At 42.5% G+C, this 70,390-nt stretch overlaps 3 protein-coding genes across 4 annotated transcripts in view; 2 read left to right on the forward strand and 1 right to left on the reverse strand.

Annotated features, from left to right (window-relative positions):
- The first annotated feature begins 8,369 nt into the window (after positions 1 to 8,369).
- GPHRB (golgi pH regulator B) lies at positions 8,370 to 29,329 on the forward strand. Of its 2 annotated transcripts, none has more exons than XM_086763628.1 (14): positions 8,370 to 8,499; positions 11,764 to 11,823; positions 13,311 to 13,414; positions 14,949 to 15,055; positions 15,923 to 16,024; positions 19,159 to 19,279; positions 19,532 to 19,612; positions 22,627 to 22,736; positions 24,018 to 24,106; positions 24,501 to 24,593; positions 24,967 to 25,062; positions 25,630 to 25,719; positions 26,316 to 26,381; positions 26,529 to 29,329. In XM_086763628.1, the coding sequence occupies exons 1-14, from the start codon at positions 8,458 to 8,460 to the stop codon at positions 26,733 to 26,735; spliced, it is 1,368 nt and encodes a 455-aa protein (XP_086619754.1). In that variant the 5' UTR covers positions 8,370 to 8,457; the 3' UTR covers positions 26,736 to 29,329. The 2 variants fall into 2 exon arrangements, with proteins under 2 accessions (XP_086619754.1, XP_086619763.1); XM_086763637.1 differs by lacking the exon at positions 8,370 to 8,499 and adding an exon at positions 8,783 to 8,924.
- PDZK1 (PDZ domain containing 1) lies at positions 27,693 to 35,314 on the reverse strand. The gene is made up of 8 exons (XM_086763614.1): positions 35,105 to 35,314; positions 34,559 to 34,811; positions 33,372 to 33,508; positions 31,892 to 32,087; positions 31,446 to 31,642; positions 30,751 to 30,945; positions 29,515 to 29,814; positions 27,693 to 28,520 (listed from the first exon to the last, which is right to left on the reverse strand). Exons 1-8 carry the CDS (start codon positions 35,312 to 35,314, stop codon positions 28,446 to 28,448), a joined length of 1,563 nt encoding a protein of 520 aa, XP_086619740.1. The 3' UTR covers positions 27,693 to 28,445.
- Positions 35,315 to 60,914: 25,600 nt separating this feature from the next.
- The window catches only part of LOC104482217 (cell surface glycoprotein CD200 receptor 1-B-like), a 12,057-nt gene continuing 2,581 nt past the window's right edge, over positions 60,915 to 70,390 (forward strand). Inside the window, exons 1-5 of the mRNA XM_086739533.1 lie at positions 60,915 to 61,250; positions 64,154 to 64,241; positions 65,573 to 65,881; positions 67,319 to 67,567; positions 69,468 to 69,563. Of these exons, the coding sequence (XP_086595659.1) occupies positions 64,175 to 64,241; positions 65,573 to 65,881; positions 67,319 to 67,567; positions 69,468 to 69,563 (721 nt within the window). The 5' untranslated portion in view covers positions 60,915 to 61,250; positions 64,154 to 64,174. The remainder of the gene's footprint in view (positions 61,251 to 64,153; positions 64,242 to 65,572; positions 65,882 to 67,318; positions 67,568 to 69,467; positions 69,564 to 70,390) is intronic.

Consider the following 70,390-nt stretch of genomic DNA (forward strand, 5'->3'; position numbering starts at 1 on the left):
AGGTAAGAATCTTTTCCCTTTGTCAAAAATATTTCTGCTCTTCAGGTGACATTGACAGTGGGCAAGTTTAACCGTAGCTCTCTACTAGGATTTAGCAGATGCCCACAGATGGATTATTTGTTCCCAAGAGGGTCATCCAGCCCCGAGCGTATTTCAGAGCCCTTGAAAGAATAAATTCAAGTGGTATTTTTCACTTGTAGTCTTGTGACTTAAAGATCTGAAACTCAATTTAGCAAACCAACCGTTGGAAGGCTTCTGTGAAAGGAGGAAACAGCTACAGCCCCCAGAGCATGAAACCAAACATAAGCCGTCACAGCATGATCCTGACATGTGCTCAGTCCCTGGAGATCCCAGACTTACAGGCACTCAACAAATCTCAGGTAGAGTCCTGAAGGCACCTGTGATTCTAAACCAGAGGTCTGGGTAACTATGTGACTATTTAAACCCCTAAATACGAAACTGGTTGTTCAAGTTTGAGAAGCCTGATATGATAATAGCCTTTTGGCATCCTTTGTTTTCAATTTGACAGACGGGAGCCATCCAATGGTCTACTTCTCTATTAAATGCCAAAGTCTCGAGTAAAACAAGGCCTTTCAAAAGATGATTTAGACCTTTCGTGCCAACAGGTCTGTACAGAACTCTCAGAGCCTCGGCAAAATCTTTTTTTGTTACAAAAGGCAGAAAAGCATGTGCTTGCAAATGTTTAAATGTCTGTGGGTTTCTAATTTTAGGACTACAGCAGCACCTTTTGGCTGGGACAGTGCAGCAATGCATTCAAAGCTTCAGGTTACAACTATGTCGCCCCCAAAACTGAGCCCCATGCCAGAAAAGTGCAGGTATGCACTCTCATCTGCTCTGCTGTGCAAAGCTCAGACCCTGCCAGCTCAGCAAATTCTTTCTGCTGGGCTGCAGCCCATCACATTGTTCCCAGGCCAGGCTCTAATCCAGGTCAGGAAAAAAAAGGTCTTTGACATAATGCATAAAACCCATCCCGCCATTAGCTAGAAAAGACCCCCTGTGGTCTCCCATTGTAGCAGGGCTGACTCCAAGCCCATTGAAGTCAAATGGGTGGATGAGAGAGCTCTGTGTAGGCGTGGGCTCCCACCTCCAGTTCTGCTGCCCTGTGTCCCAGCCCAGGCAGCCACCAGGACAGTTAGCTCTGTCACTCGCTGATCTAACCTCTTTGGTGGGGTTCCCGTGCCGTGTTACGCAGCTGCCCTACAAGAGCGCAGAGGTGGCTGGACTTCACTGCTGAGTGAAGTAAGCTGTACATATGTAGAAAGTTTGTAGGGTGCGTTGGGATTCTCCAGCACCATAGCGGTGCCACGTGTTTTTCTGTTACACTATTAATCCTTTTGCTCCTCTTGGGCCCGTGTATTTTCCCAAGGTTTGCAGCCAGAGGTCAAAATCTTTGCTCCCCGGACAAAGGCTGTGTTCAGCCATCCTTCCTTGTGAAGGAAGACTGGAAGGTACCTCCTCAGTTTTGGGAAGGAACATGACAAAGCAATATGCGAAGCAACATGCAGAGAGAGAATCAGGAGGCTACCGTTTATCCGCTCTCTTAATACAGAGACAGGAGAATGCTTAACATAAATGAAAGGCAACTGAGGAAAGGGAATGTTTTTCAGCTGGAAGAGTGTCCACTGTGCCAAATTCAAAATACTAGAATTCAAGCAAGGGAAAAGATTTAGATGAACAGTAAAATCACCATGCTTATACTAGATGGGATCTATTACTTTTTATTTTCTGCGCAGAAAGATATAAGAGAGTTTTAACGGTTCTAAGCATACACAAGCCCTCTTGTTGAAGGGAGTTGGAAACACTTTGCTGTAAGTAAAATCAAAACCCTCTAATGGTTCAGTATGAAGTATCTTCTACCTTCTTCAGAGCATCTGACCCTCCCGGATACCAATGTACTGGCCGAGAGGAATCACTCCCACCCTTGTCTACTTCTCATTCCTCGACAAGTCCTTTTACATACCAGCTGTTTTTATACCCATCCCTGTTCCTGCCCTCTGACATGCATACCTCCATTACATCGCTGGACTGCTTAAAGACGAGTGCTTATTCACCAGGGGTATATGGTCCACAATATGGCTGTCAGGTGGTCCAGTCTTTAATCATCAGATGTTGACTATGTCATGCTTTTTCACTGGAGTGCCTCAGTAAAACACACTATACGCAGCGCACTCAATGGCCATTCTGTAGTTCTTTCACAGCTGCTGCAGGAAAGCTCGTTTCTTCCTCCGGGTCATGACAGCACAATGAAAGAAGCCAGCGTTTTCCTCCTGCATCCAGTCAACTGCTTGTTGATTTTTTTTTTTCAAGCCAGTTTTCAAGTACTCTGCCAGGCTGCTAGTGAATCTGTAGCTGCCAAGTACGAGCCACGGCATCAAGACAGCGCTTCTCATCAAACGGCAGGGGACTAACAGCCTGGTCTTCTGGCATTCAGCCTCATCTCTGCAATGAAATCACTGTGGGACTGTCAGCAAGTCATTCTTCCTTCTTGTAAAACTGGGAATAATTTTCTACCTCACAAAGATGATGTGAGGCTCGATATATTGTGTTAGTAATAGAATGGGTGGTCCTTGGATGGAAGGCCCTACAGATGAGCAAAGGATTATTGCTATTTCTGGATGTGATCGCATATCAATGTGTTTTATTCCCTCTCAATGAGAAAAATTTAATCATTTATTCAAGAAATTCCTAGTGAAGTTGCATAACAGCCTCAGAGCTGTGGATTCAGTGTATGATTCTACTAGAAAAATAATTAAGTGAGACATATGTAAAAGTGAAACATATGTAAAAATCAGGGAAAATTATCTTATTGGGAAGGGGGAAGTCACTGGACAATTAAGAGCCATGCCTGGATCATTTAAAGATGTGCGTACCCCCTTGGCTCCCTGTGGAAATAAATTACTAACGGATCCCATGGCTCTCTGCAAGGAGCATGAGATGGAAGTGTCAAAATCACCAAAAGAGGTGAAAGTAGAAGAGAAAGGTAGTGTCTTAGTTTACAATAGCATGTGGGAGTTGGTGTTCTCTAGTGTCTAGAGCAGTGGACCTAGGATAATAATCTTAGATTTATTTCCAGCTCTGCTTCTGACTTGCTGTGATAATCACTTTACCTCTCAGTGCCTGTTTTCTCCACCTGTAAAATGGGTGTAAGAATTTCCACCTACCTCACAGGGATGTTGTGAGGCTTCCTTAATTCTGTTTGTAAAGTAAGTAGGAATGATCTGATGAAAAGCACTGCTGAAATGCATGGTATCCTTCTTATTTCCTGGCAGAACTGCTAACTTGGTTAATATATGACTTCTCGACCAGAGGGCTGCGGTTTGAAAAAGTGAACACTGCATTGCACTGACAACATAAACACTCGTGTGGATTTGCCATGAGTAAAAAAAGACTCCACTGATCCCCCACCCCTTTCTCCCACCTTAGCCTTGGCCTGTCCATATGAAATAGCAGCTGGACCCCTCTTCCCCACCTCCAGCATCCATTCTGGGGCAGCACTTATGCTTAAATAAGACAGTTCCTGGAGGGGGGGGGGGTGCAGGTTGGTGGAGCTCTAACAATGTTAAGGGGTCCCACTGGCTTTGCAAGGCACGTGGGAGAGGGCTGTATGATGCCCCATGTTGCTGGGCTTCTATTTTAAACCACTCAGTGCAAACTCCAAGTGAATTTTCCAGAGTCTCCATGGAAGAGCTTACAATTGCTTATGGCACACAGTGAAAAAAGGCGTCCTTCATGAACACAAACCCACAAATTATCATGCTATACTGATTCTTTCTTCTAAGTGAGATAGAGACCAATGATCTCTTAGCATGGAAACACAATGAGGTACAGATTCCTCCTCCTGTAGGAGGGGAGAGATTTGGTGGGATGTCTGCTCTCTAGGTCTGTGTGGGCATGAAATCTACTTGCTGAGGGAGGAAAGTCCAGTCTCTCCTGCCACTCAGTAAATCACTGACTGTGCAGGTTTACATTTAAAGAGCGGCTGTGTCACACAATGCTGAAAAAAAAAGTGGCAGTTTGCTGTTTTGTATAGAAAATGGCTTTTCAGGCTGACAACTGAGAGTAATCCTAGCCTAGGCACAGTTTTGTTTAGTAAAGACAGGAACATCCATGAGAACTAGTCTAAAGCCTTCCTATAAGCCTCAGGCAGTTGTAATAAAATGGTTTACAGTGCCAGATTTCCTGAGGGGCAGGGTTAGATAAGCGTACCAAAATCAGGGCAGTTGTCTAAGTATTGGAATATTTTTTTTTTTTTTCCCCAACAAGATGTCACTACCATTTCTTAGGCTCGGTGTGTGCTACACCTTTTGATGTGGCTGAGGAAAGGCTTTCTGCCAACACCAAATGTGCCTATACGCTTGAGTAGTAACCATGGCAAATAAACATACGACGACTTGCCAAGACACAATCCTTTCCTTGCAACTAGCTTGGCACGCACCTATTTCAGCAGAACAGGCAAGACTCACGCCTCTGTCAACAATTCAAGTTTTTCTCTCAGCAGCTTGATGTACAAAGAGACACTGAAGGTTTGTTCAGCCTAGAGAGGAGGGGGCTAAGGGTGTGGGGAGCCCTAACTGCTATCTTCAGGTCCCTAATGGGGAGCTACAGGGAAGATGGAGACAGACTCTCAATAGAGGTGCACAGCAGAAGAGCAGAGGCAACGCTCACAAGGAGCAGCAAGCAAAATTTTGACTAAAAAATTCCGACAAGGAAAAAAATTGTTAAAATGGAGAGTGGTTCGGCACTAGAGTGGGTGCCTGGAGACATGGTGGGATGTCCATCCCGGGGGGATGAAGCCTGACTGGGAAAAGCGTTGAGCACCCTGGTCTGACGCTGCATTGAGCGGAAGGCTGGAGCAACTGGTCCCTTCCAGACTGAACTACACATCCCACGGGAGGCTGAAAGCTTGCTGCAGCCACTGTGTGGTGGAACAACGGGTATGGGGCACTTTCTGCCTCTCTGGGTGTTCTGTAGCGCTTGCTTGGACTGTCCCAGCAGGCAACACCAACTAACCGGGCATCGCAGCAGAGGACGATGTACAAACACAGTCAACTGATGTTTGGTAGCTAGAAAAGCTGCTTGAGGCCAGAACCATGTGTTGTGTAACTGGTTTGGAAAAAGCATTGCAAATAAAATTAAAAAAAAAGAGTGTGCTTGTCAACAGATAAAATCCATGGAAATATGAGTGGCTTAGGTTTTTCCAGCTGCCTTTAATTTCAGTGTCCAGTGTGCCTTTAAATCCATCTGAAAATGCAGAGGACTGCATTTCAATGTTCGGTCAACAAAAACCTGAGCATTTTAAAGCTTGCTGATCTGGGATGAAGCAGAACTGAATAGAAATGGCGATTACAGAGCTACTGACAGAACGTTTGAAAAAAAAACAAAACAAAACAAAGACTGTTGCCCTTTGCCTTGCTAGATCCAGCCTGGCACAGCAGAAGCAAAACAAGCCATTTATTGGTTTCCAAGGAGGAAAGGCTATATTGCTTGGAAAAGTCACGGAGTAGCTTACCAAAAAACTTTTAAGTCAACATAACGAAGAATCTATGGCAAAACATTAAACAGAAAAGTTGATTCCTATGGTGTTTCCCCAAAGCTCAAGGAAAAGTTGGATTGAAAGATGTTTGGGATGACAAAACCCAGTTACAAATGAGCATACAAAAAAATCCTGGATTACAGGCAGCTGCAGGGCAGAGGCCGTGCAGGAGGGCAGCAGGGAATCCCAGGCACCAGCGCAGCACGCCAGCTGACAGGCAGGCTGCAGGCAAAGGCCGAAGCAAAGAAACCTGTGAGCTGATCAGCCGCGTACCTCATTGTAAAGATGAGACGAGCCGACTTGAGACATGAATTAAACCCAGCCTGTTACCAAATCTGGTATTTCTGGATTTTAAGAAGGTCAGGAACTTTAAAATAATTTAACTGAACTTTTACATGCTGGTTCCTCTCTTTACGTGGTAGAACTGAGAACCAGAACTACCACAGACAAAGCTCTTTTTTCCCAATCCTTCTACCTAAGTATATGAAGCATTACTGGGACAAAAATGTTCAGCTAAGTTCCTCAATACATATATGTTAGTTCAAAAAAAAGTCATAGACAACCCCATAAAGGAATTAATTTATTGCCAGTGAACATCATCCTTCTGAACTCACCACGAATAAATTCAAAAGAACTTCAGAATCAGAACGATGTCAGATTACTTCCATGTTCAGAGCTCCTGTTTATGAAAACCTCTGGAGAGAAGAGAAAAGAAAACTGATGGCCAGCTGCCAGCTAAGCCTATTTGTCATCAATATGCCCCGTAGCACCTTCTGGAAACCTGTGCTATCTCTAAACACGCTCCTGCCAACAAAGTGTTTTAATTCAATATGCTCCACCTTTCTGCTTTACTTGAAATACTTGACTTTAGTTGCCTCTACAAACTGAACATAAAATAGCCACAGTCACACTTTAATATGTGTAAGAATAAAATACAAAACTGAGCAGAAACCTGCCAAGGGCTACTGACTAGCCCTTCTTCCTCGTGTGCTGTCTCTACTCTCCGGCCACCTCCATCTATATTCTGTTTAATGAAATCATCAGCCTCTCGCAACCGAGAAGTTGCCTTTGTACCTGTGGAGAGCCACGGACCCTTCTCCCCAGACATGCACACCAGTGGCTATCTAAGGAGGAACAACCTGGAATAAGTTTCCCATTTTCTTTTTACACTTTTTGTCTTCCCTGAAGGAGAAGTCCTAGGGCTTCTCCTGGGTGGGGGGTGCATCTGAATTTTTCCAGTAGGAATTATTTTCTTCCCTGTGTGTTCCTCCCAAGGCTCAGGGATCAGTAATTTACAGCTAAGCAGAGGCATGTTTCAAGCCTATTTATAGACACATGCAAAGAAGAAAGTTTAAAGACCTATGACCAAACTCCGTCTTGTTTTTTAACCTTGTGGTGAAGTGAGCAGAGATGCCAAGGTGTAAACAAGAGCAGAATTCGGCTTTGTGTAATTTATTTTTTAAAGGATTTCCTGTTAACTTCTGTCTTTAAAAAGCAACCAACAACTAACCTTGCCCCACAACCTACCAATACAGAACGAAACACCCACAAATCTCTCCAAACTCAGGAATCTCATCACTTTAGGAAAGATCAGTTTCTAAGCAGCAGATACAGAAAAGAAGAACAGGGAAGCCCTGATCTCAGCTCTGCATTAACTGGCAGCAATACCAGAAGCTCAAAGAAAGAGGCCTCAGATCAGATACAATAATCTGCTCTCTCAGTTCATTTTCTCGTGAAAGCTGAATGTTTTTTTTTCTCTTTGCAATGCTGTAGACAAGGAGACAAACATCAAACCAAGATGATTGACAGCAAGACAGAAAGCCAAACAATCAAAGAGACAGTGGGACTAACCCGGTGACTCAGCACCACCAAATGCAGATTTGTTTTCCTGGTGAAATGAGTTGTGATGAATAAAGACTCCTGATTTTCAATCAGCAGAGGCTCTGTGCTTTGCTAAACTCCCAAATAACCCCACGTGATTCTTCCTTTTCTTGTATGATTTATTATTCCAAATATAGAGTTTTAAGTGGCAAAGGTTAGGCATCTTTTTAAGACGTAAAAGAGATACAGACACCATTAAGTTCAAGTGGAGACACGACTGTGACATGAAGGATTGGATGTCACACCAACAGGCACCAGGAAATTCCCTGTTTGAACTTTTACTTCCCTTCTGATCCCACTCCTTGATATAATTGCCAGGCCCGAAAGGCACCCCCAGCCCGGCTCCTGGCGCAGAGGGAGGATGGGAAGGGCCCCACGTGTGAGGTCCATCTCCCCTCAGGTGGGATGATGGGTCTGCAGCAGTCCTGGCGTGCCATGCTCCACTGCCACCTGACCCTTGCACCGGAATCAAAGCGCTGGTAAAACGGCGGAATGGGGCTTGCACCCCCTTCTCCCCAGGCCGGCAGTGGGTCCCCTCTCCTCGGCCTCCCTCTGCAGTGAAAGGGGCGCCATTCACCCCAAGTTTCCACAGCAGTCAGGAAAAAGAGCCAGATTTCCTCCACGGCTCCCACTCAGAAGGCCGCCCGCAGCAGCAAATCCCGCCTACCGGGCCCACTCGCGTTTCCCCCGTGGGGTGAGACACCACCCCTGCGGGGACCAGGGACGGCGCTGCGCATGCGCCCAACCGCTCGCCAGGCTGGCCCCGCCGAAGGGCGGAGCTTTTCCTCTTGCCCCGCCCCTGCCGCCGGCCCCGCCCCTGCCGCCGGCCCCGCCCCTGCCGCCGGCCCCGCCCCTGCCGCCGGCCCCGCCCCTGCCGCCGGCCCCGCGCCGCCGCGGGAAGGCGGCGCGCCAGGCCGAGGAAGGTACCCGCGCGCCTGCGCACTGTAGCCGCCGGCGCCAGCGCGGGGCCGGAAGCGGGGTGGGTGGTGGCGGCGGCGGCGGCGGCGGTGCCGGTGGCCGCCATGAGCTTCCTCATCGACTCCAGCATCATGGTCACCTCCCAGGTACCCCGCTGCTGCGCGGCGCCGCCTCCCTGTCCCGGAGGGGGTGGTGATGGGGGAGGACGGGTGGGGCGAGTGGGTCTCGCCGCGGCCTGGCCCTCTCGCCGCCCCTCCGGAAGCGGCCGGTGGGAGCGCGCGGGGGCGGTGCCTGTCGGCGCGCATGCGCAGCGGCCCGGAGCGGGGCGGGCGCGAAGCGGCGGCGGGAGGCACGGCGGGAGGCCTTGCTGCCGCCTGGGCCCCTTGGCCTCCCCTGCTGAGCGCAGGGAACGCCTCCGAGCCCCACCGCTCGCTGCTCAGCGGCAAAGGTGTAAAAAACACCAGACCCTTGTCGCTGCAAGTTTAGGGGCGTCAGGCTGCTAGTTTGTCTCGTTATGGCTGCCCGCCCGCCCGTTCCTGTCGCCTGAGCCCCTGTTGCAGGAGAAGATAAGGTGTGTGCATCTTTGGACTGCTTCCTTACGTGTTGCCATGACCGTTGCCCTCGTGCGGTTGTTAAATCAGAGTGCAATGCATAAAGAGGGTCAGCAGATAAGGTTGTGGGGAACAGAGTTTTTCTTGTAATACTGCATCACTTCTATAAATTTAAATTGTTGGAACAGACAGGAAAGTTCATCTTGCTGTTCTCTATGTAGTACTTACTTTGTTATTCTTCAAGAAGGCTGATCATTTTTATCTTCTACCCCTGGTCTGCTACTGAGGAGTTTACTTGTTTACAGCTTTAAAATATTTTTCATGATCTGCTTTAAGGAATTTTAAAAGATACCACTAAAAAGCCTCCTTCTCCATTGATCCATCTGTGATTCAGCAGTTCCTTCAGCTTTTTCTTTCTGCTACCATCAAAGTCACCTTTCAACTAGTCTTTATTTTATACCAGCTGAATTCACCTGGGAGCCCTTTAAAATGTTTCATGTCATCCTATCTTTACCATTAAGAAGTGGATTGTGATCTTAACATATTTGAAACTGTCTTATTGTTTTGTGGGAGTAAATACCCCCTCCTTCTGCATTAACTTCCTTTGCTAGTAATTTATCTTGTCCTTGTGTTCTCTTTGACCTTCCTCTCCTCCTTGCTACCCCTCTCCCTTCTCAGTAAACGTTTAAATATCCTTTCTTCTGTCTGCCTCTCTGGCAACTGAGGTGGTCCAACTGTTTGCTTCTACCCAAAGGGGAAGGTTCTGCTCCCTCTTCACTTCCACTTTGCTGCACAGTCATACACTCTTGTTTGTGCTCTCTCTGGTATTTGGTTCAAATAAGTTTAACTGAATCGCAGAGGTATCTGATAAGGTTCAGAGCTGGTGTGAAATTTTTGTTCTGTAGTGAGGAGGAATGATGTTCTGTAATGAGCTGAGGAAAGAGAACCTTTCCCCTCTGAACAGCAGTTGGTATAGACTTTCATGCACAACTCTGTAGTTTTACTGACAGTTTTCAGGACAGCTTTTGGCCATTTCTTAGACATACAACGTCCTCCTACTTGATAACGCTTTGATTTTTGTTCCTGTCGTTTGCTTTGTGTTCTGAGATCTGACTTATCTAATTGCTTTTCTTTCATTTATGAAGGCAGCTTTCCATCTTCCCATCATCTTCAAAAGTATCAAGTTAGAGATTTAAATTGCTGTATGTAATTCTTAAATGCTGAAGAATTTTTCTGACTTAACATGTCACATTCATCTGTGTTTTCTTAGAGTGTGAACTCTTAAGATAATGCCTTTCTGTACTTTTGTGCTGTCCCTAACACAAGGGAAATCTAGTCTTCATATATAACTTCCTCTGTTGTTGTTGTACTTGATTATCTCTTCATCTCTTTTACGCTGTTTACTTGTTTCTTTTTGAAGCATTTGTGTCTACCTTTTTCCTCCTTTACACCGTTAAATGTGCAGTTACTGTATGTAAATACAACTTGCTTATCATACTTCTTTGACTTATGATCTGTAGGTAGGCTTGTGGAATATCTTACCTTTTTCTTTTTTTGCTGTCAGTTACTTTAAAGTCTGAAGTCCTCAAACAAGTTTTGCCAGCTGCTACCAATCACTAGACCTCTTTCCTAATTCAGTTCTTCTTTCAAGGCAAATATGTTTGATCTTCTTTGTCCAGCTTTCTAGGTATTCTTTGTTTATAAATCATGGTCCTCTGTTACCTTTGCCATTTCTGGAATCCAGTTGCTCCTGATGCACAGTGGAATCATCTGCAGTGATTCCTGCATTTTTGTCTTTGAGAGTTTCCTACCTCCACAGGGAGCTAGAATGCTTTGGCCTTTTCCATGTGCTCTGGAGAGAAAATACTGTCTTTGTCCCATGCTTTCTGACATATACTGATTTTTCTCTTTGCTTTGGTCAAAACTACCTTTATAAAAAATATTTAGTATCTTCTGAGTTCTCTTTTTACCTCAGTTTTTTTAAATCATTACACTTGTTTTCTGTCTTCTGAGGAATAGATGGGGCTGCCCATGGAAGACTTGACAACCCAGTCTCCTTTTTGTAGCTGAAGATGAGTAATTACATTTTTGACTGCATTACTTAATTTGATTTTATTTCACTTAACTTGTCTGCGAAATAGCTGTGATATTAAGTCCATCTCCTCAGGTGTGTGTTGAAACTATTTAAATAAAGTAAAGGACTCTAAAAGCCATTGAAATGCAGAGCATTATTGGCTTGTCCTGCTTTACCTACCTGTGTGGCTTTCTGCATCTCCAGCTTTGGTTTGAGGCATTCAACACTGCCTTTTCCCTATCTTAGAGATGCTTTTAAGACCTTTCTCCCACATTGTGTTGGTGTGTAACCAGATTTAGTGCTAAGACCTCTCCAGAAAAATCAAATGCACCTCTAGTCTTAAAGAAACAGCAGATATTTTTATAAAATTTGTTCATCCCTAGAAGATGTGTGTGTTGGGGACATTCAGGTGTTTACTTTGCCTCCATTACTATGTTTCCTGTAAAACTATAAGGTTGAATTCTGTAATTAGAAGAGTGTAACAAGAAACAACAACGCCAAGGATCTTGGCGGGCCTTGGCAAGGAATTTTGAGAACTTGGGAATACAGAAATGGGCTATCTTGACTGGATCTTTTGTGAGGTTGTAGCCTTGTGTGTCTGCTGCGCTTAAATGTTTAAAATATTTTCTCCATAGTAGTGTTGAAAGTTTTAATCTTTTGTGGATCTTGGGTACTTTGTCCCAGCTCTTCTCCTTCCATTTATTTCATCTGTGGTTAGTAGGGAAGTAGCTTTGTGTTTTGCAAGTTGCTGGATACCAACATTAAGTGCTTAATCTCTTCTGCAGGTGCTGTTCTTTGGATTTGGGTGGCTTTTCTTCATGCGTAAGCTCTTCAAGGATTATGAGGTGAGAAGGAGCCTTTCATTTCAATTCTGTATCTTAAAAATTACTTTCAGTTATAGAAATATTTTTGAGAGTGCATTTGGCCTTTTTAATCTCTTTAAGCCCCCTTATTTTTAATTGTCTCTACAGTTCCTTTCTTTTTAATTTCCTCTTGTGCTTCTGTTTGAAAGACTCCTAGATATCTGAGGAAATGGTTTCTTCTGGGGTTAGTGAAAGTTTCTGTACTGGCTCCTGTTAAATGAGAAAAAAGTGGAGGAGTTGCAGAGGTAGTAGGAAACTTTGCCTTTTGCTTGAGTAAGCCTGCCTTATGTAATTCTAAAATTTTTCTGACAAAATCAGGTTTACTTTGAACTGAGTGAGATGTGTTCATTATGGCTGAATTGTTTGTGAGGATCCAATGGGATAAAACTGTCACATTCTCTTATCATAGAATCAGAGTAGTTTGGGTTGGAAGTGACCTTTAAAGGTCATCTAGCCCAACCCCCCTGCCAGGAGCAGGGACATCTCCAACCAGATCAGGTTGCTCAGAGCCCCATCCAAGCTGGCCTTGAACATTTCCAGGGATGGGGCATCCACCACCTCTCTGGGCAGCCTGTTCCAGTGTGCCACCACCCTCAGTGTAAATATTTTTTTCCTTATGTCCAGTCTGGATCTACCTTTCTCTATTTGAAAACCATTGCCCCTTGACCTATCATAACAGGCCCTGCTAAGGAGTTTCTCCACCTCTTTTTTTATAAGCCCCCTTTAGGTACTGGAAGGCCGCTATAAGGTCTCCCTGGAGCCTCCTCTTCTCCAGGCTGAACAGCCCCAACTCTCTCAGCCTGTCCTTATAGGAGAGGTGCTCCAGCCCTCTGATCATCTTTGTGACACTCCTCTGGACTTGCTCCAACTGATCCACGTTCTTCTTATATTGGGGGCTCCAGAGTTGAGCACAGTACTCCAAATGGGGTCTCGTGAGAGCAGAGTAGAGGGGGAGAATCACCTCCCTTGACCTCCTGGCCGTGCTCCTCTTGATGCAGCCTAGGATGCGGCTGGGTTTCTGGGCTTATTCTTAGAGGGTTATGAGAGAATATAGTGTAGGTCAGAGATAGCTTGAGTGTGAGCCAAATTCAGACCCAAAAAGTTTTTCTGATATGAATCCTGTTTTTAAATTTAAGGTTAAGATCATAGACCTCTCTTAGCAAGGGTCTATCATTAGTCAAGTTGACACAGGGCATTGCACACTTGGTGTCCCTTCTGTGTAAGGCATCTTGGTTAAATGTGCCAGTAACTGTAGTCTACGTAATCCTAAGCAATTTATGAGTTTGCCCTCTGTTCTTAACAAGCTGTTAATTTCCTCCCATTTAGATAAAGGGCAAGGTGCCTCGAAGCAAGAAACCCAGTTTTGTGCCATTGTACCTTCTGATTGTGTTTTGTTACCTGGGGGACATCAGGATGCCATTCTAGGAATGGAAATGCCTGATGTCTCTGGCTTGTTTTCTCCATTGCAGGTGCGACAGTATGTGGTCCAGGTGATCTTTTCTGTGACTTTTGCCTTCTCTTGTACCATGTTTGAACTCATCATCTTTGAGATTTTGGGGGTGCTGAACAGCAGGTGAGTCTGGGAGCTCACTCAAGGACTAATCTGCCTTGTGTTCAGGAGCTTCAGTCCAACTTTTAAGTGAATGGATTAGTCTTATATTGGGGAAATTCTGTGAGAAAATCGTCAACATCTCAACAGAGATGTTTGAGCAGCAGGGTTTGTTTGTTTAACAGAACATGAGACTAGAAGTCATAAGCTCCTGATTTTCCATGCAGTTGCTATTAGTGTGGTCTGTGTCCTTAGGGCAAGGTTTTAGTCTTTGACTTTCCCCATTTGTGAATTTAAAAGAAATGGTTTCTTTTATGGTAGTGTTGTGAAGCTTCAGGTCATGCTGAAGAGCACTTTTCAGATGTTAAGAACTATAGAAACTATAAGCACTAGTTTTTCTTTGGCGGTCAGAGCAGCGAATAAGATGGGAAGTGAATTATGGAGTGGAAACTACTTCTATAATAATACAGTATTTGTGAGTCAAAGGCAGGCACATCCTCCCTTGACATAGGATGAGGACTTCTACATAAAGAGGATGTTAAAAGCTGTCTACTTCAGAAGTTGGTAGGAAAGAGAGATAGAACAGTAACACGTAGAGGCTAGCTGGGTTTCCTATTTATTCTCTCTTGTCATACCAGTATAAGAGAGCAGTCAAAGGAGTTGAAAGGCGGGAAGTATAAAACCGATAAAAGGTAATGTTAGTTCTGACTGTATGTCATTAATCTGTAGAACTTGCAGCCAGAGAGATCACTGAGGAGAATGCTTTTATAAACTTCAGTGAAGGACTGGACATCAATATAGGTTAAAATGTTTGCCTCTGAATTAGCTAAGAAAAAGTGACAAGGATCCTCACAATTTCTCCTTTCCTGAGGCATAAAGAGGATATGAGTTATTTGGAACACATGACTATATTTGGAACAGGACATGCATTTTTCTGTTCATGTTAAGTGAAGAGCCAGTTCAACCAAGATGAATGTCATCTGCGTTTGACTAATCTCTGTTGGTTGGAGGACTATTGATCATTTTGGTATACATGTGTATTTTAAAATTCTTGCTTTGCAATGTCTTGCACATGAGACAACTCATGTTTTGAAATGAAGCATGTTGAATTATGAACATTAAATATTTTTAATATTTTCAATTTGAGTTAACTCTTTTTTGGCTCAACCACTCATTACAAAATTAATTACTGCTTGCACTTAGTTTTGATTTACTATTCAACTAGGTGAGCAGTAAATAAAATGAATCATGCTGCAGCTAGCATTAGTGACTGCAGAAAATACAGTATTCCGTAAAACAACCTAGCGTATTTTTCTGAGTGGTTGTTAATTTTGAAATACACATTCTTAGGGTCTGTATTAACCAAACCAAACCCCTAAAAACAAACAACTCCCCCTCCTCAACCCAAACAACAAACAAAATCCGGAATATTCTATATGCTAGGCCACTATTATCCAATGCCTGATGTAGTTGAAGGGATTGCATTGACATTGCAATGTCTTTGAGAAATTTCTTGTATTGTGATAGTGTACTAATCAGTATTTTGGATTTATTTTAGCTCTCGATATTTTCACTGGAAGCTGAACCTGTGCGTCATTTTGCTCATCCTAGTCTTCATGGTACCCTTCTACATTGGTTACTTTGTTGTGAGCAATATCAGATTATGTGAGTACTTAGTTTATGGTCGTGTGTCTGCTAACTTGAGACTATGCGTACAAATGAGAAATAACTTTTCTGAGAGAGAGAGGTGTTGGTCACTATCCCCATAGCTCCCTCCTTCCTCTGTCTTTCTTCTGGCTAGGTAGCTTCTCTTTGGAACTTAATACTTTAGCATGAACTGTTTATTGAGTGATTAGGAGATGCTTTTCATGACCCCAACAAATGTGGCTTTTTTAAAATGGATTTCAACAAGGTTGAGCACTTTGTTACTGGAATTTGTTCCTTTACAATTTCAAGCTTGCAGCCAAACCCTGGAAGCCTTGGCAAGGCTATGTTGTTCTGCTAGGAGGGAAAAGAAATGAGGCAGAGAAGCTCAATAAATTACTTTTGCTTTTTTTTTTTCTTACCACTGTGCAGGTGAGGCCTCTTCCATGCACTAATGGACATTTATCGTTGAGCTGTTGATATTCATAGCTCTTTTGTATTAAGCTTAGGCATGTAGATTGTGAGTATTTAATGTGTAGTGTTGACATGAAGATGAAGTTTCCAAGTTTCGTGTTCATGGTCACGGAAGAAAGATGCAGCTAAGTGATCCCCTGTTCATAGTGCAGCCTTCTTCATACGTCTGTGGGGAAGAGCCAAAGTGATGTGTCACTGCATTAAGTCTTGCAAATGGTGGTGTCTCTAATAGCTGGTTCTGCTGGAAGTGAGGGGGTGTGTGTTGCTAGCTGTAGCTCTGTCAGTTGACACCTGTTTTGGCCTTCTGCTCTCTAAGGAGCCTTTGGACCAGTGTAGCAATTTTGCAAGCTTGAAAAAGCCCTGAAGGAGGAACTTCTTTAAAATATTGTTGTGGGTTTTTTTTCTCTCCATTAGTGCACAGACAGAAGCTGCTTTTTGCCTGTGTTCTGTGGTTGACATTCATGTATTTCTTCTGGAAGTTGGGGGATCCGTTTCCTATCCTCAGCCCAAAACATGGTGAGTTTTGTATTCTTGCTCGTTCCTTCCTTTCTGAAAATAGGCTTTGTTATCTCACTTTTTTCTTGGAGCTATTGTTATGTTATCTCCGCTCTACAGTTGGGACTGTAGAAAGTAGTTCTTGCAATTGAGGATCTGCTCTGCTTTGAAATCTGCAGTCTGAAGGTTGTCAGACTGACAAAAATGGGTGCGTATACTTTGAATTATTTGAAGTAGTTTTTTTCCAGTACCACAGGAAAACTAGGAAAGTAAAGGAGTCCTAACTGAACTGAGGGTATGTAAGAACACGGTGGACTTTTTGAGGACTTTCCTTCATCTCCACAGAAAGTTTACCACAGCTTTTATTCACTTGTTTCTTTTCTTGTGGAGACTAAAACTAATTTATGTAAGACAAGAATTGACAACCATTCCTTCATCTGACTTTTTTTAAGTCAGATTATTGTTTCTTGTGACTGAAATCAGATCAGTTTAACATAGGTGGCTGTCCAGTTGACAGAGCATGGTGGAGTGCCCCAACACTAGAGCCATACAGACTGTAGCCAGCAACACATCTGGCAGTGTGTGCTAGTTTCGGTAGGCTTTGTACACAGCCTGAGCGTAGAGGCAGTACAGTTGCTTGATACCAGAATGTAAGTTGGTAAGTTCTGCTGGATGCTAGAGCTATTTATATGTGGAATTAGCTTGTGTGTCTCTCTGCGTTGCAGTCACAGAACCAAGAGTATTTATAGTGTGAAGATACTGTGTGCACTTGGGTTAGTTTGGGTCCAACAGAGCTTGTTAACATGTGCATAGCTGTACTGAATCCTTTGGGCACCCAAGTATGTCTTAGAACACTGCAAGAGTAGGATTTATTTGTTACCTTGATTTCCTATATAACTTATGTGCCATTATCCACTGCACTGGAAAATTGTTTGTATGTTATTCTCAACAGGTGAAATTCAATCAGTTTCAGTCCAGTTGCTGGATATGTCTGTCTGCATAGATAACAGTCAGCTTAATCTTTCTGGTCTCTAGGAGGCTACTTTGTACTAATCTATAGGAGAAAAAGGGAAGGATACCAACTACTGTAGGGTCTGGTCACGTTTTCAGTTGTGATCCTAAAACTTTCCTAAGAGAAAGTGTATATCTGTGTTTTGTCATTGTGTCATTTGCCACTGAAATAGAACAGCTAGTATATAGTGCAGAGCCCTCTGCCCAGTGTTTCATTGCCAAGAAAAACTTGCATCCACTTTGAGTTGCAGAAGGAGCCTGAGTTGGCAGAATGTGATAACCCAATGGGAATTTAGCCTTGGGATTTAGGTAATCCTCTTCAGATCACTGAAAAGGTTCTGTGCAGCTGTGTGACAACTGCAGATTTCCAGAACTGGTAGTGGGGTGTTTTCTGTTTTTAACTTTTGCTTTACAGGATGATACCTCCACTTAACAGTTGTACAGTGCCTTATTGTACCAGGTGTAGACATAAGTTTAGAGCAAAGGATTCTAGGGTTTTTTTTCCCTGCTGTCCTGCTGGGATACTGCTGTCCTGTGTGTATGGACAAGGCTACTGTAGGGCTTTACCATGTAGCAGTGGCTCAGTTCAGACAGGTGGGATCCTGTTGTGGAGGGAAATGTGACAGGAGGCTGTGCTTAATGAGCCCTGCGCACTGCAGTACGTTACCTGTAGTGTCTTCCTCAGTGTGGCCCACCCTGCTCACCTGCCTGTACAGTGGTGTGCTGCAGCTGGGGAAATGTGGGACTAGTGGGCCCCTTTCAAGTACCTGCACTGGCATCCTGTGCCAGGAGGTGCCTTGCCTGGGGGTGGTGATGGCAGTGTGCTGCAGCTGGGAAATGCACAGTCAATCAAGGGCTCTGTGTCAGCAGCTTATTTAATAGACCTGAGTTTGGGAGCTCCTAGTAGTCTACATACTAGTAGTCTAATAAAACTCTTATCTTTATCGGTGTTAATAAAACGTTCATTTTATCTGACCTGATCACAAAAGTAAGGTTGCTGTGGGGGTTATGGAGAAGCAGTGCTTTAACCAGTGGAATGTTGTGTCATTTTGAAGGCACCTCTGTTTTAACTGCTGCTGTTTGGCAGTGTGTGGGGCAAAAGGCCAGTGTATTGTAGCACATTCTGTACCTCCTGTAAATCTCTGTGCAGCTGCACATGACTGGGTGTCTCAGTCTCCCTTTGTGAAGTCTTTTTGCCTTGTTTTCATCATTTATTCCTCTTCTCTGAAGCATGAAATGTGGGTTGGCGCTTGGCCATCTCAGCTTTGCAATCATGTAAGCTCCAAATGTGCTGTGTGTGTCAGCTGCTCTGTGACTAGCTCCCTAAAAAGTGAGTGGTGTTTAGTAGCACATGGTGCTCTATCCTGAGAAGACAGGTTGAGGTCTGTGTTTACTGGCTGAGAAGAATAAATGCAACTTAAGCGCTCGATGTTGGTTACAGCACAGGCTTGATGTTCATGCTGTGTTACGTGTATGTGTGTTTTAAAGTCCACTTGGTGCTTAAGTGGAATGCCTTGTTGGTGGTCACCTCAACAATGTGTGTGTATCTACAAGATGAATACTGAACAGCCAGGAGGAGCGTAGGCTTCCCATGCTGTCTTAACTCCACTGTCCTACAAGCATAGATTGTGTCTGATCTGGATGTCACTTGTAATGGGGCCACTTCCAATGTCAGTTTACGTAGTAGGGCTTTCTCTCTGTGGTTCTGACATTTTTGGGATTGTTTGCGAGGACTAACTGGTTTGATAACTAATGCTGGTTCTTGCAGAAGTGGCTTTGCAGAAGGTGCCTCTTTCATAGTGTCTGGTGGATGATCTGTGTTCCCACCTCAGCAAAGTGCAGTCACTAATGTTTTATTAATTTAGAACCAAAATATTGACTGTTAGTCCTCTCCAGATCTGTCTTAAGCTCCTTCATAGCTAGAGTTTCCCATCCCTGTTTCTAAGTGTGGTACCTTGCATTCTGAGTGAGACTTTCTAACTCTTGTTTCAACAGTCCCTGTCTGTACTTCATATTACCTCTGGTCATTGCAGCGGGAGGGTGGTTGGATTCATGAAGCAGCTCTGTGTGGTATGTTGTGGAGGCACCAAGTGTGGAGCAGAGTGAACAGAGCAAAGTTACTAATGCCATGTTTTTCCTCTCAGGAATCCTGTCTATAGAACAGCTCATCAGCCGCGTGGGTGTGATTGGGGTGACGCTCATGGCTTTGCTGTCAGGATTTGGGGCTGTCAACTGTCCGTACACTTACATGTCCTACTTTCTCAGGTAACTTCAGCCTTATGAAGTATTTTGTCCACCTTTTGGAGATTATTCTTCTGCTTTTCCTGTGGCGTTCATTCAAGTTTTTTCATAACTTTTTTTCTGAATCTAGTTATTGCAATGTCTGCACACTAGAATCATTTCCATTGCTGAAGCTTATTCTACTTATACAGGCTTCTCTCTTATTTTTCTCATGGACATGTGCATATTTCCTCAGAATTTGGATAGCAGGCCTAATTAGGTGTCTTCATTTTGCAGGAATGTGACAGATGCAGATATTCTGGCTTTGGAGCGACGACTCCTTCAGACTATGGACATGATTGTTAGCAAGAAAAAAAGGTGAGAAGGCAGCAGTAGCATGAAATTATTTCAAGGATTTTTCAGTCAGTGTGGTATAAGATAGGGTTCATACATACTGAGCACTCTCCTGCTGTGTGGATCTGGTGTTTCCTGGTCAAAGCTGAAGCAGAGGAGTGAGCTGGTGAGGACACAGCTATGTTCTTGCAAGTGGCAAGGTTTACGTTAGTTAAGTTTTGCAGAATTGCAGAACACTGCTAATGTGAATGTAGTGTAGAGCACAAGTGTGCCATCAGAAATCTGCTTTTGTTGGTTTAGCTTATTCCAATGTAACACGAGTGAAAAAGCTACTTTCGGAAACAGTGTAATTTTATTTACACTGAAAAGATTTTTGTCTGCTGTTACAAATTACATATTGGATGCCTTCCTAGTTTTGCAGAATAAATACAATTGCCATAGTCACTTCAGAAGTTTGACTGACAATTCTCACAGCAGTCCCCCAGACTTTACCTTCAGTGCACTAATGTTTTAATGGAACCTTTTAATATATGACAAGGGAGCTTTTAGGTAGTCTAACCTTGCTGAATTAGTCACCAGCGTGCATGTTTGCTGATCAGTATTAGCATATGAAAGTGTAGTTAAAGCATAACTTTTTTTCTTCCCTTTTGAAAATATTAAATGCTGAACAAATGTTAACTCAGTATTTGTGGTCGTCTGTAAGACAGTAAGTAGTGAGAGAATTTAATTACTCAGGTTTAATTGACTTAATTGATTAGGAGCATACTAAAATACTGGCTTTGGAGTTAAAACATATTTTGTAGTACTGCTTCTGACTCAGTGCTCTTTTGTTTTGTACAGTGTTTTTGGACCTCTGGTCCAGGGAGGGTAACGTTGGGGTAAAAGCAAGGATATCTGGGACTTGTAACTGACTAGCACTTTCTTGCCTTCCTATGGCCAAGAAATCTTCTGAATATAGCAACTTTCTAACAATTAGGAAAAGCTGCATGAAGTGTGTTAACTGTGTGAGAGTGATGCTGAAGTTCATGTGGTTGTGTTTAAAAAAACAAAACAAAACAAAAAAAACCACAAAAACCAACCAACCAAAAAAAAACAAACCAAAAAAACCACTTCCAAACTGTGTAGTCTCAGAAATGTGCAAGAAATAGCAGAAGCTGGAGTATTGTAGATTTTGTTCTCTTTTTGCTTTGACAGTGAGCAGTAGCTTGGACAGTTGGACTATTTGCTCATATAAATCACAGCTTAAAAAGTTAATTTGTATCAGTCCAAATGCAATCCTGATCATTTGACAGAACAAGCAGGAATAGCTTTACAGTATAGGGTGAACGCTCTAGTTCCCTAAAGTGTCAGTTACTTGCTGGTCACCTTTTCAATACTACTGATAATTCTGAACTTCTTAACGCATGTGAGGGTTATAAAGCAACAGAACATAAAGCTTTCTGTTTTTCCTTTGCTAATCTTGACATTTCTTCTCATACCAACCCTTATTCATGCTGGCTTCCTTGTCAGTAGAAGATAGCTGTTGGAAGTTGTTTTCCCTGATGCTTTTGGCACAGGCATTATTGTTCTCTCCTTCCTGAGTGTAATCGAGTACAGCCTTATGGAAACTCACCTCTGAGGTTGGCAGGTTTTTTATACTCATCCTTGCAGGTATGACATAACTAAGCCTCAGGTTTGAAATGCCTGAATTCTGTGACACCATTGCTTCATTTTGCTTCATGTTGGGGTCAAATCAGCCTATCTGACCTAGATAAGTCACATATCTACAAAAACAAAGTGTGTGGTTTTTGCCTCTGGGTCCCTTGTATGAGATCTTCAGAACTCCTGGGTACAGAGACCCCTGTCACCTCTTAAAAGAAAAGATTTGCCTTTGTATACTTATAGCCTTGTGCTTCACCTTGACATAGCTGCATTTTTGCTGCAATGCTACGGATTGTTTTGGATGGAACATGTGAATTGGATACTGGGAAGAAAGCAAAGATTAAAAATGCAATTCTTACATTTGGCAGCTATCAGGATGAATTGAATCGTTCTAAGATCTCTGTTAGTTGTGGTCTGTGGCCATATGTGCTTTTATGCTTGTTATGTGAGGTGCCCTAAGGGTGTTTCTTTTGCTGGATGTGAAGCAGGAGTGGTTTTTTGTTGGTGTTTTTTTTTTTTTTTTTAAATTACAGTGCTTATCAACAACTTTGAAGAGGGCTCAGTGCCAAATGTAGCAATACTGACTGCAGCTACAAGGAAAGGCCTAAACACTGTTGAATCATGGATCGCCTTGACAATCCTATGAATAGTTTTCAGCTTAGGAGTGGATAACTGGCTGACAAATTTCAAGGGGAGAAATGTGAGGAAATGAGGCCAGAAGCCAGCACTGCTCATGGGGAGTGCACATGGAAGTGTGAGGGACAATATGCAGCTGCTGCTGTAGTGTTGGAATTAGCTTTAGGAGTCATGTTCAGATCGCCTGAAGCATCCAATGGTTCAGTCCAATAATGGCTTTATGTGTTTCTGCTTCATAACAGCTTGTCACGCAGCCCAGTAGTGAGTGACAGCATATCAGAGAATGCCGCTGCATACCATCCAGTGCTCACGGTTTTGTGGAGGCGGCGGATGTGGAGTGATAAAGAAGAGATGTTCAAGGGGAGAGAGGAGCATGAGAAGTCTTCCAGTTCCTAAACTTGTGATAGCAGTCATGTGCTTGAGGAAAGGAAAGCAACTAATCATATCACTGAGCAATCCATTTGAATTATTATTTCTAATTGGGCTTCAATCCCTTTAAGGATTGAAGCAGGATTCTGAATGGAAGTCTCGGGAAGTGTCTCATTGAATCTCGCTTGATTAGATCTGGGCTGTACTCCAGAGCTAATCAAGATAATGTTATGAAGCAAGATTGGTGCTTAGGGGGAAAAAAAAAGGCATCTGTTTGCAGTGAATTTAGTTTACCAGTGTCTTCTAAGGAATTGCTTTTTGGGGGTTTTTCAGTTTTTGATTTTTTCTAGAAATACTTTATTCCTAAGGACTTGTGTTTTCTGTTCTTTCAGGATAGCAGTGGCTCATAGAACAATGTTCCAGAGAGGAGAAGTGCATAACAAACCCACTGGCTTCTGGGGAATGATAAAAAGTGTTACAACATCTGTTGCAGGCAGTGAAAGTATCCTTCATCTGCATGCTGGCACCTGCCTTGGGACGTGGCTCCAGCTTTATGTTTTGAAAGAGGGAGTGTTAGTTGGTCCAGTTACAAAGCATTTGTGTTTCAACATGTTCCAGCAGTTTGAGCAAAAGGCTTAATATCTCCTGGGAAGTTTGCTCTCTAGCACTGTACTGTCTGATCTTATGCACAGGGATTGGACACATAATTTTACTGTGACACAGTTGGGAGTCATGCTGCTGCCCTGCGCGATAAATGTGCTGTTGCATCACTGTGGTTGAGGTGTACAGCAGGTCGCAGGATGGATGTGCACAGCTACGGTGTCACAGTGCAGATGTCTATCCCACCGCATCAATGTTGTGGGAAGCAACTTCTATTCTGATGTATCCTCTGCTGATATAACTAACCTGCACGCTTATTTTTCTCATAACTTGAAATATGCACTTCCAGAATGGAGAACCTGTGATGTATTATCTGGGATTGGCTGAGGAGCAATTTACCTAGCATATAGTTGGCTTTCTGGCCATGTTAGAAAGCAGTGAGAAAAAGAAGGGCAGGAAGCAACTTGCTGACCAAATAAATTGTTCTCATGATACAGGCTGGCCACTGATGCTATAGCAGTGTGACAAAAAGGTGGATAAAAACAGGTGAACAGAAGTTGTTCTGCCCATGTGAAAGGGGTAGAAGGAATTTGTTGGGGATTACAGGTATCTGTATTTTTTAAACTTATGGTTGTCTACCAGCAATTTCTGCCAGACCATCTAAAGTTTGCAGTTTGCGTATTTAAAGCAGATGTAATTCCTCTCCTTTCCCACTAGCTGTTAAAATCAGGATTTATCTGTTTGATTAGACTCTTCATAATAATCACAAGTCTCTTGGAGCAGTTACTTGGCAGTTTTGTTTATAACGATGGTGCAAGAGCGACATATCACGGTGCACTTTAGTGACAAGGGACACTGATCAAAGTGGAGCAGCAGTCTTCAAGAGCTCTGGTTCTATTCTGCAACGTGTTTGCCACGTTGGAATAAAGAGCTTGTTGCATGACTGTCTAAATACTGTGTACTGCCTATCTTCTTAAAATGGAGTAGTGTGCAATATATGTGTCCTTGCAATTTCTTTGAGTGCAGTGTTAACAAGGAGCATTAAGACTGAATCAAAAACCTGGTCTGGATCGAAAAAGAGGTCAAACCATTAGATGTGGCCCTTGGGCTGAAGGTAGGGAATGCTTTGTTTTTGATTAAGAGTTTGTGACATATTCTAGCCTTGACTGTGCCGGTTTGCCAGATCTGTCCCTTATCCAGCAAGAAGTGGATGCCCTAGAAGAGCTGAGTCGGCAGCTTTTTCTGGAAACTGCTGACCTGCATGCAACAAAGGTACATAACAGAGTAACTGCCCAGATAGATGTTGGGGGTGCCAGAGTAAGTTTGAAAGAGAATGTGTGTTACAAGAAATTGAAAGCTCTTCAGCAGTTAAATGGTGAAATGTTGCGCTGTAGTAGAGTGAGGATCTGTTTCTTTACTTTTGGTTCTAGATGGCAGTTTCCTTCCTGTTCATATGCGTACTGGTACATGTCCCTAAAGCCATTCAGAGACTTTTGAATGAAAACTGTTGAAATCAGAAACATTTGAATTAAAAGGGTTGTAGAAGGATAAAGCTTTGTTTGCTACTGTTCATGCTCCATTCAAATTCTATGCTGTCGGTGATTGTGGAAATATATATATATATTTTTTTTGATTCTGTTCCCTCTCCTCTCTTTTGTATTTCCAGGAGAGAATAGAGTACTCCAAAACTTTCCAGGGAAAATACTTCAATTTTTTGGGTTATTTTTTCTCCATCTATTGTGTCTGGAAAATCTTCATGGTACGTAAATGTTTTATTGAATTTTATGGGGACATAAGCAAATGTCACACTCTGCATAGATTATGCTGTACATGCGGTTCATTGAGTAATGCTCATCATCAAGTAATACTCTAGTTTCTTTAAACTTCTACTTCTGGACATTCTGAAAGAAACTGACCCTTGGTTGGAATATAGCTCTGCATCTGTGTTTTTGTGTAGAGCCTTAGGCTAGCAATTCTTGCATGTGTGCATTTTGCACCTTCTTTGACAAACCAACTGCCCCCTGCCCCTTTTCTTGGTGATACAAAGTAAGTCATGCGTGTGTCTCGCTTGTAACAGTGAGGTATGCTTTTTTGTTTTCTTCTTTGAATGTAAATCCATCTCTCTCTTGCAGGCAACCATCAATATTGTATTTGACCGTGTGGGGAAGACTGATCCAGTCACAAGAGGAATTGAGATCACTGTAAACTACCTGGGAATTCAGTTTGATGTGAGACTTTATTAATTCTTACATCCTTTTTCACAGTAATTCATATGTTATCTAAATAAAATCATACTGCTAATAGGGAGAGAGTGATAGAGCCCTAAGAATGTGTCTTTGACTTCTGACTTAATTGAGAGGGAAGGGAAAAGGCACCATGAACTTTGCTTTCACACTGATTTTATGCTGGCACGGTAATGTGGTGTGAGGCAGTGATTTGCTTGTTTGTGTCGGGCAAATTGAAACATGTTAGTCAACTTGCTTAGATGAATACATTTATCTACAGAGTAATTACATTTGCCTGTACACGTAGATGTTCTGTCGTTTACACTTTTAAAATATATCCCTGTGAATACAGGATTTGTTGCGATTGTTGTAAACTGAATCTGTTTTTCTCTTGTGTTTGGAGTAAACAGGTGCTAATATATTTGTGAAAATGTCTGTTATATAAACTTGTCTACTATGGACATCTGTACGATTAGGAAATACAAAGGTCCTGAAGAATTGGCAGCTGTGCAATGTGGTGTAAGTGGGGTCAGTGTTAGAGATTTAACTGTATTCTTCTTGCTGATACAGGTGAAATTCTGGTCTCAGCACATTTCCTTTATTCTTGTTGGAATAATCATCGTTACCTCTATCAGAGGACTGTTAATAACACTTACAAAGGTAAGAGCCAGGACACTCTTGTGTGGTTTTGTGCCATGTAAATCCTTGCAGAGGGAGGAAGGGAAGAAAAATATATTCTGCAGTGTATTTCCCCACTCAGTCTCTATTGTTACGACTCTTAGGGAGAGATGGAGATGTTAAACGCAAGCAAGGGTTCAAAATGATGTTGTAGCCAGGACTGATTAGTAAGGTTGATGAGATGATGACTGAAGAACTTGGATTGTTTAATTTGAGCTAATTTGAATTGTTTAATTTGAGCTTTAGGTTCTTTAGGCAGAACTGGAAAGGCGTTAACTCAAAAGACATGTGACTCTCTGGGTTGACCAGGCTTTTGGTACCTAAGCTTAAACATTAATATATATCCTTAATGACTTTTACAACATGGTGCCACTGGCTTGGGGAGATTCGTGTTTAAGACTAAGACTGCACATTTCTGAAAGCAGCATACAGGCGCCCTTCCAGAAAGTATGCTTTTTATTTATGTATACATTTTTTTAGATGAAAAAGTATTGAATAGTACGTACCCTTTGCGCTGTGCTAATGCACATTGGTCTTGCCTAACTGCTTATTTCCAGTGCTTTTTTTTGTCTTTCTAGTTCTTCTATGCCATTTCCAGCAGCAAATCCTCCAATGTTATTGTTCTGCTTTTAGCACAGATCATGGTGAGTATGTGGAACCATGGGCACACCATATACATTTATGCATATGTACTTATTTGTGTGTGCATACATATACACGTAATAAAGTCTTTTTATTAGCCACGTAGTCACTTGTGAAATAATGGCTACTTTGTCGTTTTTAATTTACAGGGTATGTACTTTGTGTCGTCAGTGCTCCTGATCCGGATGAGTATGCCTCTAGAGTATCGCACTATTATTACAGAAGTCCTGGGAGAGCTCCAGTTCAACTTCTATCATCGTTGGTTTGATGTGATATTCCTAGTTAGTGCATTATCCAGTATTCTCTTTCTCTATTTAGCACACAAACAAGCCCCAGAAAAGCATATGGCCCTCTAAGTAAGGACTGCAGTTACGTGCTGCTCTCTGTGCTTTCTGCTGGACTGCTGCAACTCCTGTGGACTACAAAACTTGAAGAGAGCCGGGACTGTTCTGTATGTTCCAGCAGTGTAACTGGCTCTTTGAATTTCCACAGATGTCTTCGTCAAGCTCTACGGCTTGTTTCGTTAAGGTGCCACAGCTTGAAGGAAAGGGGATGCACATATTGAATGCGAGATAGTTCATTGCCAAGGAACAGGGGCACTCCTTGGTACACCAGTATCTAGGGCGATTGGAACTTGCATGATAGGCTGTCTTGGGTAAGACCTTTTATTTTTAGAAGAACATCTTCATAGAAGGCACCAAGGAAATGCGTTTTTTCTGTTGGAAATAAACTCATAATTGTGATTCAGAGGACAGCAATTCTGGAGCTGAATGTCTGTGGAATTAAATAAGCTTTTGTGATACCTCATGCAAGCATCACAGTTGTTTTTTGTCAGCCCCAAAGATCTGGCTGGAAGTGAGCTAGAAAGCGGCTAGGATTTGCTGCCTGGCAGAAGTGAAATTGAGAGAATTTCACTCCATTTGTGTATGGAGACTGTACTAGTATGTATCACTAATACCTGCTGTCCCGAGTCTCTATTTTGTTTTCTGTCCCTGCATAAATGAAACTAAGGTTTTGCATTCCTCTTGCTAGAGTTCAGTGTGAAGTCAAAGACTGTCTGACAGACACTGTCTTGTTTACCTTATCTGTTACAAATTTCTTTACCTTATATGCTGTAAATCTGGTGTTCCCCATAACCTTTGTATTCTTCTACAGTAGCCCATTTCCCCTTCTTGATGCAATTCAAGGCATAAAAGTAAATTTCATTCATGTGACTTAAACTTGTAGTTTCCCATAGCCACTCTCCCAGGCTTTGTTTGGTTTAAAATTGTTCTGGAACATAAATCAGAGTAAGAACTGGGGAAAAAAAAATAGCCACTCTAAACAATTTATTTCTATATTGTCTTTGGTGTACAGCAAGGAGGCAAAGTATACACCAGCGGTATTACAGAGCTTGACTTGGAGTTAGACAAACCTGCATGACTGAATTACACATGCTAATCTAACTACCATGATCCACAACTGTAGGCAGAGGGGAGAGAATAGTGCTTAAACATCTTGAGGTATGAAGTTAGCTTAATGTTTGAAAGAAATTTCTGCAATCTTAACAGGAGAAAGGAGCATAAAGGGCAGAGTACATTGGCTTATGCCATTTCACAGCACTTGTGCTGCTGTAAGTATAGCATAGAAGCGTCGCCGCAGAGATTGAGTTGATGGACTTGGGTTAGAGGGAGAACTGCCTTTCCTGGGAGATGGGGAGAAATCAGTTGCTCTTTATTAAGAGCTTATCCTTAAAAGGCTAAGATGCTTGTGAATTTATAAAACATCTCTGCCTTCTGCTGCAGTATACTTAATTATATACTTATTTAAGTCTCTACAGAAGTAAGTGACTACTTGCCTGCTTTACAAGGCAGAAAGCCAGTGAAGTACAATTGCAGTTTGTTAAATGAATGCAGATTACACTGAAGTGTTTATTTCAGGCAGCTGTATTTCAGCAAGAGGTTACAGTCCTTTACAGGTATGGCACTCCTAGGAACAGTCATGTTCTGGGAGCGGTAGTAGCAAAGAATGATTGAAGAAAGAGGATTTGGAAGGTTTCTTTTTTGTTTTTGGCATAGTTTGTCTCCTCACAACTTTGTGTCATCGTTGTCACTTTCTGCTCTTGTAGAAGCAGCTGATTGTGAAGAGGAGGATGAGGTTGCCTGCAGAGGAGTAACAAATGTGTTCTGATTATTTTAAATTTGTAAATATAGTTGATAGTCTGCAATGTTGTGAAGGACTCCTATTTTTATTTGCACTAATCATGTACTTCTTCTGATGGCAGAATGAGCCAAGAAATGTGATTTTTGTTGTTCAAGTGCTTTTTGGTTAAGTATATCTAGAGAGAAATTTGTTTAGAAGAGGTTTCCTATTGTTTAATTCCTATACCTACAGAATTTGCACACAAAAGCAGTGCTAACTTCAGATCTGCAAAATGCAGCTTGTTGACTAAGAAACTTGAAAAAACTCACAGCTCAACATTTGCAGACAAGGCTAATGAAAAATGAATAGGAGACAGTTTTGGTCTTACTCTTCCTTGTCTGTCTCTTTTGCATGATCAGAAAAAAAAGGATTTAAATATTTAAGGCTGACTACACAGGGTTCAAAATGACTGTTTCAAGAACAAATTCCTGCTTTTCTGACTTCTGTCATACTTCAGATTCTTTCTAATGGCATAAAGTGAGTAAAATAATTTCAAATCAGCACATTTCCTAGAAAATGTCATCATAACCTATCAGTTGCTGTACCTTCTACAAAATTACCTGTTTTGAAATATTTCACCCTATTTCCCCAAAAGCGGTTTACGCTTTTTGATGTATCTAAGCACTGTTTTCCTTGCACTTTCAGGATTGTATTGCCTGTTTCCCATCTTTGTTAAAACTTACCATACTTGGATTATCTTGTTCCATAAAATCTCTTGTATGTACATCCTGTCTGTGATTTATTCTTACATTAAAGATACTCACCTGTATTATGTGTGGGGGAAGGAAGAGTGTTTTGTTATAATTGGACCACAGCTTCCCTTTTAATAACATAGACTGACTTGTGAAAATCCACGCTCAAGTTAAAAATCCTAGCTCAGGAATACATAATAGCTGCAAAAAATTCCTATCCCCTAGGTGGTCCCTCACATCTGCTTAATGCAGTATTACTCACCCTTTCCCTTGGTTCAGGTGAGTTTCTCTCTGGCTCTGACGGATGGTTTTCTGTATAAGCAGGAGGTTCAAAAGTGTCATGGACTGGATCTGCCATAGATGCTGTGATGGGAATGTTCTGGCCCTGGAAGTATTGGTAAGCATCTTTGCTGCACACCAGTAGCGTTAGTCTGTCACCACTGTCTTGGATTCGTGCCACCACTTTGTCATAGGATTCATTCATCACATTCACCCCGTTCACTTCCACCAAATAGTCGTTATTTTCTACACCTGCTGTGTCAGCTGGCCCATGGCTTTGTACCTGCAGAGGCAAGTTTAAACGGTGATATTAGCATAAAACTTGGAAAAATGCATTAACAACTGATGGTTAGCTAGACTATTGTGTTACTGCTTTCCTTACAAGACAGCAAAATAGGCATGGGGAAAGGGAGATTTATGGGACAGAAGTGAATTCAGAGTGGCAATAGGTGTAGACATAATAAGCATGAAACCGATCAGTTTGAGATTAAAAATGCATCTTTGTTTTGAGAGATTTTCAGTATAGAGATGTGGCATGGTAGAATCATGAAGACAGGTGGAAAAAACAATTTTCTTATTAGTTGCAGGTCCCTGTCCAGTGACTTTAAAGTTAACTTTGTTACATCTCACAGATTTCTTAGTAATGAATGGAGCCCCTCCTGTCAAGAAAGCTGAAGACACAGGCATAATTTGAGGCAGTAGATGTTTGACCTTTGCCAGCTGTGGAATTCAGAGAAGAAGGATACAGACTGGGGTGAGGGTCTCTCCCTTACATTTTTAGCATGTTCTACAGTCAAAAAGATCTATTTAAAATACTAATTTCAGCATGCCAGCTTCATTAATAAAAGCAAAAATGATGCAAAAGCTGGATTCCCCTTGCCTCTAGATGTCTTAACAGAATGAGGAATGTTTTCTGGTGCTTATTTTAATCTTGGTCCTACAATATCAGTCTGACTTTCAAGGCCAGGCTGGATGAGGCTCTGAGCAACCTGATCTAGTCGGGGATGTCCCTGCTCCTTGCAGGGGGGTTGGACTAGATGACCTTTGAAGGTCTCTTCCAACCCAAACCATTCTATGATTCTATGACTTTAACAATTACAGGTCTTATCTGAGAGCACTGGGGAAGAGACTTGTGGCTTTTCTTGACTATACTTGCAGGATGGAAGTGAAGAGGCTATCTAACTAGAGGTTTTCCTTGTTCCTCATTCTATAGTAGTACCTCATTGATGAACAGTCCGGGCTTGTTCTTCATCATGTTTAAACTGAAGCCAAATCCACTAGGCCCTTTCACCATCTTGCAGATTCTTGGCTTGTGGTTCACTTTCTGCTCGGTGTGCAGCTCCACTCTTTCTTCTGTTTTAGCTGGAGTTGGATCTTGTGCTTTGTAGTAGTATGAGCAGGGGGAAATTTGAGCCTGAAAAAAGTGACAAGTTTGTTAACAGCTTCTGTTGTGAAGTCTGTATTAGGTGTTCATGCTCGGCATATTTTGTTTGAAACCTTTTTAATGACTCATACTTGAGCTGCAATGAAGAACACTTTGCTATTCTGGCTGAGTGGACAACTACAGTGTTGATCCATGTGGGATGGGAATTTTGTTACTCATTTTGTTCATAAATGGTTACATTGCCACATAGCTCTGAATTTGCTGTCTTAGACTTCTAACCTTTCTTGTGGTGTGTTTAAATTCAGAAATGTTCCAATAGTGCCTATAAAAATCTGTAAGAGGACAAAAATTTGGATGTTTAATGACTTGCTGTACACGTGCAAGAAGAACTGCTGAAATATGGATGCTTCTTAGACATTTCCTGCAAGTTGAGGATGTGTCTGTCAGAGCAGACTGTCCGTTTCATTGCTGCGTATATCTCTTCATAGTGATAAAGTATAAATTCTTAGCAGTAGTTTCCATTTTCTTACCAGTTTATACATGGCATCAGTCTCCTTATCCACTACCAACAGTGTGGTTTTTGCCTCAGATTGTTTAATTTTTCCCACTACGCTTTGATGATCCAGACCATCCACTTGCTCGCCATTGACAGCTACTAAGATATCATTGTCTTTGAGACCCGCCTTGGCTGCTGGGCTCGCAGAATCAACATCCTTGATTACATGATCTAAGATCAGAAGGGAAAAAAGATTCACGTGAAAGCATATGCTCATTTAAAGACATTAAAATGTGTGGTAAATTGTCAGAGTTGTACTTCAGGTTGAGACCATTTCCCTGATGTAGCCTGGTTTGCAACACGTCTGTTGAAAGCTTCTGGATGAGCAGTAGGAAGCCAAAGGGAATGAGGTCTGCCAACCCTGTACAGGAAGAAATGGTATAGCGAATGTTGCGGTCTGTGTGTTAACTTGGTTCTTACCACCAGTATTTTGTTGCATCCGTAGATAAAAGCCATAACCATTTTTTCCTTTCTGGATCTCGGTAAGTCGTGGTTTGAGGGGAAGCAATCTTAGGTTGGCGCTCTCTTTGCTCAGTACCATCTTCTGGCTTGTGTAATAGCGGTCCGTTTCTTCATTTGAAAGCAGAAACATAACATGATTTCCAGATTTCTTTACCTGTGATAGTACATGTACAGTCTCAGATGTCACCCTTTCAACAACATGTGGAAATTGTAGATACTTCAGTAACTGATGTACTGATACATAGTGGTGTGTGGGTGCTGTTGATGAATGAACCATAAGGTAGAGGCTACGCTGCTATAAATTGTTGGGGTTTTTTTTTTTTTTTTTCCCCCCCCCTAGTCAGAAATTTGGACCATGAGAAGATCTCAGGCATGTAAGATCCAGCATATATATGAGGAAACTTTCTATATTTCTTGTTTTCCTGACTTCTAGGAAATTAGCTGTAGAGTGCCATAAGGGTGGCATACAGTGCCAGTAGAATCCAGTGAGTCTCAGTAGGTAGTGCTTGGCTTATCTAGATGTGGAACTTTACAATATAGACATATGCCATCTGTACCGCTAGTTTAGGTTGCAGTGATGAATCAAGTTTCTGTCAGTCTTGGTCCTCTTCCATCTACCTTTATTACCAATTCTAAGGTTTTTGGGGTTTGGTTTTTTTTTGGTCTGTTCAACCTCTTCAAGTCCATCCTTATCTTATTCCTTTCTAGTCTGAGTGCCCTCTTCCCTTGTCTTAACCAATGTCATGCTGCTGCTGATGTTATAGCAGCTCAACGAAACACAGGTGTTGCACGGTTCCATAGTTAGTAGTGTGTCCTGAGTTGTGATGCTGGAATGCCAGAGCGTGTACTGCCTGTCTCAGGGCTCAGAAATCTCTTCAGCTCCAGCTGTGTTTTAGCAGTGCCAGCAGTGGACAGCTGAAAGCCTCATTAGCCGTGTTTTTTTTGCAGCTGAGGTAGTGAAATTACTTGCATAGTAATTTTCATTAGTTTTGGACTTCTTAACAGGAGAAAGGAACTACTGTCTAAAATAATGAATTTTCCCTGTTTCGTGCTAACTGTATCATCAGAGAGTTCCCCCTCTTTCTGCTCTGAAAGACACATTTGATGACTTGCCCTTCTTGCCGTTAGGAGTATTTCCAGGACTTCTAGGAATAGAGCATGATTTATTTAATAGGGTTCCTGGCAGCAGTATACTTCTGTTATTTAAAATTCTTTGGCCTGTTCTGATGGCAGTATTCATTCAGAGTCAGTTCAAGTGGCTGCTTGACAACAGAGCCAAAGCAGAGGGGTACTCTGCTGTGTTGATGATACACAAACAGCAGCTTCCAAGATTTGCTGTGAAGCATTCAAATCAGCCAGACCTGCCTCCTCAGTAACCCTGACAGGGTGCTGTGAAAGTGGGCCAGAACAGAAGATGAATCAGTATTCGAACAAATACCTTTTCCACCGCTTCCTCATGTGTGTCATTTTCCACATTTTTTCCATTGATTTCAATCAGGCGATCGTTATTTTGGACACCAGCCTTTGCAGCTGCTCCTTGTGATGAAAGCTCTACTATGAACAACCCCTTTTGTCCTAAAATAAATGAAAACTCATTACACAGGTTAACTCACTGAAATATACCCGAATTTAATGGTTAAGGAAACTCAGCACTGATGTCCTTAGGGACTCTTGGTCTCTGCTTATGTGCAGATTACAGTGGCACCACAAATCTTGCACATAGGTAGATACACCTTTATCTCTTATTCTGTCCTTGAAAAATCACTTCGGGGGGGGGGGAGAAGAGCATTTGTTCACTATCCACAGCTCAACAGTCTTTTATTTCTCTACTAAGAGTACCGAAGGGGCTTATTAAGATAGCTGAAAGGGATTTTATTCCCACCCCCTCCCACCCCAATTTGAAATGAGGAGCTGCTTTTATTGTTGTTTGATATGTTTCATAATTTCCTGTGTTTGGAAGGCTTCCATGTTTAGTCTTTCAGTTACGTTGCATTCCAAAATACCCTCTTTAGAGGTCATGCTTTCCAAAAGACTTCCCTGTTCTGCTGACTGGCCTTGAAAGAAAGGCATATGTAGAAGAGGTTCAAAATCCCTTACTTTCTAAATGAAAAAACTTACAAATCAGGAAAAGTGTTTGGTCTTCCTTTATTACACCTGTCTAGAACCTTGTGTGCTGATTCCTGAGGTGATTTGGAGGAGTGGAACAGGACTTACTGTAGCATCTTGTGTGTGTTTGAGCAGGGACTGCAAATTTGGTTTTGGTAAGTGGGCTTAAATAACAGGCAGAAAATAGCTTATTCTTTTTATCTCTTTTTTTTTTTTTCCTTTTTAAAAATCTTTTCTCCACTCCCTAAGAAATGTAGTCCTCAGAAAACCATGCACTGAGTACGCTGTACAGAAATGGACTAGAAATGGATCTGAACTCATCTTGCTGCTTCTCAGTTTCTTTCTGTTAGCAAGTGCAGTTTATGTGTCCTCGCTGGCCCCCACGTGTTAATTTTGGTTGCTTCTGTTCCTGCTGCAATATATATATATATTTATAATATTATATTATATATATTTATAATATTATATTATAATATAATATATATTTATTTATGCCATCTCTGGTCCCCAGGCTCTCACCTTCTGTGCTTTTCAGAGAGAAGCCATAACCTTTCTCCTCCTTCACTAGGTAGCAGAGCCGGGGTTGTGGAACGGCAGTGATTGCTCCATTGGCCATGGGTAGTGAGGACTGCTGCTCCTGCAGTTGTCCTGTTGACACCTTTTGACTCAGCTCTTCCAAGTTCACTCCCTCCTTTTCTGCCTTTTGATAGGATGCATCATCCAGAACAAGAAGTACAACAGAATTCCCGCTGTTTTTGACGATCTCCACCACCTGTAGTAAACAAGGTGAAACAGCAAGCGGCTGCTAGAGTGATTGACCTAAAAGCCTCACCAGGAAGGATTGCACTGTCTACTGTTTTAGTTGTCTCATACCTCTGCTTATGCACTATGGAGGAACCTCAAAGGCATTTCATGCCCATGGTGGGTAATGAATAACGGAGATACTCACAGCACTTGACTCAGCTCTTGGATTTCCATTGCAAGTGGAAGAGAAAGCTTCGTGTACTCGCAGTGGGTTTGGGTAATGAGGGAGTGGTGTGAATCTCAGACTAAACAGAGATGTACCTGTGCATGTTCCTCGTTGTCTACGAACACACCATTAACCCTGAGAACTCTGTCTCCATCCTTCAAGCCAGCCTTTTCAGCTGGACTGCTCTTTTCCACGTTCCGGATGAGATGCCCTGCTGTGTCTTTCTCAACACGCAGGTAGAATCCATAGCTCTGTTGAGGCTTTTTGGTCACTTCACATTCTCGGGGCTGGAGAACAGAAGTCATCTCTACCAGATAGAATGGAAAAGCTATGTGTGAGTAAAAACAGTAAGCTTACCTAGATATGTTCCTTCTAAATACAGATTGAGACAGTTTGCTTCAGAATTCTTGGGATTTTTCCCCCCCCCAGGAAATCCAGCTGTGCAAAGTTGAAGCTAGTTAACAAGGCTAGAGAGAAGAAACCAATCCCTTTTCCTTCTCCCTCCTCACTTTTCTTGTCTCCCTATCTCAAAAGAAGTTAAGCAAGATGCAGAAGTGGAAGAAAGAAGTTGTTGTCCTGTGATAACATAGTGAAAATTGAGGTGAGGACTTAATAGCAGAATTAAGTCTGGTCAAGGTTGGACAGGACTTCTGGAGGCCATGTGGTCCAACCAAGCAGGGCCACTTAGAGCCAGCTCCCCAGGACCATGTCCAGACAGCTTTTGAATATCTGCAAGGAGGGAGGCTCCATTACCTCTCTGGGCAACCTATGCCAGTGCTTAGTTGCTCTAATAGTAAAAACAGTGTCCTTGTATTCTGATGGAGGCTTCTGTGTTTCAGTTTGTACCCATTGTCTCTTGTCATGTCACTGGGCACCAGTGAAAAGAGCCTGGCTCCATCTTCTTTGTACCCTCTGTTCAGATATTTCTATACATTGATAAGTTTCCCCTGAGCCTTCTCTTTTCCAGGCTGAACAGTCCCAGTTCTCTCAGCCTTTTGAATATCTCTAAGGATGGAGACTCTACAACTTCTCTGGGCAACCTGTGCAGATGCACCGTGAAGGAAGGACCTCATTGACCTAACCAGGCTTTCCTGTTCTTAGTTATTTTAGCTGAACAAAATTGAGTTTCAGGAAAAGACATTGTAACTGGAGTATTGTTGTTAACGAGTGCAGGATTTGCACTGGAATGTGGAAAACAAGGACTATAAAGAAACTAGGAAGACCTTTGTCTCCACTTACGAAGGTTTTTTTCCTTCTGACCGAGTTCAATATCTCTATGTCTCAGTTTTCATACAAAATGACACACTTGCTTTGTTTCTGTGTCCTTTAGAAATTAATGGTAGAGTCAAAGGTCTTAGAGCTGTCCATGTTTTCCTCTGCCTCAGAATCCTAATTAAACACTCTTTGATTCTATTATGAAGAGGAGCTAACAAAGCTGTTTCACTTTGCTATGTCATTATATGTGAGACTTGGGTGAGATATGAACGCAGGGATTATAAAGTCTAACAAAAGTGCAGAATATTCAGGCATACACCTACTGACAATGTGAATGTGCCATCAGGTAATCACTTACAGGAGAGGTAATTTAATACTGCCCGGTCTGTGTGGAAAAAACAGAGGAGTTGGGACAGTATGCCTATCTTGCAATTCTCACATGAATCCTGAAATAACCATAAAGCCTCAATTTTCTACCTGACTAAAACTTTGTCTCCCAGCCCGATGACTTTAACAATGACATGAGGTGTAATCAATAGAAATGTGACGTAGTGTGAGAAAGGAAAGGAATATAATTTGGTTTAGAAACGACAGGCTGCTGAAGTACCTGCAGTAGTTTGATTCAAATGATTTCTCACTGAATTTGTGACAACCAGAGCAGAACTTCTAGTCAGTGTCTGCAGGGTGCTGTGTTACTTTCCCAGAGAATTTGAGGCCAGCTGGTTAAAGAGTATACTTAATGCTGGGGATTGCTGCCAGATTGCTATTAGGCAGTGACCTTTGTCCTCTGGATGTTTTGGAGCAAATCCTCCTAGAAGCTGCGTCAAGGACAGGAAGATCTTTGGGAACAATGTGGGTTTACTTATTTTTATGATGGCTGATGAACCTGATAACTTTATATAATGAGTGGACTGGCTCTGTGATGGGCAGAGTGCAAGGGATGCTGTTCACCTTAACTTGTGCAATACAGTCTCCAGTACAGTTGATGCAGCAAATTTGGTGACATATGTACTGGATAAGCAGACTACTAGTTGAGCAGAAAATTGGCTGGGCCATTTGGTTCAGAGGGGTTTGATCAGTGGTATATAATCCAACTGCTGGCTGGTTATTAGTGACATTCTGTAGAGTTGGTACTGGGACTGATACTGTTTAACATCTTTATGATACGAACAGTGACAGAATACGTCCTCAAAAAGCGGATATATGATACCAAATTGAGTGGAAGCAGTCAATAGGCTGGAGGTTACAGTTGCTATTTAGAGGGACCTCAGCAGGCTGGAGAAATGGGCTAACAGGAATCTCATGAAGTTCAACAAAGAAAAGTTAAAAAAGTCTGTATCTAGACCGTGCACAACAATACAGGCTGCCTGCTGGCTGGCCAGAAGGCAGCTTTGCTGGACAGCATTCAAGTGTCCAAGTTGAACATGAGTCCACTGCACAGTCGTGTACTTGTGCAGTGAAGAAGGTCAGCTGTGTACTGGGTGATACCAGCGTAGCCAGCAGGTCAGTGGAAGGGACCGTTCTCCCTTTGGCACTTGTGAGACCACACGCGAGTACTCTCTCTGGTTTTGAGCTCCCCAAGAAATTGATGTATTGGAGCTAGTCCACTGAGGTGGTTTAGGTTTTGGAGCACATTATGTTTAAGGAGGCTGAGAGAGCTGAGTTTGTTCAGTCTTGGGAAGAGAAAGTAAAGGGAAGATCTTACTGGTCTCTGCAACAGCCTAACTGGATTGCGTAGAGAACACAGAGCTAGCCTCTTCTTGGATGTTATCCATGGTAGAATGAGAGGCAATAGACACGGGCTGCAAGAAGGGAAATTCCAATTAGGCAGACATAAGGACAGCTTTTTGTCTTGCGGACTGTCAGATACTAGAGCGGGTGCACAGAGAAGCTGTAGTATCTCCATGCTTGAAGATGCTTACCTGGATGGGGCCCTGAGCAACCTGGTCTAAGTTTGCCCTGTTTTGTATGGGATGTTGGACCAGGTGACCTCCAGACGTCCCTTCCAAACTATGGTTTTATGATGTAATTAAACTGGTTTGGGTGATGCATATCATTAATGGGAATATTACATACTGAAAACAAGCAGTAGTGTGACCAGGAAACAGCTCCAAAGATGGTTGTCTTAGGAGCTCCTGCCAAAGATCCATGATTACAGAGGAACAAGACGAATGAAGATAACTTCCTCCAGTTGGAAAGCCCAGGTAATTAGTAAACTTGACTTGTATTTTACTGGAAATGTTTTTTTCCTGCCTCTCTCTACTGACAGAAGTCTGTCAAAAGGCCAAAGTTGTGCTGCAGAGATTAGCCATTAATCACAGCCCGATAAATACTATGAAAATGTTTCTGTTTGCATGTAAAGATTTCTCTACAGCTCTGGCTTTTCTTCTCTCTGTATCACCAGTGTGACTAATACATGTGCAAAGAGGCCTTTCTTTTTTCTTTTTTTTTTTTTTTTTTTTTTCAGAAGTAGCTGGCAGTCAGATTCCTCCATGATATTGATAGCAGCCTCCTGCTGAACCTATGGCTACCCGTGCTACACACTGCTGTTGACGCAGAAAGTGCATTGCTGAGGTTCGTTGGGCAGCACACGGAACAGTATGGGTGTGTGGTGGGGGTTTGGCACAGATGTCAGTGGAGTTGCAGAATATGGGAAATTTCAGCATGCAGAGACATGAAGCCTGCCCACCATGATTGACTTGTTCCCCTTTGTCAGGTGCCTTGTGCTTTTTTTTTTTTTTTTTGAGTCTCTGTGTAGTTGCAGTGGGACTAAGCCCATATAGGGATGGACTGCCCTGTTATTTGGACATTGTTTGGAGCACATCAGACTGTATTGATCACAAGTATAGCTCAAAGCAGTTTTTCTTGACAAACACTGGGAATCTGTGCTAATTCCTGAAGTTAACACACAAAACCAGTGGTACACAAAGCTGAAGAAGCAGTAGGCTTTTATGGGAAAGATTATTTCTTCGTATTTAGAAATGGAGGGAAGGTTACAGTGTGCTGCATATTACTCCTTTTAATCCATGAAAGCTTTACATGCAAAATTATTAGGATCATAAAAAGGAGTTTTCTAGGGGAAGAGCAATTAGTAAAACAGGAATTTCTTACCTTTATGTCTGTGTGGAGCAGCCTTCACTAGAATTCTCTTCTGCTGTCCCTCCTGTGACTGTACCTATAAGTAAAACTGGACTTTGTTTGGGCAAAGGTTGATTTAAAAGATGATTTATTTAACCAACTGAGTATGTTCAACACCTTGATAAGCTGCCTTGTCCTTGCTCGAAGAAGTGCTAATCACATGCATTTCTCAGTGGCTTTGTTCTACTGATAATTATACTCAAAAACTCAGTTAAGGAGGTCATCTGAGGCAAGCCTGATCTTTGCTCTGGGCAAGAGCCTTTTCCAGCTATAAGAAATATCTTAAAGGGAGCAGGTTTGGATCGTGGTGGATTGACCTGGGCCAGCAGCATTTGACTGCGGATCAAGAGGTTACTGGTTCAAATCCGTGCGCCCCATGTTGAGTACTAAAAAAAAAGGACTGTGATGGGTTAACCTTGGCCAGCAGCTGGATGCCCACCAAGCAGTGTGTCGTAGTTCAGGCCCGATCGGGACCAGACTACGCAGTCTTTCTCTCACTCCCCCCACCCTCCGAGAGAACAGGGAGAGAAAATATAAGGAAAAACTGCTCGAGGTTTGAGATAAGGACAGGCAGAAATCCTTAAAGTTACCGTCACGGGCAAAACAGACTCGACTTGGGGAAAACTATTCATTTATTACTACAAACAGCAGGATAATGAGACAGAAAACAAGATAACCTCCCTCCACCCCTTCCTCTTCCCAAGCTTAACATTATCTCTACTACCTTCCCCTCCTGAGCGGCACAGGGGAGGAAGAGGGAATGGGGGTTGCAGTCAGTTCATCACATGTTGTTTCATGCCACTGCTTCATGGTTGGGGGAAGAACTCCTCACATTCCTCCCCTGCTCCGTTGTGGGGTCCCACCCCTACGCCACAGTCCTTCGTGAAACTGCTCCGGCGTGGGTCATCTCTTCCACGGAGTTCAGTCCCTTCAGAACAGCTGTCCCAGCGGGCCCTCCACGGGCCACAGCCGCCTTCAGGCATCCACCTCCCACGGTGTGGGGTCCTTCACGGGCTCCAAGTGGATCTCTGCTCCTCCGTGGACCTCCATGGGCTGCAGGGGGACAACCTGCTCCACCATGGTCGTCACCACAGGCTGCAGGGGAATCTTGGCCAGGAGCCGCATTACTCCTCCCCCTCCTTCTGAACTGACCTTGGCGTCTGCAGCCGTTCCTCACAACAGGCTGGCAGATGTCTCCCAGGATCCCTTCTACATCTTATTCACTTCTCATCTCCTCTCCACTTCTTACAGCCAGGCTGGGCCGAGTCGGGCCCAGTTGGCTGCCTGGCGAGAGGCCAGAGGGTGAGGCCTGCAAGGCCTATGAGGCCTGCGCCTCCCCCTCTGCGCCTTTGCCCCTGCTCAGCTTCTTCACATCTTCTCTTCTCTCTTTTTTTTTCTGTTTTCCCCTTCTTAAATACGTTATCACAGAGGCGTTATCACGGAACATTCTGCTACCAATCGGCTCGGCCTTGGCCAGCAGCAGGTCCGCCCTAGGCCCAGCCGAGTCCCCTGAACAAAGGGGAGCGACTTCTAGCAGTTTCCTACAGAAGCTACCACCTTAGGCCCCCTCTCGCTAACAAAACCACAACACAGTGCTCACTCCCCTCCTCTAGAGGGGGACATATCTATGTATATGTCAAGGGACATAGTTTTTAATGAGGGTGTATAAACCTGACTGTTGGATGTAAAGATGGTTTAAGTATGTAGTGTAATTTGTAAGTGTTGGTAAGAGGGAATTTCAGGAATGAGAAACAGATAGAATGACAAGGTTTGAGCAGGGTATAGAAATTAAACAATTTATGAGTGAGACAGATGATACTTAGATGTATCAGATAATGTGGGACCTGAGCATGACATGAATGGTATGGAATAAGGGATTGAGATTGTGCTGTGTCTGGCTGGGATGGAGTTAACTTTCTTCATGGCAGCCCACATGGTGGTGTGCTTTGCATTTGTGGCTAAGACACTGTTGAGAACACACCACTCTTTTTGCTGTTGTTGAACTGTGTTTGCAAAGGGTCAAGGCTGTCTCTCCCCCATGCCCTCCTAAGCAAGTGGGCTGGAGGTGAACAAGGGCATATCTTATCCACTGGCCACAAGCATCTGCAGGATTTGCTTATAGACACAGACTGAACTGATTGTGTTTATAATGTAGAGGCAAGCCTCCAAATTTGAGATCTTGTTATACAGAGATACTTAATGAACTGACTGTGTGAAGTTCTTGTTACAAAATCTCATTCAATTTTAGGAAGCTTTAAAACGACTGATTTCCCTCACTAACTTGCTGTGGAACTGGATTATTAGAAATAATACCTGTCTTTTCCTTGGCTGTCTGCTCCAACTGCTCCATTCAAAGGAAAGGTAATAGAAATAAGCATAACCTAAATGTACTGCAACAGAACTGTCATTGATGTTGTAAAAGCCTTACCATAATCCACTTACTCTAATTGGACTTGCAAGCCTGTTGTGGCTAGGAGTTGTTCCTCCTTGTATAACATACTATCTAAAAACCTAAGTAAGCGAGCCCTGATCTTGTAAGCACCAAAGAGGTCAGACCTTGCCTAAGATGGCTTGCAATCTTTTGGACAAGTAAGACAAACACTGAATGAGAAGGGACATAGAAAAAGGGAATCACAGTGGCTCATAGTTTTGCAGCTAAGCCCAGTGCAGATGGAAACACATACAAGCATCTCAGGTTAGCATACAAGGAAACAACATGGCATTTGAAGGAAGATGTATTTTTTTAATTGTAGTGCCACTGTGATAGTAATTTCAGATCATTCTGGGTTCAGACAAGATTTTTCAGGAATGAAGTGCTACATGAATGTAAAATGTTAGTGAAACGTAGAAGCATTCTTTTTTTTCTAGAAGGGAAAGTATGGTCACCTTCCAAATGGGAAGGAGGTGGAGGCTGTGCGGGAGTTTCAAAGGGCTTTGAAAAGAAAGTTGAGGGAGAAAGGTCTACCAGTTAACAGAATACTTAAGCTTCTGGCGTGGTGAATTATGAAACGTTAGTAAATATGAATGCTGAGGGGAAGATTCTTTGAGTTGAGGCTCGTGGTTAGCCCTAGGGCCATGAAAGGAGGTTGAATGGGATGCTTATGACAAGGTGCAAGGAGGATCTTGCATGTGTGCACTTATCTCCATGTGTGCTCATGAACAGGACCCTGCATGTCTTAGAGCTGATCTTTGCATTTGTGGGGCTGAGGTGTAAATTGTATGGAAGGTGCACTAGTGCATCCAATGCTGACAAGCCCTTGAGGCAAAGAATTCAAAAATTCTCCTATTCTTCCACCAGTAGAATGAATCTTTTTAAAGAATGGATCAGGGTAAAGGCAGCTTGTAATATCTCCTCTTCTGGCCTTTTGGAAGAGCATTTGCAAATATACTCATACAGCTACCAAAATAAGGAACCTAACTAAAAAAAAAAATCTTTAATGTTTATAATACAAGTGTAAAGTTACAAAGGCCAGTTGATTAAAAGATGCCTTTTGTTAATAACACAGTTGTACAAGGAGGCAAACCTAAATTTGAACAATATTAATTCATATGTTTGGTTCTGAAAATAAAGTTGTCAAATGATACATATCACTGTCAGCGTCGTTCTATTGTAAAAAGGTTTATGTGGATATTTTGCTGTAAAAATATTCCCTCTCTTAAATCTTTATGATGGTGACTATACAATTCACAGCTGAACTTTCTTGCCTGGGGGCATATACATCCCTTAAAAATCGATGTAACGAGGATTTCTAAATAGGGCTTCTTTACCTATATTGCTCACCGTATACTTGCTGACCACAAGCTCACTGGTCTCCTTCCAGTGCCATCCTTTTCTTGGATTCATAACAAACTAGTTAATGAAAATTAATTTTCAAATGCAGCATTTTGGGAGAACATAGGCTTGTTTGTGTCCTCTGCTGACTCCAGCTGGAAGAGTTATAAAGCTGTCCCCTATTCCCTGCAGAAAACGATGCCCCTGCAGCTCAGCAAGTTCCAGAAAGGTGGTACGCTTGGTCTAAGCCACCGCAACCCAATGTATTAACAAGAGGCAACATCACTTTCAGTTTATGCTAATGGACAAGGCTGTGAACTGCAATGGCTGAAGGCTGTGATTTGCAACCTCTGTCAGGTAGAGATACGCTCCCTGAAGAAGTTGCTGTTCCCATCCGAGGGGGCAGCGGCCTCTCCAGCTGAGTCTTTCCTTCCACAACTCAGTCTGACAGCGATTGTGAATCAGAGACTTGGACTGTTTTAAGGTCTCCTTCAGCAGAGTAATAGAAAGGCATATTTTATTTGTTCTTGTATTTAAGCTGTTAAAAATCAGTATAACCCTTTCCCTTTGCTCCTTATTTTGCTGGTGACAGTTTTTCCACTCTAGTTTGGCAAGTATTCTATAAAGCACCATGTGATTTGGTAATAGGAATATTTGGTTCACTGAAGTCCTCCTTAATCATGAGGCAAAGTCCATTTGAGCTACCAAATGAATATTCATCAATCATCCTGCACATAGCCAAGTGGTAATTAATTCTTTCTTTTCTGGTGACCACATGCTCCTGATATGGTAAAGAGAATTAGGGGAAAGAAAGGGGAAGCAAATAGGAATGACATTGCAGTCCTGCTAGTTTGCAGGCTTGCAGACTAAGGGGAGAATACCCCTCCAAGCCTATTTTGGGCTTTTGTCTTCCTAAAAAATGGGAGAGGAAAAGAAAAATAATTTGCTATCCTTGTGTTTGCAGCAAAAGTATTCTGTTATCACCTGAACCTGTCAGTAAGGAAGGAATTGTGTCGGCAGTCCTCTTCCCTCAGGCTTTGCTCTTTGTGCTTTAAAAATTGAATTGTCTTCCCTAGTGGTCTTTTTACTGTAGAGTATAAACTACAAACAATGCTTGCTTCTTTAGCTATTGAACAAATATTCTGTATTGATCCTGAATTTGGGCTTTTAGATGCAGAATTTTTTACTGAGTTAACTGTGAGGTTGTGTGTGCAGCTTCTGTCACATCAGATTGAAATCAATGTTAAAAACTGGAAATTTCTGGAAACAAAATTTCAAAGGTCTTAAAAATGAGGAATTATGTGAGCAAATAGACTTTTCGGTGGAGCCGTGTGTGTGTTCATAGTAAATGGCTGTATGCATGTATGCATATTCACACGCATGCACAGCAATCAGGCTGCCTGCAGGACTGTCTGGCTAACAGCAACTGAAGTTGGGTTGATTAATGCTGCTCAAATGGCAACGCCTTTGGAATTCTCATCTTCCCTCTGGCACTTGTAACATGTGGGAAGACTTTTCTTTCCAACCCCTTATGTTGGACTTTTTCTGGATATGTATTTCTTTGGTTCTGCCTTTTAATTGCTGTATCATTCAGTAGTCTTTGGACATGCAAAATGCTGAGACATAAAAAAAATAGTTATAAATCTACCAGTCTGGCTTTTTCCAGTCAGCACATGGAGCTTTCTTTTTTTTCTAGGGTATGTAGCCTCATAAAACTGTTTTTTTTTGTTTTGTTTTTTTTTTTGTTGTTGTTGTTTTTCTTCTGACGTATGAAAGAACATAGTAGGTTACTCAGATCTCAGTTGCATGTGCATTTCTTGCCCTCTGGAGATGGATTTCTGAATTTGACAGTAGACTGTGTTCCTTTTCTTTTAAGCTTTTGAAATGTATAAATAACAAGTACTATGTCTACTTCAGTATTTTCTTCAAGAGGCATGAGGAAGAGATGCTTATACAATCACTAGAGAAGGCATATACTTTTCCTGCAGAAATACAGCTCTGCAAGACAGGCAGTACCCAGGCCTAAGGCAAGTGTGAATCTCTTTCTCTTCCCGTCTTCCACTCCTCTTCCTGCTGCCTGTGTCCCATTTCATTCCGTCTGCCCCCCAAGTCTGTCATCCATTCAGGAAATGTCCCTAATTTCTGTATTAACCTCTGTATTATGGAGTATTTAATTTCATTTTGTCAGTAAAGATACTATTCTGACACTTCATTACCCTAAGCTCAGGCTGAACAGATGTCTGGAGGGGTAAGGTGCATTAGCCTCAGCAAATAGAAATGATGTGGCTTCACAGAATCCAGGAGAATTATTTTGACTCTTCTGTATGCCAAGGACCAAACTTTTGCTTCCAATTTCTTACTGGGTGCATCCCTTGCTACAAGAAGGATTTAAATTGGAATAGCAGTCGTTTACCCCTCTCTCTGAGATCAGTGATCATAATGGAAAGCCTGGATGTCACCTTGAAGGCAAAGAGAAAGAGAAATGCAAACTTCCTGTAGAAGTTTCCATCTTCTCGGTCACTGTATATTTGCTTTTGTGTTGAGGGAACTATTGTGTTCTGCACTGATGAGACTTATATGATGCTTATAGAACTGCTAATAGAAACGTGAGGGTGGATAATGCCTGCTCTTTATTACTTCTTGTCACTTTGTGACTTTGAAAGGCTTGTTATCTGCTATCACAAAAAGGAAATGGCTACTGCTATGCTTGGCACTGCAGAAATGCAGAATACAGCCCTTTTTCTGTATAGCTATTGAAAACCGTTATTACAAGCTTTGGGAAGAATATAAATCTAGACATTATTTGAACTCAAGATTACTTTGATATGAGAAAATAATTAGTATAAAAATAAATTATTTTGATACTGTGTAAAAGCCAGTAGAGTTAGTTATCAGCTTATATTTATTCATTTAAAATCCCCTCTAAACAAGCAACAGATCCTACCATAAATCCATGCCTAAGTACAAAGGACAGAATAAATCTCCATTAAATGTATACATGGAAATAAGGTTGGCTTTGTTATAAGAGTAAAACTGATTTTGGTGACAGCAGAGCTTGTGTCCCTGATTTCAGCTGGAAGATGGCACTAAAACTTTCTAGGAAATACCCACTAACATCTTAGCTTATTGCCTATCTTGAAGGTCCTCCTGAGCGACATGACTGTATCCAGGCCTAAAAAACTAGGTGATCCTGAAATGCTGAAATGGGTTCAGAGCTGGAGTAAGTGGGGTATGCCTTCTCAAGGAGCAAACACTAGAGAAGGAAAAAGAAAAATTCTGTTCTCCACAGGCATAGCTGAAGTTACATTAAGCTGTTTCCTTGGGCACGTCATCCAGAGGAAGAAGAATTTAAGATTTATGTCACTGGGAAGCCAGCATAAGCCTGAGTGACACTCGTGTGTGACTGTAAGCTCCATAGTACTGGAGTCCGTATAGCCAATGAGAGGAACACAAGAAGTTAAGCAGAAGTAGTTTATTCTACTCTCCTGTGCTTTTTGTTTTCCCTTTGTGGAGGGAAGTTGTTCTGTTATCTCTTGGTTTCATTTGTCCGCGCATGTGAGAGATTCCCAACAGAGTCCTTTAATGATTTCCTAAACTTAAACCACAACTTGTCACTGAGTCAGATTCTCTTATATTAATGATTGTATTTTAAGCTGCTGCAGTGTATTTTAAGTGTCATACCTCCTTTAAAACCCACTTTGTCCTTTTGAAGAAGAGGATGATGGAATAAGAACCTTCCGTAATTATGTTTAGTGACAGTAAAGTGTAAGGAAAAAGTAGCTAATGGACACTTAAATCAAGTAGGCATTTATATTAAATAAGGGAATTGAAATGGAAGGATGTTGTCATTTTCTTAAATTCTCCTAGGGTTGACATTATGAGTGATGACAATCTGTTATATTAGTTTCAGAGCTGATCATTTGATTATTTTAGTCTGTTGATTCATTGTAATACTATGAAGTTACATATTTAATCACTTTAGATAACAGTGGAGCATTGATTTCGCAAGGTTTACTTGCTTTTGTGTTATTTGATTGACTTTTCAATAGCTAAAATCTAGCACTGATTTTATCTTTTAATTTAATATAAACACACACAAGAGCTGAAAACACTTTTTTTTTTTTTTCTTTCTTTAATGAGGAGGTAGGTTCCTAATGCAGAAAATACAGAGGACACATGAGGACACCAGAGAATATATTGTCTGTTCTTGTGATCTATGGTTTTCCTAGCCCTGATAGATCCTTGCCTTGCAATCTTGTAGTAAAAATTTGTTAACTGTTGTATTGAATCTGATGGATTTACTAAAGCTGAGACATCTGAGAAGATTTCACTTGCATTAAAACAAATGGGCTCCTGTTCACATTTACTCAGCAAGTAGAACTTTGCATTTTTTTCCTTTTGTATGGTTGATCTTTTCCTCTTTTAAGCCCCATTTGAAGTAACATGGTGGGTGTGCTAGGGGGTGTTCCATTGCACTCTCAGAATTTTCCTGTTACTCAGCTTAGCTGCTTGCTGAGAATGTAGGCACAGCTCACGGTGCTGGCTTAAAGCCTCCCTAGGCCTTTTGCAGATCGAAAAGCTGCCCTGTTTCTGAGGAGAAACCTCAGAGACATGTTCAGTCTTGTTTGCTCGTGAATATGTATCCATAGGGTCCACTGTGAAGGCTGAGTAGCTTGGATTGCGCTCCACTGACAGATCTGATGCTGAACGGACTTCAAAGAACACATTGCTTGCTCTACAGGAGAAGTCATTGCTTTGGGGTTGGCCTGAGATATGACAGAAAGTGGAAGGAGAAGAGGAGAAAAAAGTATCTTGCTTTGCTCTGTGAATTGTGTGTGCTTGGTGAATGGTTGATGTTTGTGTATGAGCTCTCAAGTCAGCATCTTTCACGGATGTGGTGTCTTCTTAAGGAAGTTTGGAAGCAAGTCTGGAAACTAATGGCTTTGCCACAAAGAGAGCATACATTTTCAGTAAACGTGTCTGGGACACTGAACTACTTTCTGCTAACAGCAAAGGTTTTGATTGCTTTAATGAGTTGCAGAGGCCATGAACTGGCAGCTCTGATTTATTCGCTCCATGTTAACCACTATGCTCTATGCATCTCAAAAGCTGTTAAAAGAGCAACTAACTCGTGCTTCTTGTCTGCACTCTGAAAATCAAAGTTCTTCTGAGTATTTTAAGTGTGCAAAAATTACTAGATCATCTAGAAAGGAAATGTTAGCTAAGCTGGCCTTAAATGGTAAAAGCCATTAAAATCTCCTGGTCCTGGGTAGCTGAGCCATAACTGAAAGCTTGACACCAGAAAGTATATGGAGACCCTTTTAGCAAGCCAATAAAGAGCTGAAAGATAAGAATAAGTGAAGAATAGATATTGCAATTACAATAACACAGAAACCAACCAGATATTCAACTTCTTGCAAGTACAGGCAATTTCTTTGCAGTATTAAAAAGTGGAGATAAATGCTTGGTTGTCATTTTCACTCCCACTATTTTGCTGTCCTCCTTTACCAAGGGGAAGATCAGAGCACAGCAAGAAGAACTGATTTAACTCACACAAGTACACAAATTACAAGCTCTGGACAATATGGAACGACCAGCAGACTTGGCATGGCTTTCTTCCATGTCTTTACCAAGGTGGCAGACGAAAGGAGGGGAAAAAAGCGAACCCCAAGCAAACAAAACCAAAGCTTTTCTTTTTTGGTTACTTATTTAACCTCAGATTCTTTCAAGGCACCTACTCATTTGGAAAATGGAGGCCAAGCAAACTACTCTCGCTTTTCTCCTTCCCAGTGGCATGCCAAGCTCCACTTGCTGGTCTGGCACTTAGACATTTCTGAAAGGCTTTGTTTTTCTAGGGGAAAGGAAAATCTATATTCTGAAGTAAAGAAAGATGCTCTCTTGCCTCTTAACACTAGTCTGAAACAGGAGGTTGTTGTCGTAAGCATTTTTTTCCTTCAGAATTTCTTTTTTTTTTTGCTGCTGCCCACATCAAAATTGTCCTATTCAGAGTATAAATACAGTAACATTAGTAACAAGATTTTTTTTTCCCATTATTGAAAAAGAGATGCCAGTAGTCTGTTGTTCTGTACTTTCATTTTAATATCCTGAGACAGTTTGCTGGGAACAAGACTCTTGCCTGTGCTAGCCAAATAATTTGATGCCGATGCCCTCTTGAGGAGGAGAAACAATTACAGAGGAATTTTGCTAGCTTTACGGCGTTTGTTGACAGTTGTTCAATTCACTGTAGAATGTAGCAATAACTGTGTGATTGTGGTCTAAGCCCTAACTCTCCGCTGTTTCAGCTGGTGCCCTCTGAGCCTCAATGAGCCTATTGCCTGCAGCTTGAGTTTACAGATAGTACGTGTCTGTGGGTGTTCTGGTTTGTGGCATTTGTCATCTTGTTGGTTTGTTGTTTGGTTGATTTTTAAATTTTTTTTATTTTATTTTTTTTAAAAAGAGATAGGTGCATTCATGTCTCTGTCTTATTTAAGTGCAGGGGGTTACTCTGTCATTTCCCCAGTCGCTTTAGGGGAAGGTTTGTGTATTTTTGACCGCTCAATAAGTGCTAGGACAAGCTTGCAGTACCCAGATAAGCGATACTAGCCCTCCTCTATACCATGAGAAGAACTCGTGGATAACTGCTTATGATTTTTTTCTTTTTCCTTTTTCAGTGTGGAAGATGACTCTGATCACGAGGTTCCTCGCTATGGCTGGAGGCAGCAGCACCATTCTGGTGTTCCAACTGGCAGCTCTGGCAATGCTGGTATCAGGTAAGCAGAAGCCCTGCCAAGAAAAAGCATACTATTGGCATTTTTAAAATCCTGTTTAGGAGTTACTTGGTGTGGCTGGGAGATGCTGCCTGGATTATGGGAAAGAAAGAAATCTATTGCAATAAGCTGCCGGTGGGGCATGCTCTGCATGATGTTTTTCAGATTTTTGTTTTGTTTTCTTCATGCTGAATTTTGCCCAGGGAGCTAGGAGGTGAAATCTGATCCCAAAAGAGCAGTATTTTTAGGCAATCAGTATTTTTATGTTATCTTTCAATTGAATAGTTCAATGTTTGATGAAAGCAAAAACCTTTAAGTTGAAGAAGAAAAAAACAAAAAACAAAAAAACCCCTGCCCAAATATCCCTCTCCTCTTATGCTTTCACTTTCTTTTATGAAGAAAGGATGCTCTTCTCATCTTCCATTTTTATGAGAGATTCACAGCCAATCTAAAACAAATCCCAAACATTTTATGTTTATGAAAACAGAGAATATTCGGTTTGTATAATGCCTTTGTTGCAAGATCTATGATAGGAAACAGAAAATTTTGTTCCTCTCATGTGAAGGTGAAGGGAAAAGTATTGGTTTTATTGTGGTACCTGTTATCCTGGGCAGTCTGTGCATGTCTGGAGTGTAAGATAGCCCCTGCTTTCACAATGCATAAGCAAATGGAGAAGTACGGTGAGGGAGAGGGAGTTGGCCTGGCCCGAAGGTCAGTTCAGTTAATGTCTGCTCTCTTCCACCACAGAACACACTATGCTGGAAATCATTTATCCATCTACCACAAAATACCTGGAAGAAGGAAAGACTGAATTTGACTTGCCTCATCAGGCACCAACAGAATCAGTCATCACAAATGGAGGCTCGCTGGTGTAAGAAAGTGAAGAAGCAAAGCAAGAATGGATTTGGAAAGGAGATGGAAAGCTTGCAACTCTTGCAAAACTCAGACCCCCAAGGCAAAAGTCACGTCCTCTCTGGTTCTGAAAATTCAGAAGGTCAACCAGTCAGACAGCGGTCACCATCAATGCAGGGCCAGAATAAAGAATACTTCCCTAACTGCTGTGGGCCACTTTATAATAGTGAATGTAACAGGTAAGCTGTGTGTGTCCACACACAGAGCTTTCTTGCAGAGGGAGTTGGGAGATCACGTGGTTGTCTCTGAAGCAAAATTCCTGCATGATGAAAGCTGTGTTCATGAAGATGTATCCTCTCCTCCTAGGGCGTGAAATTAAAAATGATTGCTGCCACACATGGAATGAGTTTCACACTCCTCTGTCTCTTCGTCTATGCATGCTAAATGCAAGACTGACAAGTGAAAAATGTTTGGGATTTGTTTTAGATTGGCTGTGAATCTCTCTGAGCTGGTAGGAATAGTTTCCCATGGGATTTCTACTCTGAGCACCATTACCAGAGCTGAAAGGAATTGGGTAGAAATGTGTGTTAGTCTCGGGTTAGATGCAGGGCTGCCTCAGTTCACTTAGCATCTGTTCCGGGTTTATAGCCATAGCTACATTCACAAGTGGTAAAGTTATTTCCTCTAAAATGGAGATCTATATATTTTCTTAAATTGAGACCTTTGTGTATGCAAACAGTGTAGCCATATAGCCCCTTGAATTTGTCGTAGTGTATGTTGACCTCAGGGAGGGTTGGTGTTTAGAGGGAGTGGGACTTGAGATACAGCAGCCACCACTGTGAATTATTCTGTTCTTATTGAGCTGAATTTTTCTCTCTTGCTTCATTACTTAGAAGAGAAAAAATATTGTGCAGAAAGACTGGGAGGGCTGAAACACACAGTGGCAGTGCCCCTGTGCGATCACTTCTGTACAGATCTTAAGTGATCGCACAGCATAGTGTCCTCTGCTTGTGCCAAGTGACTTCAGCTCCCAGCCTCCAGCAAAAGGGAGTGTCTATTTGGCCTAACTAGCCGAGGTTCTCATCTGGTGATTGTGGTGGTGGTGAGCTACTAGAGCTTCATAGGCTGTTTCTCATCAGGGGCAGGATGAGAAACCAGCTCATGTTCCTTCCAAGCTGTTCACCCGGTTTTGTTAAGACGCAGGGATTATATTGATCTTTTGCCTTCTTAAAGTTTTATTCAACATATTTTGACTAAAAATAAAATTTTAAAAATTACACCTTCAGTCACCTTTTTGCCAATAAGTTTTAGGTAAGGAAAGATGCAATTCTGTAGACTTTTATTTGCGTGTTCGTCATCATTATATCGGTTGTGAGCATTGCTAATACCACAGAGAGGACAGAGGGCGACCTGGAACAGAACAAAGCTCTGAGTGTTGCTTCTGAGCTGGAGAAGGTGTGGGCTGTGGTTATGATATCCTGGATAATTGTCTATGTCAAAGGTAAGAAGATATATATCTCTCTATTTTATCTGAATACATATGTAGATATTTTTTTCCTGAAGATAGAGCTTGTGATTGATTTTATAAAATCACAAGTCTCGCAGGTGGCATGGCCCTTATATTTAATAACTTCCCATTTTCCATTGTAATAATTCTGTAGAGGTTAGTGGGCTAAAACTTCCTAGGCAGAAAGGTGAAATGATCTCAACTACCTGGCACTGGTTTTGGTTTTGAGGAATTTTGCAGAAGGTGTAGCTGAGCTGGATTCAGGAGAACACCCACAGAAGTCACATAGCTGAGAGTCCAATTCCTTGTCGCGCCAAAAGAGAGTGCACTGAATGAGCATAGGACTGTTGCTTTATGGACTTCAGATGCCTCCTGTATGGCCTTTTGGGAATACGTAGTTGTGTGCTAAGGTGACATAGAAAGTATCCTGCAAAATAAATACTGAGCCTGAGCTCACACAGTCGATTTAGAGGTGTGAAAGCCTCTCTTCTTGGCCAGATGACACCTCAATGTAACCTCTGAGATGTGGTCTTGTATTAGTCACTTTTTGAATAAGCTTGTGTTTTATTAATTTGGATTGGTACTTTTTGCTCCTGAACACCAGTAGATTAGACTCGTACCATGAAGACACTATTTGTGAAGTCTGAGCTGCTCTGCTTAAGCAAGATAATATTTCTGAGATGCTGTTAGAACAACTTCATTTCACATGATGAAATTCATGTTGTGTTTCATGGCAAACTTCAAGGTTCAGAGGACTTATTTCTGGACTTCCTGGTACTGGTTCATTTGGATTATTCACTTTACCTGTTAACTCTATCTACATTCTAGGCAGAGAAGAATTTCTTCATGCCTTTTCTAGCCCTACAATTGAAATTCTCTTGCATCTAATGTCAGTTCTTCCTGATTTTGCCTTCGTTCAGATGATAGATTTCTCAGTGTCATGCTCTTTGAAGTGAAGAGATGGTTTCTTTCTTGACTGTACTTTCTGGGACCTGCCTCCCATGCAGGGATGTTTTCCCTTTTTGCTACAGTTGCCTATGCAAAGAATGATTTCCTGGGTTCTTCTCTCCTGTGTAACATCTTCTGACGTATTTCTAGTCTGTCCTCTGTTCTCTTCAATTTGCTCTGAGAAAGCTTGAGGCCCTTATTCAACTCTCAGCAGTATGAGCTCAAGCAGGGGGGTGCACAGGAAGCATGAATGAAGTCAGTGTCAAACTCACTCTTCTGCAAAGAGAAACCAAAGACAGGCACAATGTTTTACCCTAACTGTGGGATGTTTTGAAAGGCTGTTTTTTCTGTAATGTTTTAAGTGTTGTGTCCCTTTCCTATTTTCCAATTATTTATGTAAATTTGCCTTTTATGTAAGGGGTTTTCTCTTAGGACCTAAAATTTGGTGCCAAATAACGAAGGGAAAACAGTTACATCTGTATCTGTTAGTATGCTTGGGAACTCTGTCTGTGGTTCTGATGAGTGCTTGTGACCTTTGCCATGTTTTTCATACTTGGGCATGTGTGTAATGTTTTTGAATGTCAAAGCAGAGATATATCTTCTAAATAAATAAGTGAAGCGGTCATTTATCTCCTCATGACTTTGCCAGGTATCTGATTGTTTATCAGCTCTGAAGGGCTGCAGTTGCTGCTTTGCGAGCCCTTCCATCAAAAGCAGCCCGATTTTGAATTCTTGTCGAAATAAACGTGTATGTCGCATCTGACAGAACCAGCTGCTTAAAGGGCATCCTTGATGCTGAGAAGCAGTAACAAGCAGCATAGATGTGTTGCTAGCTGGGGGAAGGGAAAGGGGGAGGCAGGAGGGGCTCAGAAAGAGCATTGTATGATGCTATGTTTCGGGCTCCAGCAAGCCAATTCAGACTGCAGATATTTTTAGCACTATTCTTAAGCATGCAGCATGCTGTACAATTACACATCAATATGATGCTTCTCCTGTAGGTTGGTGTAGCTATGTTTCCACCTCCTGGCAACTATAAGGAATAGCTGAAAAGAGACTAAGGAGAATTACGTTTTTATTTTTGCGAGGGACTAGAAAATTAAGTAGGAATTTTGAAGAGGCACATCTCTTGGGCTCAAAGAGATTTTTAACTCTTCGAAGTTGAGTATCCTATGCTGTGTGTAAGCATGGAAGCTGTTTCCAAATAATTTGCTTTGTAACTACTGTGAAAATGAGTGTTTGAGCTGAAAGGTTATAAATACAAGGTCTTTGCAGCAAGACTGTAAGTAATAAGACACTAGATAGACATTTTATATTGAGGGAGGGAGCATGAGTGACTGGGAAGGGACACAAACACACTTGGTGAACCTCCAGTCCCTAAAATACCGATACATTTTGTCTATTAAGAACAACAATGGTTATAGAGGTACATACTGTTATGGAGGACGTGTAGTCAAGACTGTATTCATTCTGTAAGGGAAGTGACCTTCAATAATAATGTTAATTTTCACAGATAAAAATATCTTAAACAAGTCAGGATGACATCTCCCTGTCTTTGACAACAGTGTGTAAATAGAGGGGGGTAGATTTAGATTAGAAATTAGGAAAAAATTTTTTACGATGCGAGTTATAGAACACTGGAACAGGTTGCCCAGAAAGGTGGTGGAGGCCCCATCTCTGGAAACGTTCAAGGCCAGGCTGGATGAGGCTCTGAGCAACCTGACCTAGTCAGGGATGTCCCTGCTCCTTGCAGGGGGGTTGGACTAGATGACCTTTGAAGGTCCCTTCCAACCCTAACCATTCTATGATTCTATGATTCTATCTAAATCTACCCCCCTCTATTTTAAAACCATTACCTCTCGTCCTATTGCAACAGGCCCTACTGAACAGCCTTTCCCCATCTTTCTTGTAGGCCCCCTTGAGGTACTGGAAGACCGCTATCAGGTCTCCCCAGAGCCTCCTCTTCTGCAGGCTGAACAGCCCCAACTCTCTCAGCCTGTCCTCATAAGAGAGGTGCTCCAGCCCTTTTATCATCTTTGTGGCCCTCCTCTGGACCTTCTCCAACTGGTCCATGTCCTTCTTATGTTGGGGGCTCCAGAACTGGACACAGTACTCCAGGTGGGGTCTCACCAGGGCAGAGTAGAGGGGGAGAATCACCTCCCTCGACCTGCTGGCCACGCTCCTCTTAATGCAGCCCAGGATGCGGTTGGCCTTCTGGGCCGCAAGGGCGCATTGCCTGCTCATGTTGAGCTTCTCATCCACCAGCACTCCCAAGCCCTTCTCCTCAGGGCTGCTCTCAATCCATTCTCTGCCCAGCCTGTATTTGTGCCTGGGATTGCCATGACCCAGGTGCAGGACCTTGCACTTGGCCTGGTTGAACTTCATGAGGTTGGCACAGGCCCACCTCTCCAGCCTGTCAAGGTCCCTCTGGATGGCATCCCTCCCTTCCAGCGTGTCGACAGCACCACACAACTTGGTGTCATCGGCGAACTTGCTGAGGGTGCACTCTATCCCACTGTCCATGTCGCCGACAAAGATGTTGAACAGGGCCGGGCCCAGCACGGACCCCTGAGGGACGCCACTCGTGACCGGTCTCCACATGGACATTGAGCCGTTGACCACCACTCTCTGAGTGCGGCCATCCAGCCAACTCCTTATCCACCGAGTGGTCCGTCCATCAAACCCATGTCTCTCTAGTTTAGAGAGAAGGATGTCATGCGGGACTGTCAAAAGCTTTGCACAAGTCCAGGTAGATGATGTCAGTTGCTCGTCCCTTGTCCACCGATGCCGTCACCCCGTCATAGAAGGCCACCAAATTGGTCAGGCACGATCTGCCCTTGGTGAAGCCATGTTGGCTGTCACCGTCCACCTCCTTGCTCTCCATGTGCCTTAGCATGGTTTCCAGGAGAATCTGCTCCATGACCTTGCCAGGCACAGAGGTGAGGCTGACCGGCCTGTAGTTGCCTGGGTCTTCCTTATTCCCCTTTTTAAAAATTGGGGTTATGTTCCCTCTCTTCCAGTCATCGGGGACCTCACCAGACCGCCACGACTTCTCGTGTTGTGTCTCTGTATATTGATTTTTGTAAATACACTTACACACAGCAAAATGCATGCATAGACACAAGCCACAGCACAGATACTTTTAGCAAACTAAAATTTTTTACAGGTAGTTTAAGTGGATTCTTAGCTGTGCACCGTGGCATGGGCTGTGCAGGCCTGAGGGCAGGGAGTGGGATGAAGGCTGTGGTCTGCGGCATGAATGCATGCAGCAAAGGTGGTGTGGTGGGACGCAAGAGGCTTCCTGAGTTCGCTTCTGACACTTCCTGCACATTCCGTGCTAGCTGACTTCTTTTGCATCTCATTTCTCTCTCTCCTGCTTGTTTTGTAGAGTCTTGTCTCAACTTTTCACACAGGACCTTAGGGTGTTGAATAAGGAGCCAAAAGTCCTGATGTGTGTGTTCTCCCAGCCTGGAGCAGGTATTGCTCTGCCACCCTGTCATCAGGAGCTTCTCCTCTGGGCTGTACTTTAAGCCACTCTGGGAAGATGAGAAGGGGAAGAAGAACTTTTACCAGCAATGCCCACAGTCCCATGACGACATCAACATTTGTGGAAGCTGACCTGACTTTTTGTCACATTTTCCACCTGCAGACCAAACCAGTGGTCTACAAAAAGGGCAGGCAGTTCAGACAGCGCAAACTTGAATGAGGATGTGCCATAGGACTGGACTTGCCCCAGCAACTCTACCCTTCTGCATCATACTCCCTTGCATCGAGCATAGAAACTGACAGAAGTGCTGCTAACTACTTGCAACACAGAAGAGAAACAGGGTGAGAAGTTTGACTGGAAACTGCTGTGGGGAATTTTTCTGTACTAAGTGATGCAAAACTATAGGTGTTAACCTGGCTCATAAGAAAGGGAGTTTATGACAGCAAAGCTGCCTGTATGGTGAGGAAGGAAACAGGTAAAGCAGAAGCATCCCCTTTGGTTTATTACACCACACCAAAAGATTGTAGGCAGTGATAAATGCCATCTTGACACTGATGTCATAACTTGAGTTTGCATTTGAGAGGTGGAATGTGTGGTTTTTTCCAATGTAGATATGGGTTTCTGTTTCAGGCATCTTTCTATTTCAGGCATCAAAGGAATGGAAGCCTCTAAAAGAAAACTATTAAGCCTTGTCCTTTGCCATGTGATAACAGTATGGATTTCATATCTAGAAGTGTTGATCTAGCTGTTCTACCAACACAGAAGAGGAGACAAAGTTTTCCCTTTCTGTGAAAAAGAAAAAAATCTATTTCTATGTGATGAGTCTGAGGAGGGCCAAATATGCAGCTCCTTGAGGCTGGAGTGGCTGACTCCCAGCTGATTCTGTTGGGGGGTTCCTGGGACTTCTTGCAGGATGTTTATGGCTCTCCATGAGAGGAGGAAGCTGTAGTTTTCAGAGGACATTAGCTTCCCTGGAGTGAAGGAGGAGGAGCAGGGAAGAGCTGAAGGAGAGGCGTGGTAGTCTTGTGGCCCTGCCCTAATGCCTGAACCATGGCCAGTGATGCTACATGTAAGATTGACTGACGGGTGAGGAAGAACCACCTGAGGTTTTATTTCTGCTACACATCACTTCTGCTGTTATTTCTGTTCTTTTAAATGTGGGTATTAATAGAGGTTTGCAGCTTCTTTACATGCTGTTCAGGATGTGAGGTGCAATTCAGTCACATCTGGGAGGCAAATACCTGTCGTTGAAAGGTGGGAAGGAAAGTTTCATCCAGGGAGTCTGAGATTCATACCAATTCTTACTGAAGTGTTTTGGGAGTTAAGTGTCCACCTACAAACTCTCTCTTTTCTGTTCATCTTTGAGTACTTGTATGGGAGACTTTTTCTTGGATTATCCACAGCTCTGAAGGCAGCAATTGTCCTAACAGGTTTGTTGGTTCCCAGGTTCTTCCTGGGAAACCAGCAACAAGGTGCAATAGTCCACAAGAGGGAGGAATTAAAGTAGCTAAGGTCACAAACATCTCTGTTGTGGATAGATTTGGTTGCTGGAGTATTGGGATCAAGCGAGAAGTCCCTGAATTTAATGACCCACAAGTGGTAAGGGGATTCTGTAGGGCCAGGAGCAGAAGTTGCTGAGCATAGGCATGTTGGTCCAGTGACTGCGCAATTAGGGGAAATTAGCTACAGTTAAAAATGAAATCCTTTTTCTTGGTCTCTGGAAATTGCAATGCAATTGCCTCTGGACGTTTTAACCTGGAAGTGTCAGGTTTTAAACGCTTCATTATCAGCAGTGCTTCCCCCCATATGTTTGCTGACATTGATGAGAGCCGCAGATGGTTTATACCTGGGAAAGTCAAGCTGTTAGCTACATGGACTTAACAAGTGGGTTGGGTTTTTTTTGTATGGGTTTTTTTTTTTTTTTTTTTTTCCATGCAACAGAAAATGTAAAGAAAACGACCTCTTTCTTTCTGAAAGGAAGAGAACAGGCTACCAGGAGATGTTCTCATTCTTGTTCATCCTTTGCTCCTACCCCCCATTCCCAGCGCTGGGTTACAGTGTATTCTGAAGAGGCTGGCTGCAAGGCAGCTACAGATGTGAGGTGTACAACTTGGTTCATGTAATAATTTCATGGGACTAAGCTATTTTCGAGATAGGCTGGTTTTAAGATGGTAAATATTTCTGAGAAGAGGGGAGATGCCCACCTGCTTTCTTGAATTACAGCTACTAAAGATTAAAAAAAAAAAATGGACAAAATACAAATCTACTGTATGGCATTTTTATTTTTTTTTCCCCTGGGAAAAAAAACCCCTGCTTTGTTTTAATGCTAATATTAGTATTCTAAATATTAATATCTTGATGAATTCAACACAGACACCACAAACCTCTGTCCTTCTGTGGAGGAAGCTTCAAGCCTGTTTACCTTTGGATATACATTACCAAAACACGGTAATTTTACAGTTGTTTGGTATGAATCGTTCATAATTGTTTTGAAAGCTCATTCTATTGGGCTAGTTCTCTCCCTTTCAGAAAGTTATCTGCGCTCTGTTTCCCAGTTTGTAGAGAAAGCCTTACAGTTTTATCTATTTGGAACTGAAAGAAACTGGCTTGTGAACTGGATGGGTTTAATTTTGCAGCTACAAACCACCTGTGTGTTCCCGCAATGCCAGCAAGTGTAAGACAAACAGGGAGCCTGAGAAGAAAAAGCACTTTGGGAGTACAACTCCTCCAGTCACTAACAGTGCTGACAATCCTCTGCTGTGCTAGAACAGGGCTTCACGGATGTATTTTCAGGGCCAGGGTATCTTTTAGAGGAAAAATATACCAGGAGGCTGTGAAGTCAAAACAAAAGTTCATCAGCACCATCGCATTTGCAGCTGCCAGCCGCAGGTGGCGAAGGAACATGGCTGAGAACAGAGCAAGCACACAACCTCACCTCTCCCCCAAAAACTTTTCCATTTCTAAGAATGAAAAGCTTTGGGGATATCTACCTGCTGCCCCCTTTGATATGATTTATCCTCCTCGCAGGGCATTCAAAAGTCTTCCTGTATTTTGTAACTTCATTTCCAGTGGAGGGACTTGAGGAATTTGGGTGTCTAGCGGCTCATGTTAAAACTTTGAGGAGAAATGGGAGAGCCTCTAAAATAGCCATTTGAATTGCACCAGTTATTTATTGTAAACACTTTACCAGTAGATAGCCCCTGCTTCCGGAGTTTCTCACGCTCAGAAGGACAGCCAAAAGTGGAGGCTGACCTGGAGATGCTGAAAATATGGCATAACCAGCAACCCTCACTTCAGAAAAGGTGTTGGCTGCCTGCAGGCTTCTGAGTAGGTTGCTGTGTGGTTGGCAAGTATTCAAGGTAAGGTTTCCTGGCCTCATGAGATGACAGCCAGCCCTGTGTAGGGTGCAAGGACTCACACCTGTGGAAACCGTGCCTCCCCCTGAGAGCTGAGTGGCAGAAGAGGGTGGCTTTGACGAGAAGCTGTGGTGGTGAGTTGGAAACATCAAATGCTTTGTAGTGGAATTGTGCTGCTGCGTGAAGGCTCTGACTGTTAAAAGTATGGGCTTGGATTTCAAATCATGTACCTTGTCTTGAACAGTCAGTCTTTACCAGTACTTCATCCTTGTACAAGAAGTGGAGGAGTTGACAAAGCCACGTGCAACTGCTTCCTCTTCTTGCTGTCTCTTCCAGCCCTCCCGTGGCCGAGGACACCAGGTATTACGGAGAAGAGACTTTTGAGGCAGGCTCTCCTCTACCCCCTAAAACGGGCTCCCGCTGCAAAGCAGAGCCGTATTTTGCAGAGTTAAGCATGGGAATGGCTATGTGATGTGTTGGTTATTTTTTGAAAAGCTGTAGTGATGACTGATGCGCTGATTGATACCTGGGTCTTTGTGATCTGCACCTTTTCTTCCTTCAGTTTGTATTAAAATATCTTTTCATTATGTTGTACTTTTATTCATCTAATTTTAAGCTGGTGCTTTGCATAGCTCAAGGCTCGTAGCTTGTCTTTGATGTGTAATAGCAGACAACTTAAAGTTGTGGTTTGTCCTTCATGTCAGAAAGCAGTTTGTTTCCCTAGTTTTAACTGTGTCACATCCTCTTCAGGGGAGGGTACAACTAGATGGTTTGTTTTCACTGAGCTCTTTCAGAGGAGGAAGAGGCTACGTCTGTCTGTGAGACAAATCAGCTGCGTGTTAAGATGTCAGGAGCATCAATGAAAAGAACGTAATGAACTGTACAGCTGAAAACAGAGACTACCTGGGACGGACGGTCCTAAACTGAGATAGTTCTCATCTTTTTGCAACTACAGCCGGGCCCTTTGTGAGGACAGAGCGAGACGGGAGCTCTAGGTACATCTCCGCTGTTCCCTGGTGTGCAGGAGCCACCTCGTAAGTAGCCACTGGGACCAGCTTCCACGCTGGATGTTAGTGTGTGCTCGCATCTCTCTTCTCATCCCCAAGACTGTGACTGTTGGAAGACCGGAGCACGCCAGCACTGCTGCTGTTCATCTCCAGTGCTCCCGTGGCTGGAGGGCTCCTCTCCAGCCTGACAAACAGGTAACTTTCTTCCAGCCTCAGCATTCGTTGGGATGAATCCGAGCGTGAGCTCTGCCATTCCCAGCTGGAAGGCTGAGGCTAATGGAAGAGTGACGCACATAGTGCATGGTCTTGTGCCAGCCATCGCTGTCAAGGCTGAATAAAAATTTTAATTTATTTTAATGTAGTTATTGAGGCATTTTAATTTCATCAAAGGAAATAACACAAGACAATCTACAAATATTCATTTGCCTTTTTAAAATGAACTTGATTCAGCTGTACTTGATTTCTCCTTTTTCGGTTTTACTTTGAGATTTTTCGCTTACAGGCACAAATATTCAAGGATTGTGAACCTTAAAAATTGCAGTCGAAATTCTGCGTTTCGTACATGAATATTTAAACAGAGTAATATACTCTATTCTTTCTGTAAGATTCCATTTTTAATCATTAATGCCTGTTCTTTTGAGCAAATAAACTCCTTGTATATGAGATTTGTATGCATTTTAAAAAAAGATAGTTTTCTGGGACAAGTTCCAATGTGACAATATTCTGTACATGAATATTTATAGATCCATCAAAACTGGTGAATACTGAACTTGCTGATAAACATGGTGGAGGGTTTTTTTTTTACTTTTCTTTTGAAAGAGTTTGAAAAATTATTTCCAATTTGGGTCAAATTGAGTATATTATTTTGGCAAAAATATTCTTTCTTTTTTCTTTTTTTTTTTTTTTTTTTCTAAAATAAATTTCAAACTTTCAAACTTTTTGGTTGGAAACAACTTTTGCATGCATAATTTATAAAATTACAAAAAAACTCAAAGCCTTCTGACAGCATTGAATAACATGAAATAAAACATTTAATTTGTGGCAAAGATTTTAAGTGAGCAAAAGTTAAATTTGGGAGTTTTGTAATGTGAGAATGACATTGCCTGTTGTGTGATAGTAGTAGAATACTGATCAATGTGATTGCACTGGCATTGTTTTCAGGTTGCAATGAAAACTTTCCCTCCAGGTGCATCGGTGTTTTGTTAGAAGTGTGCAGAAATCCCTCAGGCTGTTGTCTGACTCTGCACACGTATCGCATTGTGTTTAAGAAAATACTATTGCCTCTTGCACTTGGCTCATGAATGTGGCAGCATTTTTTCTCTCTGTGCCACAAGTGCAGCTGTGTTCTTTTTTTTTTTTTTTTTCTGTGCACCAGATGTCCTCACTTGACATATTTTACATTTAATACAAAATTTTTAATGCTGCCTGATTGAAGCCTGTTACTTTTACAGGAATTGATTCCAGTTGAGGATTTAGGTTTCTGTGTGCACAGTGAACCCTGGCTGCCTTTCCTTCTCCTCCCAGCACATACTGAGAAGCACGCTTGTATTTAAATATGGGTGTGTACGGTGTGTGATCTAAACAGCTCAGAAGGCAAGTCCTGTTGCAACACATATGACATTTCTCAATCAACCGATGTACAAAGATATTTGCTTGTCTGGTGTGTATTGGGTTTTGACTTGGGAATGAAAACAACGAATCAGTATTTCCCATGGGATGGAAACACAATTTTCCAGCCATCTCTGGCTGCAGGTGACAGACTCAGAAAGTAAAAAATGAAAGAGATACAAATGATGGCATAAAGGAGAGAATGACAAAAAGTCGACCAGAAAGACAATTTCAGGGAATGCAGAGGCGAGTGATGCAAAATGAGATAGCTTTATGGGCAGGGTAAAGGGAGCCTTAAGACAAAAGTGAGACCGCTGATTTCTGACAGTAACATCAGAAAACCGCAGTCCGGATATGGCTACTGTAGAGTTGCGGAAGCAGGCACACGCTCCAAGACCTCAGCTTTATCACCAGCTGGTTGTGGGCATAGCAGCACCTTGGTTGTGAACCTTTCTGCTGTGACTGAACCAGCATGACTACCTGCTGTGGTAGGGTGCTCATCCTTGAGACCTGAGCAGAAGAGCTTGGGAGTTTGACTGTGGCAGTACATATTAGTCAGTACAGGGTAGTGCAAATTTGCCATGCCAAACTGGGGTAATTTCTTCCCACTGTAGGGAAGAATCAGTGATATTCTTAGCCAAATCCATGTTCAAACAACAGCTGAAGGGGTTTACATCAAAATTCTCTACCAAGAACCATATATATTTTGATTGGAAAGCTTTTCGGATAGCATGGAGTTCTACTTTTTCGTGTGAACCAGGAAAGAGTGTGTTGGGATGACAACACTGTCTCAGTCTTACCAAGGACCCGCTGCCCTTTTTCTAAAAAGGAGCTAGCAATGTATAAGAGATGGTTTGTTAAAAAGTATATATAATTGTAGAATAGCGTAAGTTCCGAGATACCGCTTTAGTTCACTGTGTCTGTAAAAGCAGGAAACAAACTCGCCTGGTTTTGATCTCTTGCGATAGGACGGTTGCCCTTTTTGTTCTACTACAGAAGTGGATTTACCCTTCAAGAAATTAAAAGCATGCAAGGGTTAGGAATCATTTCTTTGTCAAACAATTGATGAAATCTAGATCCTGAATTCTCCTATAAATACTGTTACTTTGATTTTTCAGAATGAGTTGCAATGTGTGCATATATGCTCTTGCAAAACCTTTTTTTTTCATCAAGTCTTTGAAGCGGTGAGATGTCTGTAGCTATCTTTGTGCTAGCTAGCTGGGCATGAACAGTGAGCAGCTAGAGATGCCTGTAAAATGGTATCAGAGATGTTGGATTTTTAAAACTTGTTTGTAAACAGTAGTGCTTTTTTTATTTTCAAAATCCTTTCTGCTTTCCTTTCTTCCATACAAGAATGATACTAGATGTGGAGTCTTGTTTAGAACTTCTGTTTTCAAAGGAAACAGAGGTTTTACTATGTGTTCTCTTTGAAGGGATTTGTGCAGCAATTTGTGACTACGTGCTGTCTTCTTTGCCTTCACTTTCTGCAGTGCTGATTCCTTCTGCTAAAGATGGCTCAGACATGGGCAGTCCTGGCTGCGCTCCTTTTCTTGCTAATCAATCTGGTTGAAGGGTCAGGTAAGTGAAAGAGATCCAAAACTACATGCAGCACTCTTTGTTACTCTGTATTTCCAACTCACCAATACACCGCAATTTTGCAGCTCGCCAGGGGAAATTTTGCTTATTTAATGTGAGTCAATGAGTGCACTTCAGTTGGCAAAATAATTGTGTGCCTTGTGGAGTGGCACAGGATGATAGGAATCCAGCACAGATCATCTGAAGACACACCTCCTGTTCAAGTGGGAGAACATCAGGAGAGCTATACTAGGAGATCTCATGAGACCCCACCTGGAGTACTGCTTCCAGCTCTGGAACCCCCAACATAAGAAGGACGTGGACCTGTTGAAATGGGTCCAGAGGAGGACCACGAAGATGATCAGAGGGCTGGAGCACCTCTTCTATGAGGACAGGCTGAGAGAGTTGGGGCTGTTCAGCCTGGAGAAGAGGAGGCTCTGGGGATACCTTATAGCAGCCTTCCAGTACCTAAAGGAGGCTTACAAGAAAGACAGGGAGAAACTTTTTAGCAGAACCTGTTGCAGTAGGACAAAGAGTAATGGCTTTAACCTAGAAGGAGGTAGATTTAGACTTTATATAAGGTAGGAATTTTTTACAATTAGGGTGGTGGAACACTGGAACAGGTTGCCCAGAGAGGTGGTAGAGGCCCCATCCCTGGAAACATTCAAGGCTGGTTGGAGTGGACTCTGAGCAACCTAATGTGATTGTTCCTGCTCCTTGCAGAGGGGTTGGACTAGATGACTTTTAAAGGTCCCTTCCAACCCAAAGTATTCTGTGATTCTATGTTCTGGTAGAAAAGGGATCTACTTATGCCCCTTACTAAATACACCTCGTGAACTACTACACCAAGTGATCTTGGGTTTTAACCCTTTTACAGGTGTATGTTCTACTGCTATCCCCAGTTTTACTTGCACTTTAACCAAGGCAACTAATTCAATACCACAGTATTTTTTTAAAGTAGTCTCCTTTCCCTGAAGGATGAATCTTGTCCTCCCCATCAGTTTTTCAAAGCCCATGTTAAAGCAATAGAAATCTGTTGCCTAAAAAAAGATGGAGGACTTCTTGCTTCCCATCTTGCATCACATAGCTGCACAGTGTCCACAGTGGAAAGGCACCATCTCCACTGCATTTCCAGACTTCAAAGCGTGACAGCAGGAAGCCAGACCTGGAAACTGAAGGCTACTTATAACTGTCTGCACAGAGCAGTGTGTCCACACGGCTGTCAGTACAGTAAGGAAGCAGAAATTTTTAAGTGTGATGAAGCCAAGAGTTTCCTATACTTTGATCATGGCTGTAGCATCATTTTAAACGTCTTTTTTTTTCTTCTCACGTAGCTTGCAACATGGTGACTGTGGAGGCTGGTCATGAAGCTGTGTTGAGCTGCCCTTATATCTCCAAGGTGCCTTTGCTAATGGTGACATGGAAGATGAAATGCAGCACTTGCTGCTTATTGGCCTATAGAAGCGACAAAAATGAGACAAGGAAGTTAAATTGCAGTGAGAGGATGATGTGGAAATATTCACCTGACAGTGACGCCGCTCTTCGTATTTACCCTGTGAACCTTAGTGATGAGGGAAATTACACCTGTGAAATTGCCAACAGTGCAGGGAACTTTCATTTTTTCTCTTCTCTGACCGTGATAGGTAAGATGCACCTTGTGATTTTTTTTTTTTTTTTTTTGTGTGGGTGTAGATAAAAATTATTTAATTTGATGGTAAAAGACCAAATTAATTTCAGATGCATACTGAATTTGAAAATAATGAAGTAAGCTGATTTAATCTGGCTCTTTGGAGAGGGGAGAAAGGCATGAGGAGTGACACAATAGGACTTGACTGATCTACAGAGAAATAATCTGTGGATTTTATGTTTGTTTTTTTGACTTCTTATTCATGAACAGGAGAGGTTTTAAAATGCACAAATCCAACAGTCTGCATAGGTTCTGAGAGAGCTCTTTGGGCATAACATTGGGTTTGAATGTTATGTGAATGTTCACACAACCAGGAGTATACACTCTTGGTTAAGTTAATGCAAACAGAAGATATAAAATAATTATCACTGCTATAAGCTGAGGAAGAGGATGCTGAACCAAAATTCACAATGAGGTCAGAGTGTGTTTTGTCTGGGTAAGAGCTGAATAGGAGGGAAGCAAAGGTTTCAGGACACTATCTGGAAATATTTTGCTCTTTGACAAATACTGAAAACTGTCTATAAGACTACATCACTAAAATAAAAATGAAATTAGTCTATTTTCAACATAGGCAGGAACAAAAGAATATTAGAAAACATAATGAATACATCAAATAATATTTTTCAGATGCTCAGGTAAACTATCTATAGGTTTCCATAAATTGAAAAAAACAATAGGAGACGATTTTGTGTTTTGGCCATATTAGTTAAGCCATGTGAATATAACTAAAAATTATGTGAAATTGATTTTGGAACTTTATAATTGCTATTATTAATTTTTGTAACTTGATTTTTTCTTTTTTTTTTCTTTTTTTTTTTTTCTTCCCTGCAGAGTCTTGCCTTTCTGATAATGGCTTAGGTATTGCCCGAGACTTTGCCTGTTTTATCAAATGCAGGATATGAGTTGTTGGACTTCAGGCAGAACAGTTTTGTCTGATTCCTTCTTTATTTCCCTGCTGTCAAATTCTTGATTCTACCTGCCCAATCTCTTAGACATTTTAGCTGGAGCTTCAGTAAGCTGTCTTTTCTTTGGTATGTGCACAGCTGTACTTATAAATCTTAATTTAATCCACCTTTCTCTGTCATTCCATCTTCTCCTGTCACTATTGTAGTCACCTTTTGGAAAACATGTGGAAGCAGTACTTTCAGATGCAGCTAGCTAGTTTTGGAGATATTCAGTTTGGACTTTTTGAGGTATTTTTTCCCTAAATATTGTTGGTGCTAATATTCCAAATTATTTTAAAATCTCTTGAATTGGTCATGCAAACTAAAAAATACCACCTATTTTTCTGTTCCTCAGTTGATGATTTTATACTGAACTGGAAACAATGGTTGTGGTCTCTTTTTTTTTTTTTTTAATTTTTTTTTTTTTTTTTTTTTTCAATCTTCTGTAGTTCCTCCTGTGGTGACTCTGACCTATCACAGCAGCAGGGTGGCTGTCTGTCAAGCATCTGCTGGAAAGCCAGCTGCTGAAATCTCCTGGATCCCTGCAAGTAATCACAGCACCGAGGAAGAAGTCCACCACCCCAATGGAACAGTGACGAGAGTGAGCTACACAGGCTGGGTCAACAACACGCAACCCATTGTCACCTGCCTGGTTACCCACCCAGCTACAAACCAGACTCTGTCCCTAGACCTGTCATGTAAATAGCATTGTTCTGTAATTGCTCTTCATCATGATGTTCTGCTTCTTGGTGCTGTTCTGTGCAGCTGGTCCCGCCGAATGCCAGGGCTCTGTTAGTAGGGTGACAGGCCAAAGTTGTAGAGGATGTTGATAGAGAAATCAATGCTTTTGAGTCAGTCAGTTGAAGCCAAATATTTCTTGTCATTGTATGGGGAAGCTTCCAGTGCATGCTTCTTTCTACACCCCTTCTGTTTTACAGGAGTTCCTCATTCTGCTTGTGGTGGGTTGGCCTGGGCTGGCTGCCAGGTTCCCACCAAGCTGCTCTGTCAGGGAGAAAACTATGAAGAAAGGCTCCTAGGTCAAGATAAAGACAAGGAGACCACTCAGCAATTACCGTCATGGGCAAAACAGACTTGGCTTGGGGCAAAACAGACTTTACTTGGGGAAGTTAATTTAATTTATTGCCAATCAAATCAGAGGATGGTAATGAGAAATAAGAATGAATCTGAAAGCACCTTCCCCCCACCACACCTTCTTCCTGGGCTCAGCTTCACTCTCGACTTCTCTACCGCCTACCCCTGAGTGGCGCAGGGGGATGGGGGTTGCGGTCAGTTCATAATATTTCGTCTCTGCTGCTCCTTCCTCCTCACACTCTTCCCCTGCTCCAGCATGGGTCCCTCCCTCGGGAGACAGTCCTCCACAAACTTCTCCAGTGTGACTCCTTCCCATGGGCTGCAGCTCTTCATGAACTGCTCCAGCGTGAGGCCCTTTCCAGGGGCTGCAGTCCCTCAGGAACAGACTGCTCCACTGCGGGCTTCCCACGGGATCACAGCCTCCTTTGGGCACCAACCTGCCTTGGCGGGGGTCCTCCATGGGCTGCAGGTGGATCTCTGCTCTTCCATGGGCCTCCATGAGCTGCAGAGGGACAGCCTGCCTCACCATGGTCTTCACCACAGGCTGCAGGCACCTGGAGCACCTGCTCCCCCTCCTCCTTCACTGACTTTGGGGTCTGCAGAGCTGTTTCTCTCACATATTCTTACTCTTCTCTCTGCTGTTGCAGTTTTCCCCACTCCTTAAATTTGTTATCACAGAGGTGTTACTACCATTGCTGATGGGCTCAGCCTTGGCCAGAGGTGGGTCCATCTTGGAGCTGGCTGCCTTGGCTCTAATTGGACACAGGGGAAGCTTCAAGCAGCTTCTCACAGAAGCCACCCCTGCAGTCCCCCCACTACCAACACCTTGCCACACAAACCCAGTACACTGCTTCAGTGACCTTTTTAATCACTGATGATTGAAAACTTACTTTCAGCAGCCACTGTGATACAGCTCACTAATTTTTGATGTGAAGCTTTGAACCCCTGGAGTTGAATTTTGTCCAGCTTCCCACAGTGGTGATGGTCTGGAGAAAAATTCCTTGGAGAATGTCTGACTCTGACTTTCAAGTGATCTTTCCCAGGGCCAAAGTTACTAAAGGGCAAAATTCAGCTTCTCAGCTGGCTCTGCTGGACCTGTTAGAAGTCTATGCCAGTAGGATTTGTTTTTGTGCTCATATCACCAAAATGTCTCAGCAGAGGCATGAAGGAAAGAATTCAGCAGAGACCAGTCATTAATAACAGCATTTTGCAGGGATGGCTGGTCAGTTCTGTTGCTGCAGCACTAATATAATTTGAAGAAAGGGAGATGGTGCAGACAGACGAGTTGAAAATGAAAGTATGTTTGTACACACAAATGACTGGGTGTGTGGGGCAGCTTGCTATTGCTGATTGGCATCCAGGGATCTCAGCTGTGTCTCTCAGCTCATTTGAGCCGGTAGGGTGGAGGGTTAGCTTTCTCCTCTGGTTAAGGTAGGTAGTAACATCATGTTGTCAGTGGATACTAACATCTAGCTCTGTAACCAGCTTTCTTTTCTCATCTCTTAGATACTTCCTCCAGGCTTCTCTATCTCCTGACAGGAGGATCTGCAGGGGTTGCTGCTGTCAGTGGTGTGACTTTATTCCTGATTTTCTGGTGCAGAGGTAAGTCATTTGGTGAGCCTGAAATCTATTACAACTCTACAACTCCATCGCTGACTATGTGCTGGTACAGGGACATGTACTTTATTGCTGAGAGTGGAGTGGGAGGCAAGGATTGAGGAAAATGTCCATATACAATGCATTGTCCTTTTGGAAAAGTCCTAAGAAAATAAGGGGTGGAACTTTAAAACAAGTCTGGAGTTTTGTAAGAGCCATAGTTACTATGCTATTAATAGATTTTATATATGACAGAGAGTCATCCAGGATGAAAATAACTCTTTCTGAGAGTAGGGTAGGTTCTGAGTTTTTAGAATTATTTTGATCATTCTGTATTTACTGACATAAAATTCTATACACAAGAATGACAGTTCACAAACTCATCTAATGACTAGAGACAAACAATTCCCATGTTTCCATCAGCAATCATAAATTTTTCCTTGAGCAGGTGTAAAAATAGGCCAAATGTAGATACACTGGTACACTCTGGTACACTCGCAGTTTCTCAGGCTGTGTAGATTTCATTGGCATTGGGTCAGGCTCATACTGAATAATCTGATACTGAGAACTCAGACAATGATCTGCTACTCCTGGAGTCGAGTAAGAGGGCTGTGATGGGATATGAATGGAGCAGGAGCTCAAGTAGAGACTTAAAATGGGGAGAAGAGAGAATAGTGGACTGCTGAAGGCAAGAGTGTTTTCAGGAGAGCAGGAGATGAAGCACTGGGAGAAGGCAACGTAGAGGTGGGTGAACTCTAAATGGAGGGAGCTCACAGTGAATCAAAGTGCCTGTATTACTGCCCTCCATTGCCTTAGCTCTGGTTTAGCTTTAC

Source organism: Chlamydotis macqueenii, chromosome 1 (genome assembly GCF_036417535.1).
Source record: "Chlamydotis macqueenii isolate bChlMac1 chromosome 1, bChlMac1.mat, whole genome shotgun sequence".
Lineage (NCBI taxonomy): Eukaryota > Metazoa > Chordata > Aves > Otidiformes > Otididae > Chlamydotis > Chlamydotis macqueenii.

What these genes read in the sequence shown, in the direction of transcription:
- GPHRB (XM_086763628.1), top strand. Translation starts at nt 8,458, where the DNA reads ATGAGCTTCCTCATCGACTCCAGCATCATGGTCACCTCCCAG. An exon ending in ATCTGTTGCAGGCAGTGAAA is followed by an intron (nt 22,737 to 24,017) that starts GTATCCTTCATC and finishes CCGGTTTGCCAG; the next exon opens with ATCTGTCCCTTATCCAGCAA. An exon ending in TGCTTTTAGCACAGATCATG is followed by an intron (nt 26,382 to 26,528) that starts GTGAGTATGTGG and finishes TTTAATTTACAG; the next exon opens with GGTATGTACTTTGTGTCGTC.
- PDZK1 (XM_086763614.1), bottom strand. Translation starts at nt 35,314, where the DNA reads ATGACTTCTGTTCTCCAGCCCCGAGAATGTGAAGTGACCAAAAAGCCT. An exon ending in CTCTCTGAAAAGCACAGAAG is followed by an intron (nt 33,509 to 34,558) that starts GTGAGAGCCTGG and finishes CATTTATTTTAG; the next exon opens with GACAAAAGGGGTTGTTCATA. An exon ending in GATGCAACAAAATACTGGTG is followed by an intron (nt 31,643 to 31,891) that starts GTAAGAACCAAG and finishes TTCTGATCTTAG; the next exon opens with ATCATGTAATCAAGGATGTT.